Here is a 70,789-nt window from a genome sequence, read left to right as displayed (position 1 = left end):
CCTGCTCAGCTCCTCCTGGACCTGGTCTGGGAAATGAAAGGGGGCAGATGACAAGATTTGTCTTCTTGTTATGGTGAGGATTTTGTGTTTATTTTAATGCTTGCTAATGAAAGCTGTGCACATTTAGTGCTCTTTACCCTGTATTTTGGGATATTTGGTCATAAACAGCAGTCCCCATCTGAGTGTAGTTGCTGTTGTATCAGTGCCAGCAGCAAACAAATTAATAACTGTGATCAAAAGGTTTTCATTGTGGAAGTGACTGTTAGTAATCCCAGATTCCTGCATAGAAAGCACACAAATTATTAAGCCCCCCTCATTGCTCTACTTTTGTCCTTTAAAGGCTTTGACATAATTAAGTTTTGAGCTGATTCTTTTCTCTTGTTTTTTCACCAGCTACGGAGGAGCACAACCAGGAGGGCACAACATGTACAAAAGTTCACATTATTCCCCTGTGTAAACCATCATATCCATTTTGATAAGTTAAACATTTCCAAACCTCCAGATTTTGCTTGTGGACCAGAAACGCATCCACAATGCCTCTGCACATCTGTGGATTGAGGGTCTCTTTCAAACGACTGAACAGCTGTAAGTTCTGTTTAATATTGGCAGCAAACAATTTATGGAATTCTTTTTTGCCGGCAAACCATTTTCCAATCCAAGGAAACAGGTTATACACCTGAAAAAAAAACTTATCTATTAATATTTAAGATAGTATTATCTTTTTAGAAAGAAGGTGAAAAATCTAACAATTTCTAATGTATCATACTTATAGTATTAAAAGAACTATGTTGAAAGTATAAACTTCAGAAACTTCAGAAACCTGTACTGATGGGGTCCCCAATAGTTGATTGTTTCTGCTTGTTCGATCTACCATGGATGTAAACTCTGGATCGTCATATTCAAATCTGCTGCCATAAACAATGGAGCAGATAATGTTAGAGACTGCATAGTTTATTGGCCCAGTCGTATCAACAGCTTCTCCTGCAACAAGGGAAACAGCGAAAACAATCTATAAATGAGGACTGAGGATTTTTTCGAAAGCTAGAAATGTTGCTTATCATGCAGCTGGTTATTAAAAGACATTTACCTTTATATTTCTTAAACACTTTAAGAAGATAGTCACATTCCTCAATGATTTTTTCCTCACAAGTCTTCTTGCCCATCCCAAAGTCTCTCAGGTTGGTTATGGTAAAGCGCCTCATCTCCTTCCATAAATCGCCATTGGACCATACAATACCTGAGTGGAAGTAGTTCAACAACTTTCTAAACGTGGATAAAGGCTCTAAATATTTGCTAAACATCAATTACAATGTTTGGTCAAAAGCTCAGTTTTTTTATTTCCTTACCATTTCCTTTAATAACTTCATGCACAATTAGCATTGGATCTCTGTCTCCAAACTCATCAGCGTAGTTGACAAGTGCCTCCTTCACTGTCTTGTATCCAGCCAGAACCACCACTTTCTTGGGTCCCAAATAGACGGTGAACACTGACCCATATTTCTTGGAAAGCTAAAAAAAGGGGAACAAAGTCACAACATTTTCTTGCTTAACGCACAAACACCAGGTAAAGCAGACAAGGTAATAACAGTTTAAATAAAAAACCTTCTTCAGCCACTTCTTCACCTTCAATAATGTGTTGTAGGGTCTCTTAAGGTCGAGTTGCAGCAGATTCCCAAGCAGGGGAAGTGGTTTTGGTCCTGGAGGTTCTTTCCTGATCTCCTGCGAGTTGAAGCTGGAGGAGGAGATGAGGTAGAGAAGCAGCAGGACCACCAGAGCCCCTAACAGGGAGAAAGAGCTGGATGTCTGGACAAACACATCTAACATCTCCATTATTAAAAAATAATCTGCGTCAGTTTGTTGCCACTGCAAGTTCCCTCCCTGCCCTGCTGTCACTCTAAATTGAGAATACGTACTGACCAAAGATCAGAACAAATACAAACACTCTCTTCAATCATTCTAGGTCAGTGTTCTCTGAAGTTAAATAATTAAGCACTTTAACAGTTTAGTAAACTTCCTGGTAAAGTTTTTACTGGACAGGTTAACAATGACTAAAGACTCACATTTGGATTTGAAGGTTTACAGCAATGTTGCGTCTTTGTGCCCCAATTTGTATTATGTTTGAGTAAGGTTTTTGTTTACACTGCACATTTCACATAATTACAGCAACTCCATAAACTTAGTGTTGCACTTACATAAACACAGAACAGTGAATTTTCAAAGTATGTTGTGAAAATTGACCTCTGGACTTTTGGTCCCTAGTATGATAACAGACATTGTGTGCCTCCATTTGCACCATAAAACAAGCCAAACGTGCAGAACAATCTGGTCTTATCCAAAATGATGAAGATCAAAGAGTGGGAACAATTTTCTGATTCAACATCTGATTTTTTTTTGGGAACCCATTCATTTGCTTCATGACAACATTACTAGACTGGAGCCTGAGGCCACTGACATCAAGATGAGAAAGCTCCTCACAATGCATGGAGGGTTTCACCCCAAATCCAGCACCCTGAGACTGTACACCAAGCGTAGCGAGGGAGGCCGAGGGCCAGTGAGTGCCAAGACCACTGTCCAGGATGAAACGACGAAGATCCAGGAGTACATCAGGAAGATGGCCCCCAAAGATGAAGGGCTTAGTGAGTACCTCAGGCAGCAGAAACCCGAGGGTGAGGACAAGCAAGATGAAGAACCTTCATGGAGGGACAAGCCGCTGTACGGCATGTACCACAGACAAATAGAAGAAGTGGCTGATATCAAGAAATCCTACCAGTGGCTGGAAAAGGCTGGACTAAAGGACAGCACAGAAGCACTAATCATGGCGGCACAAGAACAGGCACAAGATCAATAGAGGCTGGGGTCTACCACACCAGGCAGGACCCCAGGTGTCGACTGTGCAAGGATGCCCCTGAGACAGTACAGCACAAAACAGCAGGGTGTAAGATGCAGGCAGGAAGTGCGTACATGGAACGCCATAACTGCCATGAGTATGGTCTGGAAATCCCAAGGTCAAAATGGACAAGCTGGTGATGGCTAATCAACCAGACATCGTGCTGATCGACAAACAGCACTGGGGGCTGTGACCCCCAAACTGGGAGAGTGGCTACAGCAGATTCCAGGTAAGACATCAGAGGTCTCTGTCCAGAAGAGTGCAGTCCTAGAAACAGCTAAGATACTGAGCAGAAACCTCAAACTCCCAGGCCTCTGGTAGAGGACCTGAGCTTGAGGATGAGACATACCACCCTGCAAGGGGTGAGAATCCCCCTCTCACCCCTTGCGGGGTGGTATGCCAGGGTTTTTATTGATATTTTATTTAGTTAAATTTTCCAAGTGTGTGCAGTTCAGGCATTTGACGGGTTGTAAAACATATATCAATTTGCACTGCAGGAACTGTTCACCTGTGGATGTTCTTCAGGTAATACTTACTACATTGGCAGACTGGCTGTCAGACTGTAGGACTACAGCCTCAGGGTCAAGTTACAAATATGATACAGTAGTTTCTATCAACACCACATCACTGACTTCTTATCTATTATCCATATTGACTGAACAAGTACATCATTTTCACACAAAACCGACATGCCTCCAGCCTCAGCCTCCAGCCTAGACCTACTATATTGTTATAAATTATATAATTTATTGTATTTAAAGTGTTAAGAGTTAAAAATGTTCCTTGCAATAAAAAATGTTAAATAACTGAGAAAGAGAAAGAAAGGTTTATTTGCACAATAAGAAAACAGGCAATGCAATGTAAACATAGAAGAACAAATGTGCATTATCCAAAAATGTAACTTAAGCTAAAAGAACATGCTGCTGATTACAGCATTTTATTTGTATATTTTGAACGGTCACCTGCCAGCGGAATTTTGTGTTTCCTTTTTATATAAATAAAGATATTTCCACCATAAATTGGTGCAGAATAATTCTCCAGAAGTCAGAAAATTAAGTGTTTAATGCTCAAAAATGTCTGGGGAAGGATTGCCAGACTCCCCACTCATACATCTCAGAATTGAATATTACTTCAAAATAGGGTTAAATGGTTAAAAGGTGTATTGTCACACACCTAATCTAAGCCCTTATGTCACCAGTACTTTTCAATATAAAGTTAGTTTATATATATATACATATATACACAATGCTATGAGAAAAAAGTGATACTTTTAGCTACTTTCTTATTAAGTCGGCCCTCTATTGTCTGCCACGCTTTTTCTCACTGTTTTAATACTGTGGCCGTGTTTCTTTCTTTCTTTTTTTTATATGAAAGTTGTTGACGTGCATTTATTTGAATTACTTAAACCTGGGCCCTGTTTCAGAAAACAGGTTCAACAAACTCTGAGTGTAAACCTGAACTCTGGGTTGATGAACTCTGAGCTGTCAAACTCCAAATTTTCCGTTTCAGAAAGGCCGATCAGAATAAGTTCAGTCAACTCTGAGTATGTTGAGCCTGCTGGAAGCGCGTGCGTGGGGATGAACAAAAGCCATCATCAATGGAGCTCTGATACGATTCACCATGGCAACGTGTAAATTATACAGCGTTGCTCATTCATCATTTACCAGACTGGAATTTCCTTAATGAATGCTAAAGTGCTTGAATTCTCCTACAGCCTGTTATTCATTTTAAATACAGGCCTGTTTATTCAGCTGTAACTTGGGACTAAATGCCGCTGGCAATAACTGAAGATGAAAATATTAATCGAACAGATTAGACACAGTTTAGGCTCCTCATGGACCTGTGATTGTAAGTGACAGTCCGACTCAGTAGGCCTATTAATGATTTTTTTGCAATGTAAAATGTGTCCCTGTTCAAACTGACAGTGAAGTTTTAGACGTCTATGTTCCATTAATAAAATCTTGCTCATTTCGTATTTTAAGAAATGCTGTGAAAACACATTCAGACTATCAGCAGATAATGAAAAACTCACTTTTGAACTACATTTATTTGTTTCAGCTGCACCACAGTCATCCTCACTCAGAAATATTCACATCATATCCAGTTGATAACTACGATAGGAATGTTCAATCTGTGCGACTACAATATGAAATATTACTGTTCATTGATCAGTTTTATACAGATCAGTTTAAACAGTGATTAGGCCTACTGCAACACCATAGCGCACGGTAAGTATGTTGCCTTACGCACAGAGTCACTGTGTTATAAAGGACAGTGTAACTTATAGATTATATTCTGTGCTGAGGATAAATTTACGATGTCCAAAGATAACTGTCTGTCCATACATCGATGACAGATTGATCATAAAAGCGTCATGTTCAAGATCATGTTTGGATAAAAAAAATTTATAGCCTATAACGTGATTTCGATTGTTTCTAAAGATGTAATTGCATTCCAATATGTGCTTTAATATCTGATATCTGTATTATTGAAATCTGCTGCCATAAACAATGGGGCAGATAATGTTAGAGACCGCATGGGGTATTGGTCCAGACATATCAAAAGCTTCTCCTGCAACAAGGGGAAAAAAATAAAATAAAACCCCATTACAAGGATTACTATCTTTTAAAGCCCGAAATGCAGTTGGTTATATTCAGACAATAGCCCACCTTTAAATTTCTTAAACATTTCAATGAGATAACCACATTCCTCAATGATTTTGTCCTCACCAGCCTTCCTGCCCATCCCAAAATCTTAGGTTGGTCGTGGCAAAGCACCTCATCTTTCCATGAATCACCATTGGACCATGTAATACCTGTAATGAAGTAATTTCTAAAACCGTCATAATACAAGAACTTAAGGATTCAAAGGCAGACTCGGAACAGTTCGAAGGAGTAACAAAGGGTTTTATTGAAAAGTGCAAGACTGGGTGGTAGGTTCCAACAGGGCAGAATGGAGAACACGGAGGAGGGGAGTTTGTCCAGGCAAGATGTGAGCAGAGCAGGGTGTGGCATTCAGCAGAGTTCCCGGAGGTAGTGTGATCCTGGGCACAGAGAAAAACAGGTTAATCCAGGGGGACACAGAAATTACAAGGAATCTTACTGGAGTAGATAGTTGGCCTTGACACATGTACCACATGTGGTTAACTGACGATCTGGCGAAGAATGTGAGGACTAGGGTTGAAATACTGCAGAAGCTTGATTAGTGGAATGAGGACCAGGTGCGCCGCTAGAGCCAGAGAGTGTACCCACGCCCAGACAAACACAGAATACACAGGGAAGGGGGGAACAAAAGAACACAAGGTAGTGGGGAGATTCTGCAGTACCACAACAAAAACTGGATACAGGCTATAAATATCTGGTAAACATAAAATATTGTGTTTGGTCAAAACAGGGTTTCAGCTGGTTCTTAAATAGTCATGTCTAAGATCAAATAATCTGAATTTGGCCTCAAAAAGTCTTTAGACAATTATAAAACAATTTTGACAGGTTTAAATGTTGATTGGATAACAAGGTTAGCTTTACATTTAACTTCAGTCCCGCTTTTAAATGTGTCCCCCCCCAGAAAAATTGTTTTGGATATGAATGTCGATTAATGATTTTCACAAAAGCTTAAGGTTTTTAGCTCCTATGTAACATTTGCTAGATTTATAGGAAATAATGTTAATTAGCAGCATGTCATTACTACCTACTCCTCCAGGTTTGAGGAAACTAGAAACAAGCTTACACTAAACATCTCAGTCCTGTCCACATACTGTATATCTTGATAGTTAAATTATATTTCAGTTTTCAGATGAGTCTGATAAACAGGTTGTCGGGGGGGGAAGGATGGTGGTGACATGGAGGAGCGGAGGTTAGTAAAGAGAATTAGGGATGCAAATAGTCCCTTTTAAGCTAATGCAAATAAATTGCTTAGTAATTCTCATGTTCTTTTTTGTAGTTCTCATGTTGCCTGTTGTTAGTTTCTACAAATAAATGTCAAAGGGCAAACATGAACAAGGTAATATTAACTGTCATGATTTGTGGTGTGGAAGGGTGGTGGACCCAAATACAGGACACAGAGCAGAGGCCTGTACCACGAAGCAGGATTTGAGCTTATCCAAGTAACTTTGGCATTAACCCTGGGTTTTCAGTACCACGAAGGTGGTTCACTTCTTACCAGGGTAGATTGCCATGGTAACTCAAGCTGAACAGCTAACCTGCTCCGGAGCAGGTTATGTTCCAGATAAGATATCAACTCTATGAAAATGCTGCCTACAGACCAATCAGCTCTCTTGGTCCGTTTCGTTGTCCGTTTCATACAGCCTGTCGCAGCTGTTAAAATAAATGGGTTTCATTTTTCTTATGTGAGGTAGAATTATTAGCGGTTTTGTTGGGATATTGAAATACAAAATTTTAATATGAACGTAGGCTTATCTATCCTATTTTAGGTTAGTATAGCCTACTACAGAGACTGGTCATTTTCTGCGCCACCTTTTGCAATGTGGGCATAGGTAATGAGAGTTTTCAGTAGCTTAAATGTTGAGATTCAGTCTTTCAACCACTATTTCAGCACATGTGGAAACACCAATACACAGCCGAGCTGATATTTTCATACAGCTCATAAGAACACATCAAATCAACACATTGTATACTACACCTGTTCATTTTGGCATTCACATACTCGACGATTTGTCTCCCTGCATGTGTCAGATGCAGCCGTGCTACGGTCGTATTTCTGTAGTGTTAGACTTATTCATGTCAGTGATTGGTCATCTGCTGCTAACTTCGCCTCTTTTATGTGAACGCGCTCACGGCTGGATTGGGAAACCTGGGTTGACTTACCAAGTTGATAACCAGCTTTGTGGTACCGCTTATCCCGATCGCGATTGTTAGGGTATGGTAAGCCAGATAACAAAAACATATCCTGGGTATGTTGAACTCGCTTCGTGGTACAGGCCCCAGGTTCAATTCCAAAAAGGTTTATTAAATAAACTAAAAGTGAGCACATCTAAAATGAGTGGCTGAGTGCAGGTAATCAAAAATAATAACAGTACAAGCAAACCAGGTGATCCAGCAGAGCAATCCAAAGAACTCACAGTAAACAAGCGGATAACAGGACAAGACAGAGCAAGCTATAACCACTACAACAGACACGTCTACACACTACAAAGACTGAGGGAAACGAGAAGCAAGGATATATACACAGGGTTAATGAGCTGGGAGGAGTTATACAGGTGAGGGTCACAGGCAGACAGAGAGAAAGCAGGGGAAAACAGAGAGACTGGCATGCAGAGGGATTACTGGGGTAACAGACATAACACAGGTTACTGAACACAAAAACACAGACCATATCAAAATAAGAATTAACAGATCAGCATAATAAAAACAACAACCTGATCCAGACAAATCACAGATAAAAAAATAAATCACAGATCACAGATAGACTAACACCAATGAGGAACACAGACTAAAGCTACGATTAAACAGAACCAAGAGCAGACAAACATAACTAGGAATAAATACAATGACAAAACTAAGGCACAGGACTCAAATGCAGAGCTAAAAATAAGATACAAGACTGACCTATACAAAGTGAGCTAAACAGAGGACACAAGACAAGAAACAAAACACCACTTAACACTAGCTGACACATCACCAGTTCCCTTCAGAGTTTGCAGGTCTGAAAAAAAAAACTACAGTCGCATGAAAAGCATTTGAATCTACGGCAACATTAAAAGCGGGGGTGCTCTGGACTCATATCAATGCAATGAAGTACTAGGTGAGGTGTTTCAAACACTTGGATTGGCAGATTTCATCAAGAAACCTCATCTCAAAAGTTTATGGGAGTATTAACGGGGGGAGGGAGGGGGTTATGGTTTTCACAAATCATATATATCCAACGAAGGTTGAGGTCAAGGGCAAATGGACTTGGTTAAAATACTAGAAGATGTTTCGTCCCTCATCCAAGAGACTTCTTCAGTTCTGACTGACTGCCAGCTATTTAACCTCTGTGGGATTGTTAGCTAGGATCGTCGATACCGCTGGTTCCTGGCTGTGGTAACGAAAGTCGTCATGGTTGTTAGAGCCACCCGTGACCAAGTCTGAACGACCATCGTTGGCATCTTCACCTGAGGCCAAGAGGAAATGCTTGTTCAGTTTCCTGGGAAGTGATGAAAGGACAGCATTGTAAGTGGTGGTTAAGTAGTGGCATAGACCACCTCCTCTGTTCAACGACGGCTTCTCAACCGAGGTATAAATGGCTTCCCTGACATCTCTTACAAACCATCCATCTTCCATCCATGAACACCCTCACCATTGAAGCCCCGAATAAAGAATCAGACAATTTACACCAAAAGCTGGAAACACATCTGTCCAGTACAGTACTGGAAATGGTCACGGATTTTATCAAGAAAGCACAGCTATCTCAACACAACAAGAACAAGGAAAGACAGACAGACAAAACCTACAGGCAAGAGCCAGCAATGCAAACAAAACAAGAGAATTGTCTTGGAGGAGTAAGGACAACAACCCAACAACACGGTAAACAGATAACAGATGGGTGAAAAATCTGTCAGATAGGGAACTCACCTAACTAGAGCAAGATGTTTTGGCCAAAGGATTAAATCTTGCCATCACACCACAGCAGCTATCTATAGTGGACCTCATCACAGCTACAGAATCAGCCATTAGGAAAAACAAATTAACTGAAACAGAAGCAGGACAGCTCAGGCTAAAGGTATCGGCAACCCTTTCTAATGCGATCGCACCACCTTCCAACCTCACCATCCAAGAAAAGAGTGCTGTGACATCACTAAGCAAGGATCGAAACATCACCATCTTACCTGCGGACAAAGGAAAACGCATGGGATTCTTAACACAGTGGACTACCAGGACAAGTCAAGTCAAGACACTACTAATGGACACAAACACACTGAAGCGGGACCCAACCAGCGGGTGCAAGAAGAAGGCCATAGAATGTCCGCAACAACTTCAGAAAGAAAACTCCATCACCCAGGAACAGTATTACCATTTGTATCGCGGAGAACCCATTCCTTGCATTTGTGGACTACCCAAAATACACCAAGGAGGAGCCCCAATCAGGCCAATTATCAGCAGCATTAACTCGGTCACCTACAACATTGCCAAACAAATATCTAAATATCTACCATCTTAGCCCCTGTGGTTGGTAACACGCCCAACCACATCCAAAGCTCCATTGACTCTGTAAACAAAGTTTGAGAACTAAAATTGGCCTCGGATGAAACCATGGTGTCCAATGATGATCTTTGTTCACCTGCGTCCCCACCATGGAGGTAATAGAATCCGTAAGGAAACAGCCACTACAAGACCACACCCTGGACAGCAGAACCAGCCTCAGCACTGACCAGATCTGTAAATTACTCGACCTCTGTCTAAACAATTCAATTCAATTTCAATTCAATTTTATTTATATAGCGCCAAATCACAACAACAGTTATCTCACAGCGCTTTTCATAAAAGAGCAGGTCTAGACCGTACTCTGTGATGATATTTACAGAAGCCCAACAGTTCCCACCAAGAGCAAGCACTAGGCGACAGAGGCAAGGAAAAACTTCCTTTTAAGAGGCAGAAACCTCGAGCAGAACCATGGCTCAGGGTGGGCGGCCATCTGCCTCGACCGGTTGGGGTGAGAGAGAGAGAGAGAGAGAAAGAGAGAGAGAAGAGAGTGAAAGAGAGAGAGAGAGAGAAAGAGAGAGAGAGAGAGAGAGAGGGATGTAAGGAGAGAGAGAGGGGAGGGAGGCAGCCTACACAATATACACACAGAGGTACAGACAGCGAAGGTAATGTTGCTATAAACTAAATGAAAAATGGTACAGATATTTATAATAGTGTTAATGGTAACCATCGTAATGTTAATGATTATAATAACAATAAGACCAGCGACAACAGTCGCTGCAGTAGAGGGTGTCGAGCAGGAACACGGGGGCAGCAGGCGACCCGCAGCCACAGATCCAGACTCCACAGCTCCAGAGCCAGAAAACCTGCAGGAAGTGATAGGAGGAGAGAGGAGAGGGATGAGAAAGCACAAGACTACCAGAAAGGGGAGAAGTTGTGTTAGTAACATGCAATAATGGGATAAGGTTGCATACAGAGGGAGAGAAAGTAGAGGAGAGAGGAGCTCAGTGCATCATGGGAAATCCCCCGGCAGTCTAGGCCTATAGCAGCATAACTAAGGGATGGTTCAGGACTACCTGAGCCAGCCCTAACTATAAGCTTTATCAAAGAGGAAAGTCTTAAGCCTACTCTTAAATGTGGAGATGGTGTCTGCCTCCTGAACCCAAACTGGAACCTGGTTCCACAGGAGAGGAGCTTGATAGCTGAACGCTCTGGCTCCTAGTCTACTTTTGGAGACTCTAGGAACCACAAGTAACCCTGCATTCTGGGAGCGCAGTGCTCTGGTGGGGTAGTAAGGTACTATGAGCTCTTTAAGATAAGATGGTGCCTGACCATTAAGAGCTTTGTAGGTAAGAAGAATGATTTTAAATTCTATTCTGGATTTTACTGGAAGCCAATGCAAAGAAGCTAAAACAGGAGAAATGTGATCTCTTTTCCTGGTTCCTGTCAGAACACGTGCTGCAGCATTCTGGATCAGCTGAAGAGTCTTAATGGACTTTTTCGAGCAGCCTGATAATAAGGAATTGCAGTAATCCAGCCTAGAAGTAACAAATGCATGGACTAGTTTTTCTGCATCATTTTTAGACAGGATGTTCCTGATTTTCGCAATATTACGTAGGTGAAAAAAGGCGGTCCTTGAAATTTGCTTAATGTGGGACTTAAACGACATGTCCTGATCAAAGATAACTCCAAGATTCCTCACAGTGGTGCTGGAGGCCAAGGCGATGCCATCCAGGGAAACTATATCTTTAGATAATGCGTCACGGAGGTGCTTAGGCCCCAGAACAATAACTTCAGTTTTATCTGAGTTTAACATAAGAAAATTACAGCTCATCCAGGTTTTAACATCCTGAAGGCACATTTGAAGTTTAGCTAACTGATGAGTTTCATCTGGCTTGATCGATAGATATAACTGAGTATCATCTGCATAACAATGAAAGCTTATGGAATGTTTCCTGATAATATTGCCTAAAGGAAGCATATATAAAGTGAAGAGGATTGGTCCAAGGACAGATCCTTGAGGAACTCCATGAGTAACTTTGGCGTGCATGGAGGACTCATCGTTAACATGTACAAACTGAAATCGATCTGATAAATAGGACTTAAACCAGCTTAGAGCGGTTCCTTTAATGCCAATGAAATATTCCAGTCTCTGCAATAGGATCTGATGGTCAATGGTATCAAATGCAGCACTAAGATCTAATAAAACCAGTACAGAGACAAGTCCTTTGTCTGATGCAATAAGGAGGTCATTAGTAATTTTCACCAGTGCTGTCTCTGTGCTATGATGAGCTCTAAATCCTGACTGAAAATCCTCAAATAAACTATTGCTCTGTAGAAAGTCACACAGCTGTTTAGCAACTGCTTTCTCCAGAACCTTAGAGAGAAATGGAAGGTTAGATATAGGTCTATAGTTTGATAAAACATCCGGATCAAGTTTGGGCTTTTTCAGAAGAGGTTTAATTACAGCTACTTTAAAGTACTGTGGTACATAGCCTGTTGATAAAGATAGATTGATCATATCTAGTATAGAGGTGCTGACTAAGGGTAAAACATCTTTAAGCAGCCTAGTCGGGATGGGGTCTAAGAGGCAGGTTGATGGTTTAGATGAAGAAATTATTGAAGTTAGTTGGTAAAGATTGAGGGAAGCAAAACAGTCTAAACATGTATCTGGTTCTACAGCTGTTTCTAAGGTTCCTGAGTTTAGAGATAAGTCGGTGCCAGTTGAGGGCAGGTCTTGGTGAATTTTGTCTCTAATAGCTAGAATTTTATCATTAAAGAAGCTCATGAAGTCGTAACTACTGAGAGCTATGGGAATACTTGGCTCAATAGAGCTGTGACTCTCTGTCAGCCTGGCTACAGTGCTGAAAAGAAACCTGGGGTTGTTCCTATTTTCCTCTATTAATGACGAGTAGTACGCTGCTCTGGCATTACGGAGGGCCTTCCTATAAGTTTTAAGACTATCTTGCCAAATTAAACGAGAATTTTCCACTTTGGTGGAACGCTAATTCCTCTCAAGTTTCCGTGATATTTGCTTTAATTTGCGAGTTTCAGTATTATACCATGGAGCTAACCGTCTTTGTTTTAGTATTTTCTTTTTAGAGGGGCTACAGAGTCGAGTGTCATTCGCAGCGAGCCAGCAGCACTATCAACAAGATGATCGATTTGGGAGGGACTGAAATTAGCATAGGAGTCCTCCGTTACTTTGTGACTAGATAATGTATTTAGAGCTGATGGAATCGCATCCTTAAATTTAGCTATAGCACTATCAGACAGACATCTTGTATAGAAATTTTTGCCCAATGGCGAGTAGTTCAGCAATACAAACTCAAAAGTTATCAAACAGTGGTCGGATAAAGAGGGATTCTGTGGGAACACCACTAAATGTTCAATTTCAATACCATACACCAAAACAAGGTCAAGGGTGTGGTTAAAACAGTGAGTCGGTTCATGAACACTCTGAGAGAAGCCGATGGAATCTAACCTATTTCCAATACAACGGAGGATTCTACAGACAAAAGCATGGCTGTGCCACGGCTCACCAGTGTCACCTATTGTACCAAGCCACTGGTACAGGTATGTGGATGACACTTGGGTCAAAATTAAAACCCAAGAAGTGCAAGCCTTCACAGAACACATCAACTCCATGGACAGTAACATCAAGTTCACACGAGAAGATGTCCACAACAACAGTATAGATTTCCTGGACTGTGCTGTACACATTGAAGGGGACTGTAAATTGGAGTTTACAGGAAACCCACACACACAGACCAATACCTACTCTTCGATTCCCACCACCCACTGGAACACAAGCTAGGAGTCATCAGAACCCTGCACCACAGATCGGACAACATACCAACAAGTGCAAAAGCCAGAGAGAAGGAACAGATTCACCTGAAGGGAGCACTTACAGCCTGTGGATAACCTAAATGGACATTTGTGAAAACAGCCACAAAGTCCATGAAGAAGACCAAAACTACAGGGGATAAGGAGAAAAAGGTGAAACGCAACAACATTGTGATTCCATATGTGTCTGGAGTGTCAGAGAAACTCAGGAGGATTTTCAACAAACACCACATCCCTGTGTTTTTAAACCCAAGAACACGCTAAGACAGATACTGGTACACCCCAAAGACCGCACACCCAAACACAAGAAAAGCAATCTAGTGTATGCGATCCAATGCAGTGAGGAATGCACAGAACTGTACATTGGGGGAACTAAACAACAACTACACAAGGGCCAACTCCTCAGGTCAAGACTCAGCAGTTTATTTACATCTGAAGGATAAAGGACACTCGTTTGAGGATCACCATGTGCACGTGGAGTGAATTGAGAGTACGCACAGCCCAAAGGTCAGAACAAATGGTGATAGCCACTTCTTTGAAGTTTATATTTTGAGTTTGGGCCATGTTTAAAGCCTCTATTGCATGGTTGGCTGTTTTGAGTTGTGGTCAGAAGACTGCTGTGTTTGTTTTTGTAGTAAGTCAAATACACCCCTGATGGATACTAGCATGGAAGGAAGTCATCACAACCCGGTCTCACTCCCAAGTCGTCACATATGGACGCTTGGTCAAGAGCCATAATCGTCAGTTTGTGACGCACTAGGGATCCCTTTGACGTCATAGTTCGACGTACTGAGGGAAGCCCTGTTGTGTCAGTTTTTGATGGTAAAGGCAAGTATGATATTTAAGAGAAAAGACGAAGTAAGGAGGTGATTGGGGTGGATAGAGGGCCAGAACCCGGACCTTGAAGCAGGAGAACAGGGTTTGTGTCCCGTGCGAAACAAAACATTAAATGTTTTTATTTAGGCGAGTGAGGTAAATTGACATTAACATTAGTTAACTTAAGTCTTAATTGACATACATAGCTATTTTAACCCAAACCATGATCTTTTCCTAACCTTAACCAAGTAGTTTTGTTGCCTAAACCCAACCAAGTACTTTCTGTGCCTAAACCTAACGAAACTGCAACATTTCACAACTTTAATTATGCGCGTTTCAACATGGCAATGTATCGAAATGTTATGTTTTATCTTGAAAGTGTAAGTTAGCATTGCTAACTTGACTGTGGATCCCTAAACGTCAATAATTGATGCAAAAGGGCTACCCAAGTCTTTAAAAAGCGACGAGAAAGGGCCTTGACCATGCGTCAGACATTTGACGAGTAGGGAGTGAGACTGTGTTGGTCATCAAGCTAAAGACCTTTTGGTCTTGGCCAGCCCAGGAAACTCCTCAGTCAGACGGACATAGGGAGGCCAGATGGATGGCAGCTTTTGAGGTTATAGAAGAAGAATTGTATTATGGGAGTAATGTGTGTAATGTGAAAAATATTACTTACCTATATGTACTTTTCACCATAACTATGTAACCTACCTTATGTACTTATGCTCATCATATGTAGTATTTCAATCTCCAGTAAATGCACAGTGTTTTGATTTAATGAACATATGTGAGATCCTTTTGTCTTATGCATACTCCTTTCTGAGTTTCATAATTTAATAACGTTGTAAAATAAAGTTGTAACACTTACAGTGAGTGGCAAAGTCCAAACAAATCCAAAAAAGTACAAACAAAACACAGAAATCGAAATGAGGCAAAATAAATCTGAAATGTAAAGTAAATGTCCCAAATTCCACTGACAAAACGATAGAAGAGCGTGAAACGTAAATCCAACCATACACAGAACAGGACTGACAACTTCAAAATCATACAGAAAATACAAAACAAAACGGACAGAACCCCCCTCAAGGGATGGATGGCAGATAGTACCCAGAGATAGTACTTCTCAATGTAGCTGGTTGTCATAGCAACGCCACACACAACTGCAGCGACGTAATGTTCAATGCGAAACACACCAGCGACCCACATACAGCTGTCTCCTGATTTAAGTTAAAACGTTTTAACATTACTCAGAATGTAACGACAGATAAGCGGTATTAAAACCTTAAAGCTGTGTTTTCCTCTGCCGTTGCTGCTGCAGCGGTCTGTGTGACGTTGGGACCAGAGGACTCTGACTCCTGTGCCTTGACATGCACAGATGTACAAAAACAATGTTAAGTTGATTTAGTATAGATATAGATATATTGACAAAGCTAGGCAAGATGGTTTCTCTCTGTTTTCAGCACAGCTGCTAACCATCTTCTTACTCCAGCTCTGTGCTAGCAATATCCAAACATAAGAAGGGTATCTTTTCCAATCTTTATCTTGTAAAAAGGAAGCAAATAAAAAGAGTATTTCCAAAAATGTTTCTTTAAAAGCTGCATTTTATTCTGGGAATTTCACATTCAACTTTTTAAAGACAAGTCTGCTGGGAATTTGATATGAATCCTGCTACACCTGTGACATTGCATAAAGTAGAATCTAATCAGTTACGTGTACAGTAACACATTATAATTAACTCATTTTATATGCCTAGACTAAGTTAAGCTTGCTGCATGAAACCAGCCCTCCTCCTCCTCACATACAGGAGACAGCACACAGTTTATGAGGTGAAGGGCGGCAGCCAAAGCCCACACGTGGACTCAGATCTAGTTCATCCTCTGAAACTCCAGGTGGAGGAGTGAAGCGAAAGTGTTGCAGGAGGGTGGTGAAGAAGATGAAAAGCTCCATCCTGGCCAGACTTTCTCCAAGACAAATCCTGCGGCCTGTAAGAGACAACAAAGTAAAATGTTCATGTCAACTGCATGCTTTCCAAGATGGCGCTGAGTATAGCTGCCTCGGTGTTCGGTGCGCTTTGTTTTATTTTGTTTTTGTGTGTTAATTCAGTTTTCGGCTGTGATACTGGCAATATTTCTCTCCAATGTGCGCTCACTGTGCAACAAAGTGGATGTGATGAACTTCAGCTTCTGGTGGGGAAAAACAGAGACTTTTATTCATCTTCTGTTCTGTGCTTCACGGAGACGTGGCTGTGTGTGCTGATACCGGACTACGCGCTGCAGCTGGCAGGCTTCCAACTGTACAGAGTAGACCGTGACACAGAGCTCTCCGGCAAAACAAAAGGTGGGGACGAGTCCGCCTACAGGTGGGAGATTGACCATCTGGTGACCTGGTGCAGCCAGAACAGTCTGGAGCTCAACACTCAGAAGACAGTGGAGATGGTCGCAGACTTCAGGAAGAGCACAGCCCCACCCTTCCCCATCATCCTGTGTGTGTGTCCTCAGTCACCACTGTGGACTCCTTCCGCTTCCTGGGCACCATCATCTCCCAGGACCTCAAGTGGGAACTGAACATCACCTCCCTCACCAAGAAGGCCCAGCAGAGGATGTACTTCCTGCGGCAGCTGAAGAAGTTCAGCCTGCCAAAGACAATGATGGTCCACTTCTACACCGCCATCATTGAGTCCATCCTCACCTCCCCCATCACCATCTGGCACGCTGCTGCCACTGCCAGGGACAAGGGCAGGCTGCAGCACATCATTCGCTCTGCAGAAAAGGTGTTTGGCTGCAATCTTCCTTCTCTTCTGGACCTGTACTCCTTGAGGACTCTGAGGCGAGCAGGACAGATTGCAGCTGACTCCTCCCACCCCGGACACAAACTGTTCCAGACTCTCCCCTCTGGCAGGAGGCTGCGGGGATCCATCAGGACCAAAACCTCTCGCCACAAAAACAGTTTCTTCCTGTCTGCAACTAGCCTCATTAACAAGGCCCGGGTCCCCCACTGACACTCCCCCCTTACAAATGATACAAATGTCTCTGCACGTCACACATATTTGTTGTTGATTGTTGATCTTTGTTGTTGTATATTTTTATGTTGTCAGTTTATATATTTATATGTAAACTATATTCTCTTCCGTTACGTTACTTCTGCACGGCACAGACCCAGAATAATGCACATGTATATATCTGCAACGTTATTCAATTCCAATTTCCACATTTATTTATGTTGACTGTATGTTTGTCTACGTGTAGCACCTTAACACTACAGCAAATTCCTCGTATGCGTAAAACACTACTTGGCAATAAAACTCCTTCTGATTCTGATTCTGAGCTGCAAGTAAGTGATATCAAGAAGTGATGGCTAAATTTACCAACCTGCAGAAAAAGGCATGAAGGCATCTCGCTTGACAAACTTTCCATCTTTGTCCAGGAAGTGGGCAGGATAAAAGGTGTGTGGGCTCTCCCACTCACTCTCATCATACAGGACAGAAGTCAAGAGAGGATACACTGTGGTCCCCTGTAGAAAATACTCAAATTGAACTTTTTACGCATGTGAAAACATGGTTTCCTAGTAAATAAATGTGCATAAAAATGCTAATTGTGAGAAAAAGAAAATCAAGTCTATTAGGAAAATCATATTTCTTCTGATGGAAAAATTAATCCTGATGAAGACAAATAAATCCTGAGGTACACAAAATAAAAGGAAAGTTAACATGAATAATATAGTACTGATACTTCTGATAATGATTTATTTTTTAAACAAACCTGCTAAACTGCATTGGTGGTGACATTTTCTTTAGTTTTTTATTACCTCAAAATATGTCTAAAAAATGTTTTTAATCTTGCTACAAATTTTGATAAGAATATTATGAGGTCAACAAAGTCAACATCATGCTTACTTGCTTAGGCTTTAAATGTTTTAATTTATTGAAACATTTTATTTCATTATTGTCAGGGCATGTATTATTCAGTCTAACCTTCTTAATGAAGTGACCCTGGAAAGTGACATCTTGGGTAGTTTTATGAGGAAGTGCCATGGGGGCGATGTTGGCCAGTCTCTGTGTCTCGTGGATGACAGCGTCAGTGAAGGGCAGGTTCTTCCTGTCCTCAACCTGCACCTGACGACTTCCTATCACCCTGCTCAGCTCCTCCTGGACCTGGTCTGGGAAATGAAAGGGGGCAGATGACAAGATTTGTCTTCTTGTTATGGTGAGGATTTTGTGTTTATTTTAATGCTTGCTAATGTATGAAAGCTGTGCACATTTAGTGCTCTTTACCCTGTATTTTTGGATATTTGGTCATAAACAGCAGTCCCCATCTGAGTGTAGTTGCTGTTGTATTAGTGCCAGCAGCAAACAAATTAATAACTGTGATCAAAAGGTTTTCATTGTGGAAGTGACTGTTAGTAATCCCAGATTCCTGCATAGAAAGATCACAAATTATTCACTGTTCACAAAACTTAATGAATCACCAATATGCAATGAGATTGTTTTATTTATTTAGGAATTAACTGTGGCCCTTTCATTGCTCTACCGTTGTCCTTGAATGTACTTTTTTTTCACCAGCTACGGAGGAGCACAACCAGGAGGGCACAACATGTACAAAAGTTCACATTATTCCCCTGTGTAAACCATCATATCCATTTTGATAAGTTAAACATTTCCAAACCTCCAGATTTTGCTTGTGGACCAGAAACGCATCCACAATGCCTCTGCACATCTGTGGATTGAGGGTCTCTTTCAAACGACTGAACAGCTGTAAGTTCTGTTTAATATTGGCAGCAAACAATTTATGGAATTCTTTTTTGCCGGCAAACCATTTTCCAATCCAAGGAAACAGGTTGTACACCTGAAAAAAAAAACGTATCTATTAATATTTAAGATAGTATTATCTTTTTAGAAAGAAGGTGAAAAATCTAACAATTTCTAATGTATCATACATATAGTATTAAAAGAACTATGTTGAAAGTATAAACTTCAGAAACTTCAGAAACCTGTACTGATGGGGTCCCCAATAGTTGATTGTTTCTGCTTGTTCGATCTACCATGGATGTAAACTCTGGATCGTCATATTCAAATCTGCTGCCATAAACAATGGAGCAGATAATGTTAGAGACTGCATAGTTTATTGGTCCAGTCGTATCAACAGCTTCTCCTGCAACAAGGGAAACAATCTATTAATGAGGACTGAGGATTTTTTTAAAAAGCTAGAAATGCTGCTTACCATGCAGCTGGTTATAAAAAGACATTTACCTTTATATTTCTTAAACACTTTAAGAAGATAGTCACATTCCTCAATGATTTTGTCCTCACAAGTCTTCTTGCCCATCCCAAAGTCTCTCAGGTTGGTTATGGTAAAGCGCCTCATCTCCTTCCATAAATCGCCATTGGACCATACAATACCTGAGTGGAAGTAGTTCAACAACTTTCTAAACGTGGATAAAGGCTCTAAATATTTGCTAAACATCAATTATAATGTTTGGTCAAAAGCTCAGTTTTTTATTTCATTACCATTTCCTTTATTAACTTCATGCACAATTAGCATTGGATCTCTGTCTCCAAACTCATCAGCGTAGTTGACAAGTGCCTCCTTCACTGTCTTGTATCCAGCCAGGACCACCACTTTCTTGGGTCCCAAATAGACGGTGAACACTGACCCATATTTCTTGGAAAGCTAAAAAAAGGGGAACAAAGTCACAGCATTTTCTTGCTTAACGCACAAACACCAGGTGAAGCTGACAAGGTAATAACAGTTTAAATAAAAAACCTTCTTCAGCCACTTCTTCACCTTCAATAATGTGTTGTAGGGTCTCTTAAGGTTCATTTGCAGCAGATTCCCAAGCAGGAGAAGTGGTTTTGGTCCTGGAGGTTCTTTCCTGATCTCCTGCGAGTTGAAGCTGGAGGAGGAGATGAGGTAGAGAAGCAGCAGGACCACCAGAGCCCCTAACAGGGAGAAAGAGCTGGATGTCTGGACAAACACATCTAATATCTCCATTATTCAAAAATAATCTGCGTCGGTTTGTTGCCACTGCAAGTTCCCTTCCTGCCCTGCTTCTGTCACTCTAAATTGAGAATATGTACTGACCAAAGGTCAGAACAAATACAAACACTCTCTTCAATCATTCTAGGTCAGTGTTCTGTGAAGTTAAATAATTAAGCACTTTAACAGTTTGGTAAACTTCCTGGTAAAGTTTTTACTGGACAGGTTAACAATGACTAAAGACTCACATTTGGATTTGCAGGTTTACAGCCATGTTGTGTCTTTGTGCCCCAATTTGTATTATGTTTGAGTAAGGTTTTTGTTTACACTGCACATTTCACATAATGCAGCAACTCCATAAACTTAGTGTTGCACTTCCATAAACTCACTGAGGAGTGATTTTTTGGTCCCTAGTATGATAACAGACATTCTGTGCCTCCATTTGCACCATAAAACAAGCCAAACGTGCAGAACAATCTGGTCTTATCCAAAATGATGAAGATCAAAGAGTGGGAACAATTTTCCTGATAGTGGTGCTATAGCAGTCATCTGATTTTTGGTGGAACCCATTCATTTGCTTCATGACAACATTACTAGACTGGAGCCTGGTTGTATTGTTGTTTACAGCCAGCAATTGATATTTTCAACAAGTCAGTCAGCAAAAGTGCAGCCAGATGAGATGAGAATAATGAGCTTGATCAGACAGACAGAAACAGTAGCCCACCACATAGAGATGTGAAATAATAGTAAGGTAGGTCCGGTCATATCAAAAGCTTCTCCTGCAACAAGGAAAAAGACATCAGTTACGAGGATTAATATCTTTTAAAGCCCGAAATGCAGTTGGTTATATTCAGATATCTTACCTTTAAATTTCTTAAACATTTCAATGAGATAGCCACTTTCCTCAATGATTTAGGCCACAAAAAGTCTTTAGACAATTATAAAACAATTTTCACAGGTTTAAATGTTGATTGAATTACATGGTTAGCTTTACTTTTAACTTCAGTTCCGCTTTTAAATGTGTTTTTCCCAAGAAAAATATAATTTTTTTGGATATCAATATCAATGCCCTACTAATGATTTTCACAAAAGCTTAAGGTTTTTAGCTGCTATGTAACACTTGCTAGATTTATAAGAAGTAACGTTAATTAGCAGCATGTCATTACTACCTACTCCTCCAGGTTGAGGAAACTAGAAACAAGCTTACACTAAACATCTGTCCTGTCCACATACTGTATATCTTGATAGTTAAATTACATTCCAGTTTTCAGATGGGTCTGATAAACAGGTTGTCAGGGGAAAAAAAGGATGGTGGTATATATATATATATATATATATATTGGGCGGTGCGGTGGTTAGCACTGTCGCCTCACAGTGTTGGGTCAGATGTACGACCAGGCTGGGCCAGTTAAGCCTGGTCCCCACCTTCACCAACTGAATAAACTTTGTCAAAAAATACTCCATTAGCTTTCTATTATAGTCAATAAATTTGCAATCAAAAACTTCTCTGGAGACGGTCAAGAGTCGGTGCAAAAGAGTTTATTCCAAAACAGGACACATAAACCCGTACAACATCCCAGCAGGCCAGAGGATGAAGTCCCTCCTATGGTCTGCAGACAGCCTTATATATATCTCTTCTGGGCTGGTTTGCCCCCTCCTTTCCTCATGATGAACTTCTTTACCTCTGTTATTGTGTTGTTTTTACCAATTAACACTGTTCCCCAGCTGTCATTTATTACTGTATTGTAGACTTTCTACATCTTTATTCTACTGGATAAGAAGTTCATCATTTACATTTCAACTTCAGTCTCACTGTGTTTTTTAAAGGTTACGCATGCTTAATTTGACACAGAATTGTATTTTTTAACCAATTAATATAAGAATAACATAAGTATTTTCCATTAATGCTTGGTTTCTTACAGCATTCTTGATGTTTTATTATTCTTGATTTATGCTGGCTACTTTCTGCTTTCTGCTTATCATCTGTCTGTCGTGTTTTTGCCAAGCATCTGTCGGTTTTTTGGTCATCCTCTGTCGTGTTTTTGCAAAGCATGAATTCCTTCAGAAAGTTCACTCAAAGCTCACACAGGTCATAAGCAAATTCACTCAAAGCTCATACTGGCTATCCAACGAAGGTTAAAATGAAGGGCAACTGGACTTGGTTGAAGCTACTGGAAGACGTTTCGTCCCTTATCCAAAGGACTTCTTCAGTTCTGACTGACTGGCAGGGAAACTCAGCTATTTAACGTCAGTGGGGTCGTTATCCCGGGTCATCGATACCGCTGGTTCGTTAGTGTTCCTTGTTGCTGTGACGACAGTCGTTACAGTCGTTAAGACTACCTGTGGCCAAGACTGAACGACCATCGTTGGTATCTTCACCTGAGGTCAATAGGTTACGTTTGTTGAGTTTCCTGGGAAGTGATGAAAGGACAGCATTGTAAGTGGTGGTTAAGTAGTGGCATAGACCACCTCCTCTGTTCAACGATGGCTTCTCAACCTGGGTGTAAATGGCTTCCCTGACTCCTCTTACAAACCATCCATCTTCCATCCATGAACACCCTCAGATTGGTACGGTATGAAAGGATAGCCAGGAAAATTGCAGACTACAGAAACCACCTAAGATTTAACCTGAGATGCCGACAACTCAAAATCATACCCAACAGCCTACACATATGCTCTCATCTTGGAGAAAGCACAACACCAGCTACTGAATGAGAGAGTGAGACAGATCCATTTCACCATTGAAGCCCTGAATAAAGAATCAGACAATTGACACCAAAAACTGGAAAAACATCTGCCCACTACAGTACTGGAAAAGGTCATGGATTTTATCAAGAAAGCACAGCTATCTCAACACAACAAGAGCAAGGAAAGACAGACCCAAAAATTCCAAAACCTACAGGCAAGAACCAGCAACGCAAACAAAACAGGAGAATTGTCTTGGAGGAGTAAGGACAACAAACCAACAACATGGGAAACAGATAACAGATGGGTAAAAAATCTATCAGATAGGGAACTCACCCAACCGGAGCAAGACGTTTTGGCCAAAGGATTAAATCTTGCCATCACACCACAGCAGCTACCTATAGTGGACCACAGCTACAGAATCAGCCATTAGGAAAAACAAATTAACTGAAACAGAAGCAGGACAGCTCAGGCAAAAGGTATCGGCAACCCTTTCTAATGCAAAGGCACTACCTTCCAACCTCACCATCCAAGAAACTAGTTCTGTGACATCACTAAGCAAGGATCAAAACATCACCATCTTACCTGCGGACAAAGGAAAAAGCATGGTAGTCCTGAACACAGTGGACTACCAGGACAAGTCAAGTCAAGTCACTACTAATGGACACAAACACATATGAGACACTGAAGCGGGACCCAACCAGCGGGTGCAAGAAGAAGGCCATAGAATGTCCACAACAACTTCAGAAAGACAACTCCATCAACAGCATTACTGCTTGTATCCTGGAGAAGCCATTCCTTGCATATATAGACTAACCAATACACAAAGGAGGAGCCCCACACGGGCCAATTATCAGCAGCATTAACTCGGTCACCTACAAATTTGCCAAACACATATCTACCATCTTAGCCCCTGTGGTTGGTAACACGCCCCACCACATCCAAAACTCCATTGACTCTGTAAACAAAGCTCGAGAACTGAAATTGGCCTTGGATGAAATCATGGTGTCCAATGATGTGACCTCTTTGTTCACCTGCATCCCCACCATGGAGGTAATAGAATCCGTAAGGAAATGGCCACTACAAGACCACACCCTGGACAGCAGAACCAGCCTCAGCACTGACCAGATCTGTAAATTACGACCTCTGTCTAAACACCACCTATTTCCACCTAAGTGGAGGGAATAGCCCTCTACTCCTTCAGAGGAACAGCACCAAGCCACTGGTACAGGTATGTGGATGACACTTGGGTCAAAATTAAAACCCAAGAAGTGCAAGCCTTCACAGAACACATCAACTCCATGGACAATAACATCAAGTTCACACGAGAAGATGTCCACAACAACAGTTCAGCTTTCCTGGACTCTGCTGTACACATTGAAGGGGACAGGAGCCTGCAAATTGGAGTTTACAGGAAACCCACGCACACAGACCAATACCTACTTTTTGATTCATTTGATTCCAGTGACCACCCACTGGAACACAAGCTAGGAGTCATCAGAACCCTGCACCACAGAGCGGACAACTTACCAACAAGTGCAAAAGAAGGAACAGAACCACCTGAAGGGAGCACTTACAGCCTGTGGATACCCTAAATGGACATTTGTGAAAACAGCCACAAAATCCAGGAAGAAGATCAACATTACAGTGAATGAGGAGAAACGCAACAATATTGTGATTCCAAATGTGTCTGGAGTGTCAGCAGGATCACTACATCCAAACACTACATCCCTGTGTTTTAAAACCCAAGAACACTAAGAGTAGCTTAGCTGTAGCTAAATTTGAGGATTCGACTCCATCAGCTCTAAATTCATTTTCGGATCACAAAGTGACGGAGGACTCCTATGCTAATTTCAGTCCTTCCCAAATCGATCATCTTGTCGATAGTGCTGCAGGCTCGCTGCGAACGACACTCGATTCGGTAGCCCCCTCTAAAAAAGAAAATACTAAAACAAATACTAATTAGCTCCATGGTATAATACTGAAACTTGCAAATTAAAGCAAATATTGCAGAAATTTGAGAGGAATTGCCATTCCACCGAACAGAAAAATTCTTGTTTAATTTGGCAAGATAGCCTTAAAACTTATAGGAAGCTCCGCCGTAATGCCAGAGCAGCATACTACTCATCATTGATAGAGGAAAATAGGAACAACCCCAGGTTTCTTTTCAGCAATGTAGCCAGGCTGACAGAGAGTCACAGCTCTATTGAGCCAAGTATTCCCATAGCTCTCAGTAGTTACGACTTCATGAGCTTCTTTAATGATAAAATTCTAACTATTAGAAACAAAATTCACCAAGACCTGCCCTCAACTGGCACCGACTTATCTGTAAACTCAGGAACCTTAGAAACAGCTGTAGAGCCAGAGATATGTTTAGACTTCTTTGCTTCCCTCAATCTTTACCAACTAACTTCAATAATTTCTTCATCTAAACCATCAATCACCTCTTAGACCCCATCCCGACTAGGCTGCTTAAAGAAGTTTTACCCCTAGTCAGCACTTCTATACTAGATATGATCAATCTATCTTTATCAACAGGCTATGTACCACATTACTTTAAAGTAGCTGTAATTAAACCTCTTCTGAAAAAGCCCAACCTTGATCCAGACGTTTTAGTCAACTATAGACCTATATCTAACCTTCCATTTCTCTCTAAGGTCCTGGAGAAAGCAGTTGCTAAACAGCTGTGTGACTTTCTACATACCAATAGTTTATTTGAGGATTTTCAGTCAGGATTTAGGGCTCATCATAGCACAGCACTGGTGAAAATTACTAATGACCTCCTAATTGCATCAGACAAAGGACTTGTCTCTGTACTGATGAGTCCTCCATGCATGCCGAAGTTAGTCATGGAGTTCCACAAGGATCTGTCCTTGGACCAATCCTCTTCACTTTATATATGCTTCCTTTAGGCAATATTATTAGGAAATATTCTTAATATCCATAAACTTTCATTGTTATGCAGATGATACTCAGTTATATCTATCGATCAAGCCAGATGAAACTAGTCAGTTAGCTAAATTTCAAATGTGCCTTCAGGATGTTAAAACCTGAAAGACCTGTAATTTTCTAATGTTAAACTCAGATAAAACTGAAGTTATTGTTCTGGGGCCTAAGCACCTCTGTGACGCATTATCTAAAGATAAAGATTCCCTTGATGGCATCGCCCTGGCCTCCAGCACCACTGTGAGTAATCTTGGAGTTATCTTTGATCAGTACATGTCGTTTAAGTCTCACATTAAGCAAATCTCAAGGACCGCCTATTTTCACCTACGTAATATTGCAAAAATTAGGAACATTCTGTCTAAAAATGATGCAGAAAAACTAGTCCATGCATTTGTTACTTCTAGGCTGGATTACTGCAATTCCTTATTATCAGGCTGCTCGAAAAAGTCCATTAAGACTCTTCAGCTGATCCAGAATGCTGCAGCACGTGTTCTGACAGGAACCAGGAAAAGAGATCATATTTCTCCTGTTTTAGCTTCTTTGCATTGGCTTCCAGTAAAATCCAGAATAGAATTTAAAATCATTCTTCTTACCTACAAAGCTCTTAATGATCAGGCACCATCTTATCTTAAAGAGCTCATAGTACCTTACTACCCAACCAGAGCACTGTGCTCCCAGAATGCAGGGTTACTTGTGGTTCCTAGAGTCTCCAAAAGTAGACTAGGAGCCAGAGCGTTCAGCTATCAAGCTCCTCTCCTGTGGAACCAGGTTCCAGTTTGGGTTCAGGATGCAGACACCATCTTCACATTTAAGACTAGGCTTAAGACTTTCCTCTTTGATAAAGCTTATAGTTAGGGATGGCTCAGGTGAGTCCTGAACCATCCCATAGTTATGCTGCTATAGGCCTAGACTGCCGGGGGACTTCCCATGATGCACTGAGCTCCTCTCTCCTCTTCTTTCTCTCCCTCTGTATGCAACCTCATCCCATTAATGCATGTTACTAACTTGACTTCTCCCCTTTTCGGTAGTCTTGTGCTTTCTCGTCCCTCTCCTCTCTCCTCCTATCACTTCCTGCAGGTGTTTCTGGCTCTGGAGCTGTGGAGTCTGGATCTGTTGTTGCGAGTCACCTGCTGCTCCCGTGCTCCTGCTCGACACCCTCTACTACAACAACTATTGTTACTAGTCCTATTATTATTATTGTTATTATAATCATTAACATTACAATTATTATCATTAACACTACTGTATATATCTGCACCATTTTTCATTTAGTCTATAGCAACATCACCTTTACTGTCTGTACCTTTGCGTGTATATTGTGTAGGCTGCCTCCCTCCCCTCTCTCTCTCCACTGTCCATTGGGGAAACTAAACAACCACTACATAAACGCATGACTCAACACAGAAGGGCCAACTCCTCAGGTCAAGACTCAGCAGTTTAATTACATCGTTTGAGGATCACCAGGTGCACACCCACACGTGGAGTGAATTGAGAGTATGCGCAGCCCAAAGGTCAGAACAAATGGTGATAGTCACTTCTATGAAGTTCATCTTCTGATTTGTAAAACATGGGCCATGTTAAAAACCTCTATTGCATGGTTGGCTGTTTTGAGTTGTGGTCAGAAGATTGCTGTGTCTGTTTTTGTATTAAGTCAAGACACCCCTGATGGGCACTAGCATGGAAGGAAGTCGTTAAGCTAAAGACCTTTTGGTCTTGGCCAGCCCAGGAAACTCCTCAGTCAGCAGACGGACATTGGGAGGCCAGATGGATGGCAGCTTTTGAGGTTATAAAAGAAAAATTGTATTATGGGAGTAATGTGTATAATGTGAAAACTTTAATTTACCTACATGTACTTTTCACCATGATAAATATGTAACTTACCTTATGTACTTATGCTCATCATATGTAGTATTTTAATTTGCAGTAAATGTACAGGTTTTTGATTTAATGAACATATGTGAGACCCTTTTGTCTTATGCATACTCCTTTCTGAGTTTCATGATTTTATACACTTACACTGAGTGTCAAAGTTCAAACAAATCTAAAAAAGTCTGAACAAAACACAGGCAAAATAAATCCAAAAGGTAAAGTAAATGTCCCAAATTCCACTGACAAAACAATAGAAGAGCGTGAAACGTAAATCCAACCATACACAGAACAGGAACTAACAGACAGGGTACAAGCAGAAAAACGGAACGAGTGACACACAGCATGAATGAAAGACAGCCAACAAAGACCAATGAAAAAACACGGACAATAAAGACACACACTCATGAGCTGGGAGGGTGTACAAACAGGTGAAACACATCAGGTATCTTTTCCAATCTTTATGCAGTAAAAAGGAAGCAAATAAAAAGAGTATTTCCAAAAATGTATAACAGTTTCTTTAAAAGCTGCATTTTATTCTGGGAATTTCACATTAAACATTTTAAAGACGAGTCTCCTGGGAATTTGCAACAGAAACAGAAAGTAGCTGCAGATGTAGTCCGTAATCCTACTACACCTGTGACATTGCATAAAGTAGAATCAAATCAGTTACGTGTACAGTAACACATTACAATTAACTCATTTTATATGCCTAAACTAAGTTAAGTTTGCTGCATGAAACCAGCCCTCCTCCTCCTCACATACAGGAGACAGCACACAGTTTATGAGGTGAAGGGCTGCAGCCAAAGCCCACACGTGGAATCAGATCCAGTTCATCCTCTGAAACTCCAGGTGGAGGAGTGAAGCGAAAGTTTTGCAGGAGGGTGGTGAAGAAGATGAAGAGCTCCATCCTCCCCAGACTTTCTCCAAGACAAATCCTGCGGCCTGTAAGAGACAACAAAGGAAAATGTTCATGTCAACTGCAAGTAAGTGATCATCAAGAAGTGATGGCTAAATTCACCAACCTGCAGAAAAAGGCATGAAGGCATCTCGCTTGACAAACTTTCCATCTTTGTCCAGGAAGTGGGCAGGATAAAAGGTGTGTGGGCTCTCCCACTCACTCTCATCATACAGGACAGAAGTCAAGAGAGGATACACTGTGGTCCCCTGTAGAAAATACTCAAATTGAACTTTTTACGCATGTGAAAACATGGCTTCCTAGTAAATAAATGTGCATAAAAATGCTAATTGTGAGAAAAAAAAAATCAAGTCTATTAGGAAAATCGTATTTCTTCTGATGGAAAAATTAATCCTGATGAAGACAAATAAATCCTGAGGTACACAAAATAAAAGGAAAGTTAACATGAATAATATAGTACTGATACTACTGATAATAATTTATTTTTTAAACAAACCTTCTAAACTGCATTGGTGGTCACATTTTCTTTAGTTTTTTATTACCTCAAAATATGTCTATAAATTTTTTTTAATCTTGCTACAAATTTTAATAAGAATATTATGAGGTCAACAAAGTCAACATCATGCTTACTTGCTTGGCTTGAAATGTTTCAATTTATTGAAACATTTTATTTCATTATTGTCAGGGCATGTATTTTTCAGTCGAACCTTCTTAATGAAGTGACCCTGGAAAGTGACATCTTGGGTAGTTTTATGAGGAAGTGCCATGGGGGCGATGTTGGCCAGTCTCTGTGTCTCGTGGATGACAGCGTCAGTGAAGGGCAGGTTCTTCCTGTCCTCAACCTGCACCTGACGACTTCCTATCACCCTGCTCAGCTCCTCCTGGACCTGGTCTGGGAAATAAAAGGGGGCAGATGACAAGATTTGTCTTCTTGTTATGGTGAGGATTTTGTGTTTATTTTAATGCTTGCTAATGTATGAAAGCTGTGCACATTTAGTGCTCTTTACCCTGTATTTTTGGATATTTGGTCATAAACAGCAGTCCCCATCTGAGTGTAGTTGCTGTTGTATCAGTGCCAGCAGCAAACAAATTAATAACTGTGATCAAAAGGTTTTCATTGTGGAAGTGACTGTTAGTAATCCCAGATTCCTGCATTGAAAGATCACAAATTATTCACCTGTTCACAAAACTTAATGAATCACCAATATGCAATGAGATTGTTTTATTTATTTAGGAATTAACTGTGGCCCTTTCATTGCTCTACTGTTGTCCTTGAATCTGCTTTTTTTTCACCAGCTACGGAGGAGCACAACCAGGAGGGCACAACATGTACAAAAGTTCACATTATTCCCCTGTGTAAACCATCATATCCATTTTGATAAGTTAAACATTTCCAAACCTCCAGATTTTGCTTGTGGACCAGAAACGCATCCACAAATCCTCTGCACATCTGTGGATTGAGGGTCTCTTTCAAATGACTGAACAGCTGTAAGTTCTGTTTAATATTGGCAGCAAACGATTTATGGAATTCTTTTTTGCCGGCAAACCATTTTCCAATCCAAGGAAACAGGTTATACACCTGAAAAAAAATACGTATCTATTAATATTTAAGATAGTATTATCTTTTTAGAAAGAAGGTGAAAAATCTAACAATTTCTAATGTATCATACATATAGTATTAAAAGAACTATGTTGAAAGTATAAACTTCAGAAACTTCAGAAACCTGTACTGATGGGGTCCCCAATAGTTGATTGTTTCTGCTTGTTCGATCTACCATGGATGTAAACTCTGGATCGTCATATTCAAATCTGCTGCCATAAACAATGGAGCAGATAATGTTAGAGACTGCATAGTTTATTGGCCCAGTCGTATCAACAGCTTCTCCTGCAACAAGGGAAACAGCGAAAACAATCTATAAATGAGGACTGAGGATTTTTTTCGAAAGCTAGAAATGTTGCTTATCATGCAGCTGGTTATTAAAAGACATTTACCTTTATATTTCTTAAACACTTTAACAAGATAGTCACATTCCTCAATGATTTTGTCCTCACAAGTCTTCTTGCCCATCCCAAAGTCTCTCAGGTTGGTTATGGTAAAGCGCCTCATCTCCTTCCATAAATCGCCACTGGACCATACAATACCTGAGTGGAAGTAGTTCAACAACTTTCTAAACGTGGATAAAGGCTATAAATATTTGCTAAACATCAATTACAATGTTTGGTCAAAAGCTTAGTTTTTTTTATTTCATTACCATTTCCTTTCATAACTTCATGCACAATTAGCATTGGATCTCTGTCTCCAAACTCATCAGCGTAGTTGACAAGTGCCTCCTTCACTGTCTTGTATCCAGCCAGAACCACCACTTTCTTGGGTCCCAAATAGACGGTGAACACTGACCCATATTTCTTGGAAAGCTAAAAAAAGGGGAACAAAGTCACAACATTTTGCTCTGGAACAGCCTGCCCGAGGAAATCAGGTCGGCTGAGTCAGTGAACTCCCTTCTTAAGTCCCTTCTTAAAACATACTTTTATAGGAGAGCCTTTCCCGATGTTATTTGACTTCATTTTATCCCTTTTATTTTATTCTATTTTACTTATTTTATATGTATCTTAAACGTGTATTTTAGTCAGTGTTTTCTTGCTTTTATCATGTATTGTTTTTGTATTATTGTCTTTTGGGTATTATTGTCTTTACACTTGTTAAAGCACTTTGTAACTTGTTTTTGAAAAGTGCTCTACAAATAAAAATAAAGATTATTATTATTATTTTCTTCCTTAACACACACTCACGCACACATATACACTCAGAGTAAGCAGATACAGTGATACATTATAACAGTCTACCTGCCTGGACAGAAGACTAAAGAAACTAAATACTACTCCAGCCCCTTCTTCACCTTCAATAATGTGTTGTAGGGTCTCTTAAGGTCCAGTTGCAGCAGATTCCCAAGCAGGAGAAGTGGTTTTGGTCCTGGAGGTTCTTTCCTGTTTTCCTGCGAGTTGAAGCTGGAGGAGGAGATGAGGTAGAGAAGCAGCAGGACCACCAGAGCCCCTAACAGGGAGAAAGAGCTGGATGTCTGGACAAACACATCTAACATCTCCATTATTAAAAAATAATCTGCGTCAGTTTGTTGCCAATGCAAGTTCCCTCCCTGCCCTGCTGTCACTCTAAATTGAGAATACATACTGATCAAAGATCAGAACAAATACAAACACTCTCTTCAATCATTCTAGGTCAGTGTTCTCTGAAGTTAAATAATGAAGCACTTTAACAGTTTGGTAAACTTCCTGGTAAAGTTTTTACTGGACAGGTTAACAATGACTAAAGACTCACATTTGGATTTATAGGTTTACAGCCATGTTGCGTCTTTGTGCCCCAATTTGTATTGTGTTTGAGTAAGGTTTTTGTTTACACTGCACATTTCACATAATGCAGCAACTCCATAAACTTAGTGTTACACTTCCATAAACTCAAGGAAGAGTGATTTTTCAAAGTATGTTGTGAAAATTGACCTCTGGACTTTTGGTCCCTAGTATGATAACAGACATTCTGTGCCTCCATTTGCACCATAAAACAAGCCAAACGTGCAGAACAATCTGGTCTTATCCAAAATGATGAAGATCAAAGAGTGGGAACAATTTTCCTGATAGTGGTGTTTGGGTGTTTTTGTTGTTCCTTGGCTCGGGTTTCCCCTCGGGGATAGACCAGAGACACAGAAATCATTAAGTCTGCATCTTTAGATTTTTCAACAATTTATTTACATAAGAAAAAGGTACAAAATATAAAAATGACAATTAATACAGATTACATAAAGTTATAATAAGGAAAATATAAAAATACAGATATCAAAAAACTCCTCTAATTCACTCAGATTAGCCTTCTGAAATCAGTGGACATTAACCTTTACATTATTCTGATATTAAAGGATTCAAAGATTAAATCCTAATTCTTAATGAGAGATTTTACTGACCCCAAATTTGCCGAGACTCTTCTTCTCCTTTGGTTTCTGGAATCAAGTCTAATGGCCACTCCTTGTTAACTCTTACATAAATTACAGCCACGTCAACTACATGGTGGATTTCTAACTGCGTCATCCCCTAAATACATTTCCTGTGTTTTTTAAGTTCACAAAAACAAGTTTCACCTCATTTTCGTTGTGCAATATCCTTTTGGATCAAATTCTCCTTTTAAGGAGACCCTCCCCAGTTTCCTGCAGCCTCTAAGCTGTTTGCCTACAGTGACCTTATAAATTCAATAGAAACACAAATGAAGATCACTTTACATTCAAATCAGATACACACATTAAAGGATGAACATATTGCTACGTAGTTATAATAGTGAGTACATCTGAACCTTAAATTCCCAGTTCCTGATCATATACTGTTGGAAGGCTTTAACTGAGGTCTCCTCCTTGTGAACATGTGGGTTCACAGGTCCACTTCTATATTCTTGTTACAATTGCAAACATTTCATTAGATATTAGACATTAATTTAGATTATATATGCTTCCCCAACATTTCTAGTCTGTCTCTCTCCTATGTGCAGAGTGTTACCATAGTTCTTTGGCAAAGCGAAAGCAATTTGTTCTTTCCTTGAGAGTCTCTTATCTTTACTCAGTCTAAATGACAAGTCATCCCACATCTTTATTTACTGAAAAGTTGAACCTTGTTTTAAACAGCTGTGGAAGTAATAATTTGACTCCAATTCCCCGAAATGTTGCACTCAGTATTGGCAGTAACTATTAAGTATGTGAGCTTTGTCGACAACATTTTATCAAACTAATCATTCCTTTAAACTTGTGACTGTTTACAATTGTTTTTTTGCACATAGGCCATAATTTATCACTACAATCCTCCCCTTCGACGCTGCGTTAAATACTGTTTACCTTCATTCTATCCTCTAGATATAAACCTACAGTAATATGGAATGCAAAAAATGATGTACACATTAATCACTTTTCCTATAAAAAGGAAACCTTCTATCGAATCAATTCCCTTACCAGAACCCTTCTGGATCCCTTCAAAGGGAAAACTTACATTCTACAACTCCTCAATAAGCACAAAGTAAATTACATTAGCTCATTCAGCTGACAGCTGACGCTTTTATCCAAAGAGACTTACAAATGCAGCAACGAGGGGTTAAGTGTCTTGATCAGGGACATAATGGTGGATGGGTCACAGTAGGGGATTGATCCCAGGTTTCTCACACCAAAGGCTTGTGTCTTATCCATTGCACCATCACCACCCCAGTAAATGATTATAATAATGACCAAACACTAAATAATGATTACACTAAGTTTTGTAACACTCTGAACATTTAAAAGAATATTAACTTGACAAGATTAAATGGAACACTCTTAATGAACTTTTTCAAACATTCTTAAATCCCTACAGAATATTATTGATTTTAGACTTTAGGGTAATAAGGATATTTTAATCAGTCTCTATTTTTCCTATTTTTACTCAAATGATTTAATTTAAAGAAATTTATAATTTATTTTTTTTCTGAACTCTATAGGCTTACTACAGTGTTATCTAAATAAAGTAGTATCTCTTTCCCTAAATGACAGGATATTTTTCTTTTTTTTTCTAGAGGTGGTGACTACAGCTGTGGCTAAGCTCAACATCAACTGGTCACAGGAGGAGCAGACACCACAGGCTAGTGGTAAGCTTGATGAAAGGTTTCTTAAGCACCACACGCCACCTCCACGCCGGTCTCTGCCATTCTTTCCTGATTTACATGATGAACTGAGTAATCATGGGGCAGACCCTTCTCTACACGGCTTTCCACACCCCTATCACTGAATTACAGTAATGTGATGGGGGTTAGGGACCGTGGTTATGGGAGGATGCCTCGGGTGGAGGATGCGCTTGCGAGCTATCTCTCCCCTCGACTTACGTCCTCCCTGGAGAAGCCGGCGTTACCCTCCAAGCCATGTCGCACCACATCTACGCTCGTGGGGAAGGCGTACATGGCAGCGGGCCAGGCAGGTGCGAGCTTGCACACCATGGCGGTGCTTCAAGCCTACCAAGCCGACCTGCTACCGGAGATGGTTCAGAGGGGGGGTCCCTCTGAGGAAGATCTGGCGGAGCTTCGCAGAACCATGGAGCGCTAGACGCAGGGCGAAGCGTTCCGCCAGTACCTCCCTCGCTGGTCTGGACCCAAGGCAGCTGAGGCTGCCAGGCATAGGTCCCTTCCCTCTACGAGCTCCTACGGAGAGGAGAGGAAGCAGAGTGTCGCTTCTTGGGGGCCCCCCCGAGGAGCTTGGGCAGCGAGACGGCGCTCTCACCCTCAGCCTTCTGAGAGACGCGATCTGAGGACCATCATCCAGTCCCGACGGAGCTCAGGGAAGACCAGGGTAGGGGAGTCTTTCTCCACTCCCGCACCCCGTGGGTCCTGCGCACTGCCATACATGGGTTTCGACTACAGTTCAAAACCCGCCCACCAAAATTCAATGGGGTGGTTTGGACTGTGGTCCGTCCGGAGCACGGTCCGGTGTTGAGACAGGAAGTTCGTACTCTGCTGAGGAAAGGGGCCGTGGAACGTGTCTCCTCCCCAGACAGAGATGCCGGTTCTACAGCCGGTACTTCATAGTCCCCAAGAAGGACGGAGGGCTGCACCCTATTTTGGATCTGCGGGTTCTAACCGGTCTCTGAGGAGATTCAGGTTCAAGATGCTCATCATCCCCGCCATCGTGACGCACATCCAATCCGAGGATTGGTTCGTCACGATAGATCTAAAGGACGCCTATTTCCACATCTCCATCCGTCCTTCTCACAGTAAGTTCCTGGGGTTCGCCTTCGGGGGTGTGGCTTACCAGTATCGGGTTCTTCCATTCGGCCTGGCACTTGCCCCTCGCACATTCACCAAGTGTATGGATGCAGCACTGGCCCCGCTGAGGCTCCAGGGCGTCCGGATTTCAACTACATCGACGTCTGGCTCATCCTAGCCCAGTCTCGAGAGTTAGCGGTTCGGCATCGAGATGTCGTTCTGGCTCATCTGCAGCGTTTAGGGCTGAGGCTCAACGCAAAGAAGAGTGTGCTGGCGCCCACCCAACGGACTACGTTCTTAGGGGTAGTATGGGATTCGACAATGATGCGGGCACAATTGTCTCCAGCACGTGTTGACACCATATTGGCTGCCGTGAAAGGGGTGAAGTTAGGCCACGCCATCACTATAAAACACTTTCAATGAGTGTTGGGTCTCCTGGTGGCTGCGTCCAGCGTAATACCATCTGGACTGCTGCACATGAGACCCCTGCAGTGGTGGCTAAGGACCAAGGGTTTTTCCCCAAGGGGAAGTCCTCTCCGTCTGATTTGGGTTACGCGCAAGTGTCTTCGTTCCCTATCAGTTTGGAAGGAAACTTGGTTCCTGTCCCAGGGGCCCGTGCTGGGAGGGTCTTGTCGCCGGCTGGTCATTTCGACAGACGCCTCCCTCACGGGCTGGGGCGCGGTCATGGACGGCCGCTTTGCAAGGGGATCCTGGCAGGTGCATCAATCCGAGTGGCATATCAACTGTCTCGAGATGTTGGCTCTAAGGAGTTTCCTGCCCGATCTCCAAGGCCACCACAATTCGTTCCGACAACACAGCGGTGGTGGCCTATCTGAATCACCAGGGCGGTCTGCGCTTGGGATCTGGCGGTGGTTCTTGGGGCGTTGGCTGAGGCCCCCTTCGAACCCCTGGAGTCAGCTGAGGCTAAGCACTGACCCTCAAGATGGCCTTTCTCCTTGCTATCACCTCTCTGAGGAGTGTGGGGGATCTCCAAGCGCTTTCGGTTTCCCCGAAAGCCTGGAGTTTGCCCCGGGGAATATTAGGGCTATCCTGCACCCTCGTCCAGGATACATCCCTAAAGTGCCTTCTTGTGCGGCAGGGTCCACAGTGCTGCAGGCATTCATCCTCCACCTCATGTGACGGCGGAGGACGGGAGACTTCATCTGCTCTCTCAGAGCACTGAGTATTTACACTCTGAGGTCCTCCCGTTGGAGGAAGGCTGACCAGCTGCTAGTGTGTTTTGGGTCCCCCAGGGCTAGGCTCCCTGCATCCAAACATACTATTAGCAACTGGATTGTTCAGACTATTTCCCTGGCCTATCAGGTGCGCGGTTTGCCTTCACCTGTGGTTGTGAGGGCTCATTCTACCAGAGGCATGGCGGCCTCTCGAGCCCTCCTTTCCGGGGCCTCTTTGCAGAATGTTTGTTTAGTGGCTGGCTGGGCCACTCCGCACACATTCATTCGGTTTTACAGTCTTGACCTTCCTTCGGCACCTGGCACTCGTGCACTCTCCTCTTAGTCGTGCCACTTTATTGCACACTATTGGTTTCGGCACGGTTTAGTGGGTATCTCGATCCCATAGTGTCGTAACCGACGCAGTTCGAGTTCCCTTGAAGGGGAACGTCTCGGGTTACGTATGTAACCCTGGTTCCCCATGAAGGGGAACGAGACACTGCGTCGGCCCGCCGCACCTCTCTCCCCGGGTGAAGCGCCTGCTTCATAGTTTAAGCTAATGATGAGTGTGTACAGGTGTGCTTTATACTCCTCCGGTTATTCCGTCACACCTTACCGTTCTAGCAACAAGCCAATAGGATTGGAGTGATTTCATTCACGTTCAGACCTGCTACGCCTAGAGGCGTTCCCATAGTGTCGTAACCGACGCAGCGTCTCGTTCCCCTTCTCGGGGAACCAGGGTTACATACGTAACCCAAGACGTTTCCTCATATGATGGGATCTGTGACATCACTCTCGCAGTCACAGCTGTTCTAGGGATTTAAACACTACAAAAACACAAAATTGATCAGTATCAAACATTTCATCAACATTGTTAATATTTTTCATTCATACATTTTTTCTCTATTTTGTTTATTTTTTCTTTTTCACAATGTTTATATTTTACATTCTCTGATTATTCTTCAGGATCAGTGTCCTCTTCTGCTCTCTGCTTCTGTCTCATCACAGGAAACTGTGTATATTTGGAAAACACAGGTAGAATCTCTTACCATCTTCATGTCTCTCTGAAGCGGCAGTTCACACTAATGTCTTCATTTCCTCTTCGAAAGAATTGGACCTAACCAGAGCATGCCACTCCTTCTCTGGCACAGCTCCTGATAGGCTCTCTATGCAATTTCTCTTGTCAAATGCTTTCTCCAAACCAAGAAATCGATGTACTGGAACTCAGCGATGTCAAAGGTCATACTGCATCGTTGACGTAGATGTCGTTGCTTCCGTTGTCTTTGAGATCGTTGTGGTTGTGCCCTGTTTCCTGGCGCACTTCCAGGAAGTGGGTCTGTTAAACTCTTTCCTCTGCAGCTCCCTTCTGCCTCTCCTCCCCTTGGCTGGGAAGTTCTCTCTCAGTTGAAGCGACAGGTGATCTCTGGAGCCTTGATGCAGAGGTCTCAGATAGACCCTTGTAGGCGACCCTCGTGGTGTTTTCTTAACCTGGATGACCATTTCTGCAGCTCGCTTCTTCTCATATGCACTAACCATTAAGTTGAGCTGCTTCCACTCTCTCAATCTCGTTCTGCATTCTCTCTCTTTCCTGCGTAGTCACAAAATGAAATACAACTATCCACACGCATTAGACACTTGTTGCATGAATCTTATGTCTGTTCTAATCTAATCTAATTTCTGGCATATTTGAAGGCAGTCTTTATGCAGATGCTTTTAATACAAGCGGAAGCATTAGATATTTAGTAGCAAATTTGTGCGATGTTAAGTTAGTTTCTTCCATTCACAATCTCTTATATGTTACTGGTAATGCATTCAATCCATTGTTAGCATAGCTCTTCATTCACTCTTTCAATCATTCCTTAAGATCTTTCACTCCTTTACACAACTCTTACTGTCTACCTTTTTATTCTGATTGACAACTTCAATCCATTAGCTTAATTTGTTTCAAGTGATTAAATGTTACGTTTGTCTTTTACCTTTTTTACATTAATGTAATTACTCTTTTCTGGTATTGTTTTAAGACATTATGTGTCTAAGTTTCATTAATTTACTCTTCCATTTTATGTCCCCAAAAAACTTCATTCAACCATTTTCTCCGTATGTACCTCTTATTATTACACAATGATCAATTCTATGTGCAGTTGATTATCATTAGTCATTAAAAATGAATTCAGACTTGGCTAATAAGCAAGTCCTTGTGGCTTTCTCCACAACTTTCTTTTAGGTCAGTGGTTGCTTTACCCACAAAATCATTACCTTTTGCAACCTGTGATGCGTCCCATCTGTGTGCTTGGCATTTAATTTTGGAAATCTCTTGACAGCATCATAGCTGAAATTAGTACTTTCACCTGTTCACAATGTTGCATAGGTGAACCTTCTGTTTTTGGAAGTCTCTGGCCTTCCGTATGGAACCACAAAATGTTATAAACTCCGTGTGTATTTTCAAGTCAGTGTAAATATTTACTATACATACTTCTGCTAGTAGTCATATTGGTGTCAGAGCTATCAGCTCTGCCTTTGTGCTGAGCAGGGCTGTGGACACTGTTTGGCCTCTCTTACCACCATTCCTCCAGTGTCGTCAGCCAGCACTACTGCATGTCCTGCTCTTAACCCTCTGGGCTCTCAACAACAAGAGCCATCTACAAAAATGTGATTTCAGTATGTTGCAGAAGTTTTTTCCTCTTAATCAGTTCTCATGTATTTGCATATTTGATTACCTTGGCTTCACAATTATGTGACTCTCCTTCATCTGACAGTAGAACCAAACCCACATGGCATGATTTAAAGGTTACATCACTGTATTTCAACAATTGTGTTATACTCCTGATAATTTTTGTCCTGTCAGAAACATAGAAAATTGTTCATCATCATTTGTGAATGCAAAAACTGTCGCCCCTAAAAAGTCATCATGTGACCATCTTGGGCGATTTACTTTTAACAATTTCTTGCCTTTATGCCTTGTGGCTATTTTCTGCCAGCATTTTCAATAATGTAATAGAGCCTTTGTGGCACATCTCTCACACCTCAGAACAGAGGGAATGTAATTTAACATACTACAAAAATGTGCTGGACACTTTTCGTCCAGCCTAGCCAAAAGATGTCTTTAAAAATTTATTAAATTATTTGATAATAATTTCAGATCTTGTATCGTCCTGGTTTGGGTATAATTTTGACCCTTTCAGGTGGAACCAAATAACCTTTTTGCTCTTTATTAATTGGAACACTCAAAAATGATCATAATTCAGCAACTACTAAAAGACGTGGCAGTAGATGGAACAGTCAAAAGAAATGTGTGAGGTTTAGGCACCTCTGCATCTACATCCTCAATCACTTACTTTCTTGTTCCTATGTCATGCACTAATTGATACTTTTACTAGTCTATTTTTAGCATAGGTTGAATCGGTGTACTCCCACTTGTTGTGGCAGGAACCAAAACTCCTGTTTTTAGAAGTCAATTAGTTGTCTCTAATGTATTCTTCCTAGTTAGATGCTTCAGGTTAAAGTACACTGGTTGTTAACCTTATCAGTCGAGTATCAGTCACATGTTTTCTTTTCCTTACCATAGATGCTCAGGTACTTGAGTTAGCATGTCTTCTCCCTTTTGGCAAAATGTCAATGTGCACTGATCTAGCAGTGCAGGCAATCTGGAGTTTGGACTTTGATAAATCAAGATGCTTTGCTTTGCAATGTATAGTGTATTCAGTTCACAAAATCAATGTCAATGTCTTTTCCAGTTAAATTCAGAGGCGCTCGGCCTGATATCTACAAGAAAATGAGTCTTTTGATGTTGAAGCAAACTTTCACTTTGATGAGTCTGGGCCCTGTTAGTATGTTATCCTGGGCCTCTCTAGATGTCCACTGGTCCTCACGGAAATGGCCTCCGGCCTCTCCGTGGTTTGTTATTCTCCCCTTGTGACATGGTACAGTGGCTTTTCAAATGATTTTCCTGACCACATTTCCAGCAGCGTCTGGGGCGGTATGTCAGTGATTGGGGGGGTTTGATAGGCAGTGCCCTACCTCCCCTTTCTGACTGTCCTCTTTGCACCCCTGTTGCTGCTCCTCTACCTCTCCCCATAAGCTGAGGATGGGGGAGGGCATGCTGTCCAAAGTTGCTCTCCATTCCTGGCAGGTGAGGCCAGGGAATCAGGGCTTGATTGCCCCCCCCCCAGTTTTAATTATGTTATCCTTGTTTGTTGTTTTACATTGTCCAAGAAGAGCTGCAACATTTGCTGAAACATCATGCTTTCTTCATTCTCCTTTTTACAGGAGGTGGGGGCAGTCCCCACTCCATGGAGCTTTTCTTTTCCTGTAGTGAGCTGCTGCTGAGTCAGTCTGCGTACTGCCTCTCTGTCCTTTTCCTCCTGCTCCTTTTTCTTTTCTCTGTATTGTCTGACAGTGTGGCCAACATGCTCACAAAACTCAGGAAACGGCATGATGTTTAAAGTGACAAGCTCACTTAATTTGTTCCTCACTTGCTGAGGAAGACTTTGCACCACACACTCTCGAAACTTTTTCTGATGTACGGGGTGGCTTCAAGGTCTACTTTAAATGTCTGTCCCCATTCTTGGTGTGCCGACACACTGTTTTAGTAAGGATAAGAGAATGGAGTGATTAACCATCTCAGCCTACTCTTAAATGTGAATATGGTGTCTGCCTCCCTGACCAAAACTGGGACCTGGTTTCATGGGATAGAGCTTGAAGGCTCTGGCTCCCATTTTGGACACTTTTGGAACCATAAGTAAACTTTCTGGCAGTGCTGTGTTGTAGTGGTGTAATAAGCCTAGATGCAATAAATGCAAGGTGCTTTCGGGCAAAAATCACAGAATTTGTCTGGAATAAAACACAGTTTTTGTTTCAAAGTAAGATTGCTTATCAGTTTTAGCTATAATTAACATCTGTGAGATAGTTTTGTCTGCATTCTTTGTTCTGGTAAAACAGCTTTCTGATTGCTTTCTCAAGTTGGGAGAGGCCACTCGTATCCTCACTCAATATTGAAAGTATTAGTTTGGCCCAGCCCCAGACTGACAGACACACAAACAGCTGACCGGTCCGCCAGCGCGGTCGCGGATCATTAAAACAATAGAAACTGAAATGTCAGTATTTAGGGACATTAAATGCGTTTAATGTAAGGAAAGCCACATGAAATTGTAGGTTAATTGGTTGTCCCTTCTCTTACTTCTCCAAAGTTAACCAACCATTAATACTTCATTTCAATAAATCCAAAGTGTGAGGATGAATTGAGAAAAATACATTCTGAATAAATGCTACAACTTTTAATTTATTTTTTTTTTTCACTTCAAGATTGAATTACTAGACTGATATTTCTGGTTAAAGTAATATAATATCATTGTCAAGCAATGCAAACATCCAAACTGTAGCTACAGATTAAAATAACCCAACCATGAACACACTGACAGGCAAGTGGGCTAAATAACACATTTGAAAATATTCAATATTGTGATTTAAATAAACACGTCTTTGTTAATTTAATTTGTCATTTAAATCAACTGTGATGCTCAAAGTGAGTGAACAGAGCCATAGTGAGATTAAGTTTGAGAAGAGTGTAATCTCTAGTAGCAAAATGTAATTATTTTTCTGTAAAACCACAACTTATCACCATTAAATGAACAGATGTAAAAAAACAAAAACAATGTTAAGTTGATATAGTATAGATATGTTTTTGAAAGACCTAGGCAAGCTGTTTCTCTGTGCTTTCAGCGTCTAAGCTAAGCCATCAAAGCAATCTGCCGACTTCAGCTCTGCACGCGCAAACATGAGAGTGGTATCTTTCATCTCATCTTTGTCTCGGAAAGAAAGCAAATAAGAGTATTTCCAGTATTAACAATTTCTTTAAAATCTGCCTTTTATTCTGGAAATTATAAAATTAACTTATTAAAGATGATTCTGCTGGGAATTTGCATAAGAAATTGAAAGCAGCTGATGATGCAGACCATTAATATTCATCCTACTACATCTGTGACATTGCATAAAGTAGAATCTACTCAGTTACGTGTACAGTAACAATTTACAATGAACTAATTTTATATTCCTAAACTAAGATAAACTGCATGACACCAGCCCTCCTCTTCCTCACATGCAGGAGACAGCACACAGTTTATGAGGTGAAGGGTTGAGGGTGAAGCCCACACGTGGAGTCAGATCCAGTTCATCCTCTGAAACTCCAGGTGGAGGAGTGAAGCGAAAGTGTTGCAGGAGGGTGGTGAAGAAGATGAGGAGCTCCATCCTGGCCAGACTTTCTCCAAGACAAATCCTGCGACCTGAAAGAGACAACAAAGGAAAATGTTCATGCCATCTGCATAATGACTTATGTGACTCTCTGAATCTTACACAGCTGAGAAATGTACCAACAAGACTAAATCTAAGTATTCCTGGTATGTAGACTTTACTAGACCTGATTTTAGTGAATACTCCCAGTAAATATAATTCTGTTAGGGTAATCTGTAAGGAGGTCAGTGATCACTATGTAATTGCCTGTGTTAGAAATGCAAAACTGTTGAAAGTTACAGCTTAATTAGTTAATCAGACTGAGAAATGTTTCCTGGGCCAGAGCAAGACAGTCAGACATACGTGGGGATTGGATTTCGTTTAGAACTTTGAGAAATAAATGTACCTAAATTATCAGGAAATCTAAATCAGAAGACTATTTGAAGAACATCACAGAGAACCTTAATAATCCTTCTAAATTCTGGAAATTCATAAAATCTACATCAAGCTAATATGCCCCCTCAAGTTTCCCGACAATTTAATCATCGACTCTGAGGAAGTAAAATTCAAAGTTGATATGGTTGAAATGTTTAACAAGAACTTTATGTCACCTAGAGCATTCTTTGACAACACAGTGGGTGCGCATATAAACTATATGAACCCTGGTTACAATGCAAAATCTCTCATTCCAAGCTCTGAGTCAGACACGCAAATTAACACCTTCAACTTCACACACATATCTACTGGTGATGTTTGTAAGGCGCTGAAAGATATGGATCCAAAAAAGTCAGCAGCACCTGACAATCTAGATCCACACCTTTTAAAGCTGGCTGCCGAGCTTTTTGCAGAGCCCGTTACCTATATTTTAAACCTGTCCTTGGCGACCAGTTGTATTCTTAAATTATGAAAGGCTACTTATGTTACACCATTATTAAAAGGTGGGGACTCTACTAATGAGTATAACTACCGCCCCAACTCCAAATCTAAATCTAAAATCTATTTTAGCTAAAATCCTTGAATCTCTGGTAAATGTCCAATTGAAACAGTTCTTAACTGAATATAACATTTTAAGTGAGTTTCAGTCTTTAGGAGAGGACACAGTACCATAACAGCAGTTATGTTGGTGGCCAATGATATTATTCAGGGTACCCCCAGGGTTCTCAAAGTTAAGACCTTTTTAATACCACCTAGGATGAAATTTAATACCAACTTCACCGCCATGTAATGGAAAATCTGTATGAATTTTAATTTTAAGGAGGTCAAATTTTAAGAAGTTACATGAATTTAATAAAACATTTTGTTATAATACATTCATATTTAACACACTATAGCTTGGGGTGTGTTTGTACTTTGATAAGATAAAATGAATCAAAGATGTCAATTTGTGTTGAAAAGTGGTGGGGACACAAGGGTTCAGATTAGGGGTGTGACGATACTCTTAGCTTACATGCACAGTATTGGGTTCATGAGAACAAGACAAGAAGATATTTTAACACCATTTTGATGAAATATTAAAGGCTGAAATATGTAAAAGTGGGTCTGAGGGTCCTCCCCTAGATAATTAAACACATAATTTCCTGCATTTTGGAGACATTTTCTACACCAATTTATGGTAGAATTGTCTTATTTATATAAAGTGATTCAGGTGACAATTACAACAGAATATAATGCAGTACTCACTAGCTTGTTGTTTTACCTTAAGAAACTTTTTTTGGACAATGCACATCTTTAAATTGCATTGCATGTTTTATTGTGCAAATAAACCATTCTCAAAGCATTTTCATTTGTTTTGTTTTTTTAAACATTTCTTGTTGAAAGCCATTTTAAGAACATATTTAACAATTGCTTTAAAAAAAAGTGATGGAGACATGTCCCCAGTAACCCCAGTGTAAATGACACCTATGAAATGAATACAATATTTGTGCACTAACTAGAACCCTTAAGGGGTGAAATCAAAAATACAAAACAATTGTGCGGTATGAGTTGTTGCAATTAGTTACACCTTGGCTAGATAAGGTAATGTAATGTAATCTAATATGTCAATTGCTTAAGTGATTATTAATTCTATTCTGTATTGGCTTGAAAGCAGCAGGGATAAGGAGTTACTCCGGTTTGTTTTTTCCTCGTCCCGGTTATCAGTGCATCTGGGTGATGTAGTTTAATGTGCATCAATCACCATGTTGTATGTTTCCATTCACATTACATTAGCCTACAACAGCAGTGCATTGCTGACACACAGACATTGTCCTCGTCTCATACACAACTATCTCTCCGTTGCTGTTGTAACGTTTACTGAACAGTAACCTGCAGGCAGGCCGATCCGTTTGTTGTGCTAACCTCAGCGCCACTGCCCTCAGCCTCATCCACCAGCTTGTCCGTGTCTCTGGCTTTCTGACTTTCAGACACTTGCCCATTCTGAGGCAACCACCTAACATTAGCTTGTTAGTAGCACGTTAGAGACGTTTTGTTTTCTTTCCTGACTGATTCGCGCCAGAGCTTGGATGCCAGAGCTCCACACTCCAGAGCGTAAAGCTGAACACTGATGTACAACAGTAACGTTACCTGTACTGCAGTATAACATCAGTTATCACCAGACGGAGGAAAATTGTAAAGTCACACAGACAAAAAGTCATTATTTATGACGTTACGGCATTTATTTAATCCTACGAAAGGAGAAAGAAAATAATTAAGACCTTTGTAAATGAAATTTCATACTTTTAAGGCTTTATTTTTGGAATATGAAATTTAAGACTTTTTTACTTGCGAGTACCCTGCTATTATTTCTCTTGATGAAAAACAGCACTGTGCTACATTATTTGTTGATTTATTTAAGACATTTCACTCAGTTTATCGTGACTTACTGTTATCCAGACTAATTAATGTGGGTTTTAGTAAAGAGGATGGCAGTTGGTTTAGAAACTATCTCATTGATAGATCTCAGAGTGTCTATATAGAAAATCATGTCTGAACCCCTTGAGATCTCCAGAGTTGTCCCCCGGGCTTGATCTTGGCTCCCACTTTATTCACTATTTTCGTAAATGATATTGGAAAACATTTGCATTGTGCCAAGTTGCATCCCTATGCAGATGACACAGTTCTGGATACATGTGCTCCCACCCTGGCTCAGCGTGTCACAGAGCGTTCTCTGCATTGCAGTTCTCATTGCACAACCTCAAATTACTCTTAAATACTCAAAAAAACAAGTTCATGACATTCACTAGAGCTCGCTTTCAGGAGAACCTTACCCTTTGCATATTAAATGGCGCTGTCATTCAACGGGTAACTTGCTACAAATATCTTGGTATTTGGCTGGACGATAAATTAACTTTTAATATACACATAGATTAGCTCAAACTTGGTTTTTATTTTCGAAAAAAGTGTTGTTTGCCCTATGAAGCGAGGAAGAAAGTCGTCCAGTCTACCTTTTTGTCGGTACTTGACTACAGGGACCTGCTGTATATGCACGTAACCTCATTATTGTTAAAGAAACTTGATTTTGCATACCATGCAGTATTGCATTTGTTTACACTTGTTAAATCGTGCATACATCACTGCAGATTCAATTCTCATCTCAGGCGTCATATACACACACTTTGACAAAACCGTTGCTATTGTACGCTGTTAGGAGTGTGGTTTTGTGTTCATGTCTTTCCTGTTTTAGTCTGTTTTGGGATTCTGTGTTTCAATAGCTTTATTTGATCTTGTCATGTTTAGGGTTTTGTAGCTATGTCTAGTCCTTTGTTCATTCGCATGTTTAAGTTTTCTTAGTATCTGTCTTGTCTCGTATTCTAGTTATGTCCTGCATTCTTATCCGTGTCTTAGTGTCTACTCCTGGTCCATGTACTTCGGTATTATTTTGTCCATGTTTCCTCTGCGTTGTGCTTAATCTTAGTTCAGTCTGTTTTCCCTGTGTGTTGTAGTTTTTTGGTATATTAGTGATCTGTCTGCTTATGTTCTGGTCCAGTTATTTATATTCTATTTCTTCCTGGTTATTATTAGTTTCCCCATGGCCTTATTGGTGTCTGTCTGTTTCCCCTGCTGTCTCTCTGCCTGACTGTCTCTCATTAGTCCTGATCCCCCTCACCTGTGTTGCTCCCGCCCTGCCCGTTAGTCCCTGTGTGTATATATGCCTGCTTGTGTCTTCAGTCTTTGTCACGTTCTTGTGTCGTATGTTGGGTGTTCTTGTCTGTTCTGCCCCTTGTTCTTTGGATTACTCTGCCCGTGCTCTGGATTCTTTTGCTTGTTGGATTGCTTTAGTTTTGGGTCTTTGCCTTGTGCTTCACATAAGCCTGTTTTGTTCAGTTTTGTGTTTAATAAATGTTTTTGAACTGCAACCTCTTTGCCTTGGTCTCTCCACACCTCAGCTCTGTGCCTTCACTCAGCCAACCCATGACAGTACGCAAAACGTTGATTTTGCCTGTGTATGATACGCTACAGTTTGCTATTGGGTTGCAACACTAAGGAGCTTACCTGCCGTCGATATTTACTGACTTAGGTTTAGGCACTAACTTCTGTGATGGTTAAGGTTAGGGTAAGTTGCCTCAGGGGACTATCAACGCCTTAAACACAAACTTCGCAAGATATTTAGTTAGTTAGCAACTGGAAGTGCTACTAGCATCTACAGACGCACCTGAATGTGTCTCATTCACACGCACCTGGGGGTGTCTCCTATACACGCAGAATTGATGTTTTGCATGAAATAAATACACTTATCAAGTGTGTATATATGACACCTGAGATGAGAATCTTATGGTGGATTGGCCATCATTAGCTATGCGGAGACAGCTATATTTGTGTATTTTTATTTATAAGGAACTCGGTTGCAAATGACCACATTACATTATTAGCCTTCTCAGCTGTGTGATCAGTAGACATCATACCCAGTCCAGCAGGCTGCTGCTTTTAAAAGTTCCCAGGGTGACTGTTGGGAAAGACTGGCTTCTCATGCTGTGCACCATTAATTTGGAACTCCTTACAAAGGAGTATTTTGTATTGTTGTTTTATGTTTGTACTGCCAGACTTGCTGTCCTGCTCCCTTTCTTGGCCAGGGAGCCCTTGAAAAGGAGATTTATTTCTCAATGGGTCTTTTCCCCTGGTTAAATAAAGGTTAAAAAATTAAAAAATGTATCAAGAAGGGATGGCAAAATTCACCAACCTGCAGAAAAAGGCATGAAGGCATCTCGCTTGACAAACTTTCCATCTTTGTCCAGGAAGTGGGCAGGATAAAAGGTGTGTGGGCTCTCCCACTCACTCTCATCATACAGGACAGAAGTCAAGAGAGGATACACTGTGGTCCCCTGTAGAAAATGGAGATATTAAAAGACTTTTCTACATGCTAAGATATAGCATTCTTTTCAAACTACACAAACGTGTTTTAAGGAGCCCAGAAATTAACTGCTACATTCAGTCTATTCGCCACAGTTAAATAAAATTCATGGTGTGGTTAGCTCTAAGTTAAAAGGCTTTACTTTGGTACTTGATTTTTTTAAGTTATTGCACATTATTATTATTATTTTTCCTCACCTCTGATTGATGTATTTGTACCTCAGTATAAGCTTATTTTCATTTAATTGAAACTTTTTAATTTATAAGATCTATTTGTTGTGTTTGATCCTCTATATTGGTTTTAATTCAGTCTAACCTTCTTAATGAAGTGACCCTGAAAGGTGACATCTTGGCTGGTTCTGTGAGGCACTGACATGGGGACGATGTTGGCCAGTCTCTGTGTCTCATGGATGACAGCGTCAGTGAAGGGCAGGTTCTTCCTGTCCTCGACCTGCACCTGACGACTTCCTATTACCCTGCTCAGCTCCTCCTTGACCTGGTCTGGAAGATGAAAGGGAAGCACTGGAAATGACTGGAAACATTTTTTTTTTTAATCATTTCATTATAATCCAGAGTTTGTCGCTCCTTTATGTTTTTGACTTTATGAGAAGTATTTATCTATTTTTTGTCCATGTTACAAGTGTAATGCCCCAATGAAGCCTGATGGATATGGTGACTTTTCTATTGACACAAGCTGGTTAAAATGTTTACTTATTCAGTGAAATATCTTAACATCTACTGGATGGATTGGTACAGAGAATAAATAGTTCGCAGAGAATATATCATAATGACTTTGATTTTTCCTGCAGCTATATCAAATATCTCTACAACCACTGGATGAATTGCTATGAAATTTTATAAAGTTATTCATGTTCCCCTCGGCATGAATTGTAATAACTTTGTTGGTCTCTTGACTTTTTAATGCTGCCATCATCGAGTCAAATCTTCAGTTTGTATACTCTGGTTTATGACGAAATACCTGAATAACTAATGACATTCCTATCATCCTTAGCTGTACTTGTAGTGCTAATTGGCAAATGTTAACATGCTAACACGCTAAACTAAGATTCTGAACATTGTTAACTTTGGTCTGCTGAACATCAGCATGTTACCATTGTCATTGTTTGCATGCTAGCAAGCCAATATTAGCATTTAGCTCAAAACAATGATGTACCACAGTTAACCACATGGTTGTAGACTCTTAGTTCATTACATGATGATGACTTTTGTGTTGGTATCTTGTTGTTCGAGTATTTAAGTATGTGAGTATGTTTCTACAGCTTCTTACTCTGTATTTTTGGATACTTGGCCATAAGCAGAAGTGCCCATCTCAGTGTAGTTGATGTTGTCTCAGTGCCAGCAACAAACAGATTCAGAACTGTCTCCATAAGATTTTCATTGTGGAAGTGACTATTAGTAATCCCGGATTCCTGCAGGTGTAGATGTATCAGCACAATTATTCAGATAAATCCAAAACAATGACAATTTACGTTATTTACAAGGTATTTCCACTCACCAGTTAACCAAGTTGGATTTTATGGTGTAAGGACAGGGCAACATGATATCGTATAATGGCGCATAAATAACACGCCACAGGACATTTCAGCGTTTCATGCATTTTAAGCTTTTTGCATTTCATTTCACACCGTTGCATTGACTTTTATTATGAAGAAATGACACGTCATTTCACGCTGTTCAGTCCCTATAGACCTAAGCAACATAAAGGAGGTTAACCCTATCTGCGCAGCTGTGATGGTTAAGGTTAATGATGGTTAAGGTTAGCAGTAAAGTACATCGGGGGGGGAGTCAATGTCAGCATCGTTAGCTAGCTTGCAACTTAGTCTGCAGATGACAACGCCATCATCGGCCGGATTTCAAACAACAATGAGACTTCATATCGGGAGGAAATTCATAATCTTTTAGAGTGATGCACAGAGAACAACCTACAGTTCAACGTCAGCAAAACTGAGGAGCTAATCGTTGATTTTAGGAAGGAGATAAAGACACACACTCCTGTCTACAAGTGGTGCTGAGGTGGAGCAGGTGAAGAGTTTCAAGTTCCTAGGAATCAGCATCTGACATGGTCAGCTCACATCTCAACGCTGGTGAAGAAAGCTCAGAAACGACTATATTTCTTGAGGAAGCTTAAGATGGCCAAATTCCCACCCCAAATTTTTGTCGGCTTTTACAGAGGAGCAATAGAAAGCATCCTTACTGGAAACATCAAACTGGATTGGGATGTGCAGGGTCCAGGACCGGAGGGCTCTGCAGCGGGTGATTAAAACTGCTCAGAGGATCATTGATACCCATCTCCCGAGCTTCAGTGATATCAGTGAGGTGCCTACGCAGAGGCCAAAGGATACTAAAGGACAGTACCCACCCAGCTATAGCCTGATCACCCTGATGTCTTGTGGGAAGAGATATAGAAGTTTTTGCTGCCACACCACCAGATTGCAGAGCAGCTTTTCCCCCACAACTATCAGGCTCTTAAACTCTAATTCAACCTCAGCACTGCTCCATTAATTATAGTTTATTTATGTTTACCACTTTTATAATTGCTTCTGTATTAATGTATATTGTCTGTTATGTAGCAGAAGGGGGTTACAAAACTCAATTTTACTCTATAACTTGTTATATTGTGACAATTGTTGTGGTGGCAGCCCGGCTGACGGTGAGTGTCCTGTTTTTTTCCTCCTTTTTATCAGTTATTCTGCTTTTTCCTTGGTTTTCTGTTCCCTGCCTGCCTCCCTGTGTTTTCTCCCCTGTGTGTGCTCTCTCGCCTGCCACACCTGCCACAAGTCAACCTCATCCCTGCCTGTATTTCAACCCCGGTTCTCCACACCATTCTTGCTTGATCGTTGTTGCTCCATACCCGGTGTCACCTCAGCGTTCAGGCTCTCATGTTTTTGATTTTTCTCAGTTTCCCTGAACTTTATCGCTGCTGTCTCCAACCCTGTCTCTCTGTCTGTTTTCGTCCCAGGTTCACTCACCCTCGTCCTCCGTTTTGTCAGCTGGGCTCACCCTCCGGTCCTCTCCTCCTCGGACTTCCCTCGCAGCGTCCTCCCAGTCCTTCCTTGCCTCTTCTCTTCCTTGGCCCCAGCGTTCCCCGGCCCCCTGGTCCCAGTCCCGTCGGTTTCCCTGTGCCAGTGTTTCCCCGGCGTCCACCTCTCCCTCCCCTCCAGTCCCTCACCACCCTTTTTCCTTCAATAAACCTCCTTCCCTCTGAGCTCTGCATTTGGGTCCTCTGTCCCCACACCACACCATCGTAACAACGATAAATGTACTTACCTACCTAGCTTACGTAACGTAACTAAGGCTAGCAACGATGACGCGTGGTAACTTGCATAGCGTAACGGAAATAAAAACCAAAAACTAATGTTGTGTAATTATGGTTTCACTCAGGAACCATACGGGTCAGGGACCAGCTTACTATCCACCCCGCCACCACCTTGCTGATTTTACCTGTGACAGAAGACGTAAAACAGCATGCCGTTTCGGCACAATAGAAGTCAATGCGAAAAGTAAAAATGAGTTGTAATGCCAAGCCAAATGACTCTAGAAATTGGCGTCTTATACTTTTGACGATACCAGAGTGGACAAGAACATGATCTTGACTAACCTCCAACAAAGCTTCTTGACACTGCTGCACTGTGCTGTGATTTTAATGTTTGAGTTTTTTGGTCACATGACAAGCTTGGCCATAAAGTATTTTTTTCCCAATGAAAACTCATTGCAAAAAAACTTAAATCATTTCTCTGCGCATTACAAAGGCAATGAGTAAATGACTAATGCTCATGCTTAATGGGCACAAAAACGAGAAGTCTAAACAGTGGTGGGAAAAGTATTGAGATCTTTTACTTAAGAAAATGCACTAAAACCACACTGAAAAAATAAATACAAGTAAAAAGTACTGCATTGAAAATGTTACTTCAGTAAAAGCAGAATGCAGAAATATGGCCCCTGTGACTTAATATGTGTGAGTGTGAGATATTATAACATTAGATCATTATTACTCATGGATTACTCGTAATTAAAAGCTGGATTTTACTGCTATAGCTGTTGAGGTGGTGCTGATTATTTTCTACATTTATCGATTTTTTCTTTGTTTTTTAAAATTCTGAAAATAGTGAGAAACCATTACAGTGCTTGTTTTGTCCATTTACATTGATTCATTTAGCTGACGCTTTTATCCAAAGCGACTTGCAATTGCTGTTCATGTCAGAGGTCGCACGCCTCTGGAGCAACATGAAAATGACTCAAAGGTTCAGGGTGTAATATTTAGGAGGCTCTATAGACAGAAATGCTATATAATATCCATAACTATGTTTTCAGTGGTGTATAATGACATTACATAATGAACTGTTATTTTTTTATTAGCTAAGTATGAGCCATTTCTATCTACATACACCGTGGTTCCTCTTTTATGGAAATTGCCATGTTGTGCCGCCATATTTCTACAGTAGCCCAAACAGATAAACTGCTCTTTATCACTATGTTGAATACATAGAAAGAAGAAGAAGTAGTAGTAGTAATCTGGTTTGTTAGAAGTAAGAAGAGACATGAAATTTGGACAAATGGAGGCCAGCACGTATTAATTAGCACAAGAGCTGACAGAGTGTGTTGGCCACCGTGGCTTCTCCTGCACGCTTGGAAAGGGAGGGGTGAGCAGTGGCTGAGCAGTTGTAAGCAATTCACAACCCTCGCCACTAGATGTCAGTAAAACTTGCACAGTGAACCTTTCAATTTTCTGTCAATTGACTTGACTTATTCAACCAATCGTTTTACTTAAGGACAGTACTTGAATAAATGTACTGTCCACTGAATCTAAATGTTTTCTATGAGATATGCATGGATGTATTTAAACTACTACAGTTCTCCAAATGCATCCAAGTTCTAACAGGACTGTGTTTATTTGAAAAAAATAAGTTTTCAAACCTCTAGATTTTGCTTTCGGATCAGAAAGGCTTCCACAAAGCCTCTGCACATCTGTGGATTAAGGGTCTCCTTCAAATGACTGAACAGGTCTAAATTCTCTTTTTTAAAGGAGGCTGTGATGTTTTGGATTTCTCTTCTTTCACTAACCCATTGGCAGATCCATGGAAACAGGTTGTACATCTGTAAAATAAAATAGATAGCAGATATACAGTTTAACCAAAAGTTAACCAAAAGTTAACCAAAAGTTTACAATTTGACATATACAATCACTACAGTTAATGTAACGTGTATTTATGCTGAAAGCTTCACAGAAATAGTAAATTATATACCTGTATTGATGGGGAGCCCACAAGTTGAATTCTTTTGTTTATTTGATCTACCATGGATGTAAACTTTAGGTCACTGTAATCAAATCTGCTGCCATAGACGATGGAGCAGATGATATTAGAGACTGCATAGTTCATTGATTGGGTTATATCAAAGGCTTCTCCTTTACCAAAGGGTTAGAAACACATCAACAAATCAAAATCACAGCCGATTGTTTTTTTTTTGAATATCCACAAGGGAGATCACACATTTTATAGGAAATAAGACATTTACCTTTGAATTTCTTAAACACTTCTATGAGATAGTGACATTCCTCAGTGATTTTGTCCTCACAAGCCTTCTTCCCCATCCCAAAGTCTCTCAAGTTCGTCAAGGCAAAGCGCCTCATCTCTTTCCACGAATCACCATTTGACCATACAATACCTGAGATGAAATATGTTTTAAATAAATCATGGTTATGGACCATAAACCCTTGTTTAAGGTTAAATAGAACAGGGAAATGACAAGCTCTTTCCTTACCGTGGCCTTGATTCATTTCGTGTGCTATTAACAGTGAATCTCTGTCTCCAAACTCATCAGCATAGTTGACAAGTGCCTCCTTCACCGTCTTGTATCCGGCTAGAACCACGACTTTCTTGGGTCCAAAATACACAGTGAACACTGATCCATATTTCTTGGAAAGCTAAAAACAGAAGAATAATATCATGATGACACAGACAATGTGGTATGTAAAGTATTATTTTTCAGTGTTGCTCTCTGGAGAGATGACACAACAAGTCATCCTCAAAGAAAATACAATTTTTCCAGTCACTCCCTCACTTTCAGTAATGTGTTGTAGGGTCTCTTGAGGTCCAGTTGGAGCAAGTTACCGAGCACGGGAAGAGGCTTTGGTCCTGGAGGTTCTTTTCTGTCTTCCTGGGAGTTAAAGCTGGAGGAGGAGACGAGGTAGACGAGCAGCAGGACCAACAGAGCCCCCAACAGGGAGACAGAACTGGAGGACTGGAGAAAAACATCTAATATCTCCATTACTAATCTGTTTCCAATTGTTGCAACTGCAGTGACTAAATAAGTTCCCTGCCTGGGTTCTTTTACCCTGTGACAGCCCAATGGTCTGAACACATGTTCATGGCTGAAAAAGCAGCAGGTCAGTGTTCTTTGAAGTTTAATGTTTAAACAGTTTGCAATACCTGAAGTTCCCAACAGTTCTCACAAAAAAATTTTTATATCTCAATTACTGTGAAAGAAACAGTGTTCTCTATGTGATATCTTACCAGAAAAAATGAGTTAGGTGCAGTTTAAAAGATAGATGCATTTTTTGGCTGCCAGAGCAGGGTAAAGGCACAGGTACAGATGGTAGGGGAAATCAGTGTAACATCTTTACCCTCTAACACAAGTAAATCATTACACGAGACAGTAAATCATTTTCAGAAAAATTGTTCTAAAATAATAATTAAGAGTTTCCTTCCCGTCTTCCTGGGAGCTGAAACGGGAGGATGAGACAAGGTAGACCAGCAGCAGAGCCGCCAACATGCAGAGAGAACTAGAGGACTGGAGGAAAAAGATCTAATATCCCCATGATCAGGGCTGGCATGGGACAAAAAATCGGCCCTGGCATTTTTGGCCCAAGTGACCCACCACAATCGGTCGGACTCTCCTCACAAATCCTTGCACATATAATATGTGTAGGCTACCTACTGTAATATTCCCCCCAACCATCTGAGTGGTAGGCCTATGTACCAAGGACCAGTGTAAGTTAATCAGTTTATTCATTCACACTCATTTACTGACTCCATGGTGATCAGAGGTGGCCATGGAGTACACAACTCATACTCAAGTAGCCTTTGAGTCATTTTCACAGCAGCGTGGGTTTAGCCAACGCTATACTGTCAAAATAACCTCACCTCTGCCATTAGGACAGTTAGCCAAAGTTAAGACTTCATTAAAAAACTATGCTTGCTACAGAAACAATGTCAAGCACTGTCTGTGCTTTATGGGCCTATCGTTGGCCCATTTGTTAAACAGTTATATAAATAAATGATTTACGCTACAACGGCCTCAAATGTGTGCTGGCCAACTGGGCATTTGGTATGTATGCCAGATAAAGTCCACCCCTGCCCATGATTTTAAAACAAATAGTATTTTAATGCTGCTATGGCATTGGCAAACTATGTTTTCCTGTGGACAAGGGAGCCCCCAACTGGGAGACAGAGCTGGTTGCTTGGAGAAAAACATTTAATTTCTCCATTACTTAAAGACTGACCGGGTCCTCTATGTGAAATTCATTTCCAGGCCTTATTTGGGTGCCAGACAGGGCAAAGGCTTATTTGAAGACAGACAAGGGACATTAATAAACAATTGTTTGACAAAGTAAATCAATAGTAGTAAAACTGTTTTTAAAAAAGTCTCTGCTGTTACATCAGTTAGTTCATAATTAAAAGATCACTTAACACTTATTTTATCCTACTCATGTTTATTTTATTTGCATCAGAAACAGAGAGTTAAAGAAGTAATTTATGTTTTACCTGGACAGTAAAGCTAGTAAAGTAGCAGTAAAATTGTAAAGCTTTAAAATAGCCAAAGGGAATAGAATAATCTAGTTTGAGGGCAGTTTGCAATTGATTCCATTTAAAAGGAGGCCTGCCCTGACAGCTAAGTATTATTTTCTCCATGTACCATAAACACAAGGTAATTGTGTTTTAGCAGGTTATGTAACAGTATTATCATCTGGAAAAAAAAATACAACACTGCAGCCAACTTAGAAATAATAAATATGCAACGTCCAGTTTGACTTTGAAAACAAAACCAGCACTTAACATTGTGAAGGGTTAATGTCGCAATTTGGTTAGGTTTAGGCACCAAAACTACTTTGTAAAGTTCAGGAAAAGATCATGATTTGGGTTAAAACAAGTATGTTAGTTACGTAAGTTAAAGGTTTAGTGTGTAATATTTAGGAGGATCTATTGACAGACATGCAATGTCAATGTATGACGAACTTACATAATGAAACGTTTTTTGTTGTGTTTTTATTACCTTAGAATGAGCCATGTCTATCTACATACACCGCGGGTCCTCTTACATGGACATTGCCATGTTTCTACAGCAACCCAAACGGACAAATATGGAACATGTTCACTGCTGTTGCACTGCATGGAATATTGCACTGTACAAATTACGTAATCTACTGTACTTTCTTGAATATATCTGAATTAAAGTCATAGTCAAAGCAGCATTTTCAAGCTACTACAGATCACATACAGGAAACAGCGCACAGTTTATGAGGTGAAGGGTTGAGGGTGAAGCCCACACGTGGAGTCAGATCCAGTTCATCCTCTGAAACTCCAGGTGCAGGAGAGAAGCGAAAGTGTTGCAGGAGGGTGGTGAAGAAGATGAAGAGCTCAATCCTGGCCAGACTTTCTCCAAGACAAATCCTGCGTCCTGAAAGAGACAACAAAGGAAGATGTTCATGTCCTCTGCATGTACATTAACGTCAAGAAGTGATGGCTAAATTGACCAACCTGCAGAAAAAGGCATGAAGGCATCTCGCTTGACAAACTTTCCATCTTTGTCCAGGAAGTGGGCAGGATAAAAGGTGTGTGGGCTCTCCCACTCACTCTCATCATACAGGACAGAAGTCAAGAGAGGATACACTGTGGTCCCCTGTAGAAAATATACAAATTGAAAAGCTGTTAATGTTCTAAGCAATAGTATACTTTTCTACTAAATACAAAGCTACACAATATTTCATGAAGCCCAGAAATTAGTTGCTAGATTCTGAGTTATTGTCCTGAGTTTGCAGACGGGTATGGAGGAAACGAACAAGACTAGAAATAGAAATTAGAACGCTAACAAATCAGTGACTGAAAAAACTGCATAATTAGGTCATTATTAAAAAGATTAAACGTATATAAACGTGCCAAAATTGTATGGATAATCTAGATTTATATTGACACCGAATGAAGGTAGTCAAGTTCAAGTGTGAAAAGAAATCAACATTTTAATATTTGCCTGTAAGTTCACTCCTTGTCATTGATTTAAAAATGTAATCTATTAAATCTATCAAATCTATACAGGACAGAGGTCAAGAGAGGAAACATTGTGGTCCCCTGTAGAAAATACACAAATTGAAAAGCTGTCAATGTGCTAAGCAACAGTATACTTTTCAAATGACAAAACAACCCAGAAATTAGTTGCTACTTTCTGAACTTGCAGATGTATATGGAGGACCAAACAGGACTAGAAATAGAAATTAGAATGCTAACAAATCTATGAATGAAAAAACTGTATAATTAAGTGTCATTATGAAAGATTAAAAATAAACGTGCCAAATTTATACCAATTTTCAATGCTGACACGGAATAAAAGTTATTAAGTTCAACTGTGAAAAGAAATCAACATTTTAATATGTGCCATTAAGTTCACTTATAAAAATATAATCAAATCCATACATCTATACAGAAAATAATGGCACATAATTTTCAAGAAATGTATTTAATATTATTTACTATAGCTTTTACTGTCCCCAAAGGTTAATATATTTATATTTGTCATATATTTGTCATTTTAGTAATTGATTTTTTTTCTATTTAATACATTCTTCCAAGTCAGGTTGGGTCCTCCATACCAGACGTTTCATTCAGTCTAACCTTCTTAATGAAGTGACCCTGGAAAGTGATGTCTTGGTTTGTTTTATGAGGAAGTGCCATGGGGACGATGTTGGCCAGTCTTTGTGTCTCATGGATGACAGCGTCAGTGAAGGGCAGGTTCTTCCTGTCCTTAACCTGCACCTGACGACTTCCTATTACCCTGTTCAGCTCCTCCTGGACCTGGTCTGGAAGATGAAAGGTTTTTGTTTTCATGAAGATTATTATCTTGTTGGTAAAGCACTTACTGTTGCTTCGACTGTTGTTGTGGGTCACTTGGGCTCCTTACCCTGTATTTTTGGATACTTGGCCATCAGCAGAAGTCCCCATCTCAGCGTAGTTGCTGTTGTATCAGTGCCGGCAGCAAACAGATTCATCGTAAGATTATTATTGTGGAAGTCACTGTTGGTAATACCAGATTCCTGCAGGTATATGAATCAGTGCAGTTATTCAAATGAATCGGATCCAAATGTTTCACGCTTTACACTACTTGGAAGGACTACTTGGAGAATCTCAGGATTTTTTGGTTTGGTGACGGTTCAGTGGGTTGCTTTTTCATTCATTGTCACTGGCCTGGGAGGAGTGTAAATGGACATGACAACTTGAGCCACCAGCACTCACTGGAGGTACTGGCTTCTCACCAGGCCCCCAGCAACAGAGCTGGACTTTTTATCATTTTAGGAGTTAAAGGTCAATATATAGGCCCAAAAAGGCCTTTCTTTCACCCATAGACAATGATTAAAAAGTCAAAAAGCTATAATGTTGGGTTTCTTAATTGGACGCTGTGCATCACACTCAAACGTGGGAATCAAATATGGGACTCAAATGTTAGTTCATACAGATGTTAGAATCTTAATAGCAATGAGCATAATAGCAATTTTGATAGGTGATAATACACTTTCAAACCTCCAGATTTTGCTTTCGGACCAGAAAGGCATCCACAAATCCTCTGCACATCTGTAGATTGAGGGTCTCTTTCAAACGACTGAACAGCTGTAAGTTCTGTTTAATACTGGTGCTAGTCAACTTATGGATTTCCTTCCTGTTAGAAACCCAGTTACAGATCCATGGGAACATGTTGTACACCTGTTAAAAATATAAATCAGTTTGTAAAATAATAAATAAATTTACTAATTTGTTCTTTTCATTTGCCACAGTTTATGTATTATGTATATTAAAACCCCAATGCTGAAAGTTTAATAAATATATGAAATGACACCTGTACTGATGGGGAGCCCGCAAGCTGAATGTTTCTGTTTGTTCGATCCACCAGGGACGTAAATTCTGGGTCATCATATTCAAATCTGCTGCCATAAACAATTGAGCAGATAATGTTAGAGACTGCATAGTTTATTGGTTGAGTTGTATCAAAAGCTTCTCCTGCAACAAGGGAAACAGAGAAAAGTATATAAATTATGAGGATTGATATTAAATATAAATATTTAAAGCCAGAAATGTTGTTTTTCACACAGCTGGTTATAAAAAGACATTTACCTTTAAATTTCTTAAACACTTCAATGAGATAGTCACATTCCTCAATGATTTTGTCCTTACAAGCCTTCTTGCCCATCCCAAAGTCTCTCAGGTTGGTCAAGGCAAAGCGCCTCATCTCTTTCCACGAATCACCATTGGACCATAAAACCCCTGAGACGAAGTAGTTCAACAAAATATGGTAACTAAGCAGCTGAAAATGGGTAAAGGCTGTAAACATGAAAAGGGTGATCATTTGGAAAGAGCTCAGTTTTTGTCTTTTCTTACCATTTCCTTTACTAGCATCATGCATAAGTTGTATTGGATCTCTGTCTCCAAACTCTTCAGCATGATTGACAAGTGCCTCCTTCACTGTCTTGTATCCAGCCAGGACCACGACTTTCTTGGGTCCCAGATAGACGGTGAACACTGACCCATATTTCTTGGAAAGCTAAGAACAGGAGCATAACAACATGGTATTTTCTTTTATAAGAAACACAAGGAGAAAGAAAACAAGGTAAAAACAACAAACTACCGAAAGAAAACTACTCTTATCATCACCTCCAGTAATGACTGGTAGGGTCTCTTGAGGTCCAGCTGCAGCAGATTCCCAAGCAGCGGAAGTGGTTTTGGTCCTGGAGGATCTTTCCCATCCTCCTGGGAGGTGAAGCTAGAGGATGAGATGAGGTAGACGAGCAGCAGGACCAACAGAGCCCCCAACAGGGAGAGAGAACTGGAGGACTGGAGAAAAACATCCAATATCCCCATGACGTTTACAGAAAATGCTGACAGTTTACAGATAAAATAAGTTTCCTGTCCTGCTGCTGTTAGCTTTGTGAGTATTTTTGGAAAGAGACGTCCCTTTTGTAGCTGACAGTGAGGCCAACAGCCTAGCCCAAGGGTAGGGCTGAAGTTTGGAAAAGTTCACCCACTAAAAGTAGTTGTTATCAGCACCATCAGAACAGAGTGTTTTGTTTGTAGTTTGAGTTCATCAAGACAGGCTGGCACTGTTGTTCTCTCATGTGCCATTTTGTAATGTTGAAATGTGATCAGAAAGGGAGAGTAATTAAGTCTGTATAGAGGTTGAAGGAATGAGGTCAAGTTTAACCAAGAGCAGTTAACTCAGACCCAGTCATGCATGTGTTATGTTGGTTTTGGATTTTTAGATTTTGTTCAATATGTTCTGACAGCTGTGGACAATTAAATTAATTATTAAACATCCAACCATCCATTGTCAACCGCTTATCCTGCTAACAGGGTCGCGGGAATTATGAAACATTTTAAATAAAATAAAGAAATCTGTATTTGCTGCTCCAGAATATAAAGATACATTATGTGAGATTTAATTTTTTTTGTGAATTGGGGCCCTTACAGTTTCAGAGTGTAATTCATTGCTGTCGTAATTAAGAACAGGTGTACATCTACATTTGATATGATTACATTACTTATGGTCAGAAACTAACAAGTCGACAACTTTGCTAACACAGCCAAACATCAAGCAAGTGCGACAGCACAAGACATAGCAATATTGCCTACTAGTCCAACAGAAAGAAGGCCAACTTGCCGTTTGTCTTGCAACCTTTTTATTTCACAAAGCTTTCGCCAACATCCAACATCCAGAAGCCTCTTACTTGGTCACTCTCTGTCTGCAACGTCCTCTTCTCCTCTGCCATAGAGGCTGCTGAGCTCGGTTATGTTGCCTGTTACATTATGTTGCTTGAAACATGGGTGACAAGCTAGCCAACAGTGCTAAACAGCACCGATGCAAGAGCACTACATTAATTTGGATGTTATTTGGAAGTTATTTCAGACAAGTCCAACAGCAAGAAGGCCAGCTCGGCATCTGTCTTGCATCCTTTCAGCTCTTTTAGCTCATGCCAACGAGTAAAAGCCAGGCCGATATTTACTCTTGTCTGGTCTCTATCTTCTGTTCCTCGCTTCCTCCAACAACATCTACTTGCGTGTTTTTGCAGCCTAGGCCATGATATCCATACTGAGAATACCAACCTAGCTTCTTCCAAAGAAATTGCATTGTAACACTATGTAGCATTGGAATACATCCTACTGAAACTGACCAGCTTTACAACCCATTGGCCCTCTGTTGTATTGCCTTAATCTATGCGGCTATTTTCAATCTAACCTCCAAACATGATATCCAATTGAACTCTCTGAATGTCGACTGTTGGACCTTCATATTTTCGGGGTCATTGTCTTGTGGTAAAATACATCTCTCTCAGTTGACTGCAGCAGGTTTCCAGCTGACTTTTTCACAATATTTTATCAAACTCATCATATTTCTATGGCATGTAATGTTGATAACATAACTGGTCTAACAGTCATGTCCAATATACCTTAGAGGAAAGAGACACTGAAAACTGGAGCAGTGAACTATAACCTGGTAAGCAGCATTCTGGATCCATTGAATGACTCTGTGGAAAGCAGATCTGGCAACTCTTTACACATGTGGAACAAAGGTTAAACCGGAATGAATCAAGTTACGTAGATAAAAAAAAGTGCCATTGTTCATTGATTAGCCTTTTCACGCTTGAAGTGTCTCAGTCTGATTCTTGATTCTAGGGCTTTGCATGTTCTCCCTTTGCCTATAGGCTCCTGAGGATGCTGCACTGTCCTCAACATCTATGGGCTGATTTTTGTGTCAGTACAAACTGAATTTGAATCATTTAGAACTGAATTTGAATTGCTCAACTTGAATAACTGCATTAAAAAACTGAATTTGGATTGCTCACCTTGAATTTGAATTTATTATTTTCAAACTGAATTCCAATAAACTTGAAACTGAATGTGATATTATGAATCTAAACTGAAATTATTTGAGCCTCACAAAAAATTCAAGTCTTTGTGCTTTCACTTTCAGTTGTCTCAATTCAAATTCAGTTCTCTAAATTCAATTTCAAACCACAAAATTCAGTTTTAAGGTCACAGGCAGGTCAAGGTCCTTGAAGAAGAACAATCAAGTGCAGATGCACAGAGCACTATTTCGGCCAATCAGCACGTTGGTTTTTGACCACTTCCTGTATTCCACACCGGCAGCCTGTTGCCCCGTCTGTGTGTAAGTCGCGGAGCCGCGGAGATAACGTTAGCTTTGCAGTAGAATACCACTAAAGCAACTTACCACACCTACTGCTTCTCCAGACTGTCTCTCAGTATGAAATAATGTTACTCCAACACGGCTCAGTGTGTGGGACAGACACTAGCCACTTTAGCCACGCAGCATGATAGCGGCAAGTTCACCCAGCTAACATACTGTATAACAGTAAAACTGCATATAAAGTCCACAACTTACATGTTCCAAGTTTGAAGTCGGCTTCAACCCATCCCTGGCCTTCAGTCCCGAAGTGAATCCTGGTTTGTTAACTTTATGTCACTTGTCCTCTTTGTGAAATGGTTAATAACTTCAGTAACTTACAGAGGAGGTGCTGAGCAGCCTGTTACAGCAGCTGTGTGTTCAAACTTAGCCTAGTTATTAGCCAAAGTAGTAGTTACCCAACCTCTAGTGTGGGCTTTAGGAGATAACTTACACACAGCCGGGGCAACAGGCTGCCCGTGTATGGGATTAATATCCTGCCATGATTCAAAACTGAAAATAAAGTTTTGAAAGGTTGAAACTAAGTGTTTGAAAACTAAAAATCTTAAAAAAAAGTCTTGCAAGATTGAAAACTAAGATGTGCAAGCTTGCAAAATGTAAAAAAAATAATAATATCTCTGCAAACATTATGTTGTTTTTGAGTTCTCCTTCTTCAGAACAATTTTTCAGAGTTTCAAATTTGTCAGTGTTCTCCCACTGTATTAGTTTGTTTTCCAGGTTTGAAACCTTGTAAATGGTGATCTGAAAACTAGTGTGCAAATGAAGTGAAAAAAGTTTTGAAACTCTGAAAACTGAGGTGCAAAAGTGCGAAACTTTATTACATTACATTACATTTGCACTCCTATTGCAAACAATTTTTGAGAGCTGAGTTTACAACACCCACTTTGCGGAGATACATCTACACAGTTGCGAGTTTGCGACTCACGTTATTTGTGGCAGCGTTGTCACGCAGCTCTGCTCTGAAACTCTGAAACTCAGACTGAGCGAAAATGAAGCTTTGCAACCTCGCAACTTAAAAAAAGGTCTGCAGGCAGGGCCTTCTGCTCTTGATCAATGCTTGGCTGTCTGCTGAAGTACAGTCCAATCACAAGTTATATTTACTGGATAGAGGGATTGACAGACTGCTCCGCCAATGACAGACGTGCACAGGATATGTGTTCAGGAAGCACGGCTTCCAAGCGGTGCATGGATGTGGAGAGGAAATCTGCAACGGGTAGTAGCTCAGGGCGGTTTGTTCATCAGCGCGATGTCACCCGTGGTGTTGTGTCGGGACATGCAGTAACTGAACCAGCGGTGAGTAAGAAATAGTATAAATAACATGTAATTTGTTAAGCTATGAGGAGAGGAAAAGTCCGCTAGCCACTAGGCTAATTTATGCTGTGTTAAATGCAGGCCTAACTTACAGTAAACTATCAATGGAGACTCTACCAGACAAATCTCGGCAGTTATTAATCCAAAATGTATGCTTTTGTTAACTGTGATTATTCTATTAAACCATGTTTTATGTGTGGTAGTTGAGTAATTTAAAGTTGACTTTACTGTAATTAACCAGTAACAACCAGTTTTTGTTTTTTCTTTTATGGCCTAAAGCACTGAAGACAATTAGGCAGCATGCTGTGGTCATCACTCACAGGAGGACGAAAAGAAGAAGACATATATATTTGTGGACAGCTTCATCCTGGAGTTCATTGTTATTGTCTACAATGAATGAACAATGATCATTAACAGATGGGTAGCCATTCATCAGTTCACCCTCAAAGACACCTTTGGATGTAAAGACAACTACTTTAGCATTTATTGAAAACTAAACTGACTCACAATAATCTGATTCAGCTGTCAAATGTTTTTAGGTGCAGCAAATCCAAACTAAAGAACCATGGCACTGGGGCTGAAAATGTGCAATGAATAAAACTATTCACATTTCAACAAATACAACCATTTGATTCTGTTCTCTCCTTTTGGTTTGCAATATGCAAGTATTAAACTTAAAAGGCTGGGTACCTACAAGCCTAGGTGTCATTTACACTCGGGATGCTGGTGACACACATTCACACACCAGTTTTGAGATCACCATTTACAAGGTTTCAAACCTGGAAAACAAACTAATACAGTGGGAGAACACTGACAAATTTGAAACTCTGAAAAATTGTTCTGAAGAAGGAAAACTCAAAAACAACATAATGTTTAGAGACTTGAGATTTATTTATTTTTTTTACATTTTGCAAGCTTGCACATCTTAATTTAAGTAAGATTTTGAGTTTTCAAACCCTTAGTTTCAACCTTTCAGAACTTTATTTTCAATTTTGAATAATGGCAGGAAATAGCGCTCTGTGCATCTGCACTCGACTGCTCTTCCTCAAGGACCTTGACCTGCCTGTGACCTTAAAACTGAATTTTGTGGTTTGAAATTGAATTTAGAGAACTGAATTTGAATTGAGACAACTGAAAGTGAAAGCACACAAAGGCTTTAATTTTTTGTGAGGCTCAAATAGTTTCAGTTTAGATTCATAATATCACATTCAGTTTTAAGTGTATTGGAATTCAGTTTCAAACTAATAAATTCAAATTCAAGTTTAGCAATTCAAATTCAGTTTTTTAATGCAGTTATTCAAGTTGAGCAAGAAAAACATCCAATATCCCCATGACGTTTACAGAAAATGCTGACAGTTTACTAATAAAATAAGTTTCCCGTCCTGCTGCCATTAGCTCTGTGAGTATTTTGGGAAAGAGACGTCCCTTTTGTAGCTGACAGTGAGGCCAACAGCCTAGCCCAAGGGTAGCGTTGAAGTTTGGAAAAGTTCACCCACTAAAAGTAGTTGTTATCAGCACCATCAGAACAGAGTGTTTTGTTTGTAGTTTGAGTTCATCAAGACAGGCTGGCACTGTTGTTCTCTCATGTGCCATTTCGTAATGTTGAAATGTGATCAGAAAGGGAGAGTAATTAAGCCTGTATAGAGGTTGAAGGAATGAGGTCAAGTTTAAACAGCCCCTGGTCATCAAGGACAAAACTGTGGAGAGGGTGGAAAGTTTTAGGTTTGTTGGGACCACCATATCCTCCAGTCTTAAATGGGACACCAATGTCAGTCAGATTGTTAAAAAGCTCACCAGCGACTCTTCTTTTTAAGACAACTTAGGAAATTTAAAGTGTCCCAGGCAGGTATGCTCCACTTTTACAGAGCAGTGATAGAGAGTATAATTACTTTCTCCATCACTGTAAGGTGTGGTAACTGCTCAGCAGATGATAAATCTGCACTGAATAGGGTAGTTAGGACAGCGTCAAAAATAATTGGGCTGGACCTCCCTAAGATCTGTGACTTCTACAACACCCGTTTACTTAAAACTGGACTGAAAATACTTAAAGATTCTTTGCACCCTGCTAATTCTCTTTTTACCCTTCTACCATCAGGCAGAAGGGTAAGAAGCATCAGATCTAGAACCACCCGTTTTTCAAATAGCACTGTGAGGTCCCTCAATTCACACCAACAATCCTTATCTGCTCTGCCTATACAACTACGTCCTTCTCCTCAGTGTCACTAAATGTATTAGCACTTTGTCTGATTTTTGATTATCTGTTATATTTACTCATTAGTATTGTTTTGTTTTTATGCTATTTGTTATGTATGATGATGTGTTGTTATTTTTGTCCAATATTGTCTTGTACTGTCCTGAATGAGCCAAATCACTAAAATGAATTCCAGGCGACTTGCGTCGTTTTGGCAAATACAGACTTGAACTTGAGCTTGAACTTGAACCAAGAGCAGTTAACTCAGACTCAGATATGCATGTGTTATGTTGGTTTTGGATTTTTAGATTTTGTTCAATATGTTCTGACAGCTGTGGACAATTAAATTAATTATTAAACATCCATCCATCCATCCATCCATTGTCAACTGCTTATCCTGCTAACAGGGTCGCGGGAATTATGAAACATTTTAAATAAAATAAAGAAATCTGTATTTGCTGCTCCAGAATATAAAGATACATTATGTAAGATTTAATTTTTTTTGTGAATTGGGGAGTGTAATTTATCACTGTCGTAATTAAGAACACTTGTACATCTACATTTGATATGATTACATTACTTATGATCGGAAACTAACAAGTCGACAACTTTGCTAACACAGCCAAACATCAAGCAAGTGCGACAGCACAAGACATAGCAATATTGCCTACTAGTCCAACAGAAAGAAGGCCAACTTGCCGTTTGTCTTGCAACCTTTTTATTTCACAAAGCTTTCGCCAACATCCAGAAGCCTCTTACTTGGTCACTCTCTGTCTGCAACGTCCTCTTCTCCTCTGCCATAGAGGCTGCTGAGCTCGGTTATGTTGCCTGTTACATTATGTTGCTTGAAACATGGGTGACAAGCTAGCCAACAGTGCTAAACAGCACCGATGCAAGAGCACTACATTAATTTGGATGTTATTTGGAAGTTATTTCAGACAAGTCCAACAGCAAGAAGGCCAGCTCGGCATCTGTCTTGCATCCTTTCAGCTCTTTTAGCTCATGCCAACGAGTAAAAGCCAGGCCGATATTTACTCTTGTCTGGTCTCTATCTTTTTCTGTTCCTCGCTTCCTCCAACAACATCTACTTACAAGTTTTTGCAGCCTAGGCCATGATATCCATACTGAGTATACCAACCTAGCTTCTTCCAAAGAAATTGCATTGTAACACTATGTAGCATTGGAATACATCCTATTACAAAAGAAAGAAAGAAATCCTATTGAGATACAATTTCTACATAATATAGCTTTAAGTTTTTTAAAGTCACATGTTTGCCTTTGATTTTGAAGCTATTATTTTGAAGTACTACATAATGTAGCTTTAACTATAGTCATATAAGTCACATGTTTGCCTTTGTAACTTGATGTAACTGAGCTCAGCCAGACAATACTGAAACTGACCAGCTTTACAACCCATTGGCCCTCTGTTGTATTGCCTTAATCTATGCGGCTATTTTCAATCTAACCTCCAAACATGATATCCAATTGAACTCTCTGAATGTCAACTGTTGGACCTTCATATTTTCGGGGTCATTGTCTTGTGGTAAAATACATCTCTCTCAGTTGACTGCAGCAGGTTTCCAGCTGACTTTTTCACAATATTTTATCAAACTCATCATATTTCTATGGCATGTAATGTTGATAACATAACTGGTCTAACAGTCATGTCCAATATATACCTTAGAGGAAAGAGACACTGAAAACTGGAGCAGTGAACTATAACCTGGTAAGCAGCATTCTGGATCCATTGAATGACTCTGTGGAAAGCAGATCTGGCAACTCTTTACACATGTGGAACAAAGGTTAAACCGGAATGAATCAAGTTACGTAGATAAAAAAAAGTGCTATTGTTCATTGATTAGCCTTTTCACCTTGAAGTGTCTCAGTCTGATTCTTGATTCTAGGGCTTTGCATGTTCTCCCTTTGCCTATAGGCTCCTGAGGATGCTGCACTGTCCTCAACATCTATGGGCTGATTTTTGTGTCAGTACAAACTGAATTTGAATCATTTAGAACTGAATTTGAATTGCTCAACTTGAATAACTGCATTAAAAAACTGAATTTGGATTGCTCACCTTGAATTTGAATTTATTATTTTCAAACTGAATTCCAATAAACTTGAAACTGAATGTGATATTATGAATCTAAACTGAAATTATTTGAGCCTCACAAAAAATTCAAGTCTTTGTGCTTTCACTTTCAGTTGTCTCAATTCAAATTCAGTTCTCTAAATTCAATTTCAAACCACAAAATTCAGTTTTAAGGTCACAGGCAGGTCAAGGTCCTTGAAGAAGAACAATCAAGTGCAGATGCACAGAGCACTATTTCGGCCAATCAGCACGTTGGTTTTTGACCACTTCCTGTATTCCACACCGGCAGCCTGTTGCCCCGTCTGTGTGTAAGTCGCGGAGCCGCGGAGATAACGTTAGCTTTGCAGTAGAATACCACTAAAGCAACTTACCACACCTACTGCTTCTCCAGACTGTCTCTCAGTATGAAATAATGTTACTCCAACACGGCTCAGTGTGTGGGACAGACACTAGCCACTTTAGCCACGCAGCATGATAGCGGCAAGTTCACCCAGCTAACATACTGTATAACAGTAAAACTGCATATAAAGTCCACAACTTACATGTTCCAAGTTTGAAGTCGGCTTCAACCCATCCCTGGCCTTCAGTCCCGAAGTGAATCCTGGTTTGTTAACTTTATGTCACTTGTCCTCTTTGTGAAATGGTTAGTAACTTCAGTAACTTACAGAGGAGGTGCTGAGCAGCCTGTTACAGCAGCTGTGTGTTCAAACTTAGCCTAGTTATTAGCCAAAGTAGTAGTTACCCAACCTCTAGTGTGGGCTTTAGGAGATAACTTACACACAGCCGGGGCAACAGGCTGCCCGTGTATGGGATTAATATCCTGCCATGATTCAAAACTGAAAATAAAGTTTTGAAAGGTTGAAACTAAGTGTTTGAAAACTAAAAATCTTAAAAAAAAGTCTTGCAAGATTGAAAACTAAGATGTGCAAGCTTGCAAAATGTAAAAAAAATAATAATATCTCTGCAAACATTATGTTGTTTTTGAGTTCTCCTTCTTCAGAACAATTTTTCAGAGTTTCAAATTTGTCAGTGTTCTCCCACTGTATTAGTTTGTTTTCCAGGTTTGAAACCTTGTAAATGGTGATCTGAAAACTAGTGTGCAAATGAAGTGAAAAAAAGTTTTGAAACTCTGAAAATTGAGGTGCAAAAGTGCGAAACTTTATTACATTACATTACATTTGCACTCCTATTGCAAACAATTTTTGAGAGCTGAGTTTACAACACCCACTTTGCGGAGATACATCTACACAGTTGCGAGTTTGCGACTCACGTTATTTGTGGCAGCGTTGTCACGCAGCTCTGCTCTGAAACTCTGAAACTCAGACTGAGCGAAAATGAAGCTTTGCAACCTCGCAACTTAAAAAAAGGTCTGCAGGCAGGGCCTTCTGCTCTTGATCAATGCTTGGCTGTCTGCTGAAGTACAGTCCAATCACAAGTTATATTTACTGGATAGAGGGATTGACAGACTGCTCCGCCAATGACAGACGTGCACAGGATATGTGTTCAGGAAGCACGGCTTCCAAGCGGTGCATGGATGTGGAGAGGAAATCTGCAACGGGTAGTAGCTCAGGGCGGTTTGTTCATCAGCGCGATGTCACCCGTGGTGTTGTGTCGGGACATGCAGTAACTGAACCAGCGGTGAGTAAGAAATAGTATAAATAACATGTAATTTGTTAAGCTATGAGGAGAGGAAAAGTCCGCTAGCCACTAGGCTAATTTATGCTGTGTTAAATGCAGGCCTAACTTACAGTAAACTATCAATGGAGACTCTACCAGACAAATCTCGGCAGTTATTAATCCAAAATGTATGCTTTTGTTAACTGTGATTATTCTATTAAACCATGTTTTATGTGTGGTAGTTGAGTAATTTAAAGTTGACTTTACTGTAATTAACCAGTAACAACCAGTTTTTGTTTTTTCTTTTATGGCCTAAAGCACTGAAGACAATTAGGCAGCATGCTGTGGTCATCACTCACAGGAGGACGAAAAGAAGAAGACATATATATTTGTGGACAGCTTCATCCGGAGTTCATTGTTATTGTCTACAATGAATGAACAATGATCATTAACAGATGGGTAGCCATTCATCAGTTCACCCTCAAAGACACCTTTGGATGTAAAGACAACTACTTTAGCATTTATTGAAAACTAAA

General features: G+C 40.5%; 5 protein-coding genes and 1 long non-coding RNA gene across 7 annotated transcripts in view; 1 reads left to right on the top strand and 5 right to left on the bottom strand.

Moving 5' to 3' along the window:
• LOC119908704 (cytochrome P450 2K1-like) overlaps positions 1–2,018 on the bottom strand; it is a 4,066-nt gene extending 2,048 nt beyond the window's left edge. Inside the window, exons 1-7 of the mRNA XM_038726544.1 lie at positions 1,624–2,018; positions 1,347–1,509; positions 1,088–1,237; positions 821–981; positions 497–676; positions 138–279; positions 1–26 (exon numbers count right to left, since the gene is read on the bottom strand). The exon at positions 1–26 is cut by the window's left edge and continues 159 nt beyond it. Of these exons, the coding sequence (XP_038582472.1) occupies positions 1–26; positions 138–279; positions 497–676; positions 821–981; positions 1,088–1,237; positions 1,347–1,509; positions 1,624–1,830 (1,029 nt within the window). The 5' untranslated portion in view covers positions 1,831–2,018. The remainder of the gene's footprint in view (positions 27–137; positions 280–496; positions 677–820; positions 982–1,087; positions 1,238–1,346; positions 1,510–1,623) is intronic.
• Positions 2,019–16,266: 14,248 nt separating this feature from the next.
• On the bottom strand, positions 16,267–21,994 carry LOC119908705 (cytochrome P450 2K1-like). Its single transcript, XM_038726545.1, has 9 exons — positions 20,466–21,994; positions 20,189–20,351; positions 19,931–20,080; positions 19,672–19,832; positions 19,347–19,526; positions 18,956–19,097; positions 18,656–18,840; positions 18,054–18,195; positions 16,267–16,667 (listed from the first exon to the last, which is right to left on the bottom strand). The coding sequence occupies exons 1-9, from the start codon at positions 20,670–20,672 to the stop codon at positions 16,480–16,482; spliced, it is 1,518 nt and encodes a 505-aa protein (XP_038582473.1). The 5' UTR covers positions 20,673–21,994; the 3' UTR covers positions 16,267–16,479.
• Positions 21,995–28,649: 6,655 nt separating this feature from the next.
• Positions 28,650–32,412, bottom strand: LOC119908701 (cytochrome P450 2K1-like). Its single transcript, XM_038726539.1, has 9 exons — positions 31,971–32,412; positions 31,326–31,488; positions 31,066–31,215; positions 30,798–30,958; positions 30,473–30,652; positions 30,081–30,222; positions 29,781–29,965; positions 29,180–29,321; positions 28,650–29,099 (listed from the first exon to the last, which is right to left on the bottom strand). The coding sequence occupies exons 1-9, from the start codon at positions 32,256–32,258 to the stop codon at positions 28,912–28,914; spliced, it is 1,599 nt and encodes a 532-aa protein (XP_038582467.1). The 5' UTR covers positions 32,259–32,412; the 3' UTR covers positions 28,650–28,911.
• Positions 32,413–42,268: 9,856 nt separating this feature from the next.
• LOC119908706 (cytochrome P450 2K1-like) lies at positions 42,269–56,133 on the bottom strand. Of its 2 annotated transcripts, none has more exons than XM_038726546.1 (9): positions 54,649–56,133; positions 54,349–54,511; positions 54,103–54,252; positions 53,832–53,992; positions 53,503–53,682; positions 49,856–49,997; positions 48,884–49,068; positions 48,398–48,539; positions 42,269–43,295 (listed from the first exon to the last, which is right to left on the bottom strand). In XM_038726546.1, exons 1-9 carry the CDS (start codon positions 54,853–54,855, stop codon positions 43,108–43,110), a joined length of 1,518 nt encoding a protein of 505 aa, XP_038582474.1. In that variant the 5' UTR covers positions 54,856–56,133; the 3' UTR covers positions 42,269–43,107. The 2 variants fall into 2 exon arrangements, with proteins under 2 accessions (XP_038582474.1, XP_038582475.1); XM_038726547.1 differs by having other exon boundaries at positions 53,832–53,989.
• A 699-nt stretch (positions 56,134–56,832) lies between these two features.
• LOC119908707 (cytochrome P450 2K1-like) lies at positions 56,833–60,834 on the bottom strand. The gene is made up of 9 exons (XM_038726548.1): positions 60,501–60,834; positions 60,228–60,390; positions 59,964–60,113; positions 59,689–59,849; positions 59,376–59,555; positions 58,759–58,891; positions 58,473–58,657; positions 57,345–57,486; positions 56,833–57,264 (listed from the first exon to the last, which is right to left on the bottom strand). The coding sequence occupies exons 1-9, from the start codon at positions 60,705–60,707 to the stop codon at positions 57,077–57,079; spliced, it is 1,509 nt and encodes a 502-aa protein (XP_038582476.1). The 5' UTR covers positions 60,708–60,834; the 3' UTR covers positions 56,833–57,076.
• Positions 60,835–64,199: 3,365 nt separating this feature from the next.
• On the top strand, positions 64,200–64,980 carry LOC119908750. Its single transcript, XR_005445333.1, has 2 exons — positions 64,200–64,338; positions 64,636–64,980. It is a non-coding gene; the product is annotated as an uncharacterized LOC119908750 (long non-coding RNA).
• Positions 64,981–70,789: the final 5,809 nt, after the last annotated feature.

Source organism: Micropterus salmoides, unplaced genomic scaffold (assembly GCF_014851395.1).
Source record: "Micropterus salmoides isolate LMB-PRFRI ecotype aquatic unplaced genomic scaffold, ASM1485139v1 Ms_hic_scaffold_18, whole genome shotgun sequence".
NCBI lineage: Eukaryota > Metazoa > Chordata > Actinopteri > Centrarchiformes > Centrarchidae > Micropterus > Micropterus salmoides.
The sequence above is the reverse complement of the archived record's forward strand: the minus strand, read 5'-3'. Positions and strand labels throughout refer to the sequence as shown.

Coding starts and splice junctions, on each gene's coding strand:
- LOC119908705 (XM_038726545.1), bottom strand. CDS start 20,672: ATGGAGATATTAGATGTGTTTGTCCAGACATCCAGCTCTTTCTCCCTG. Junction 20,352..20,465: donor CCTACAACACATTATTGAAG/GTGAAGAAGTGG, acceptor CCCTTTTTTTAG/CTTTCCAAGAAATATGGGTC. Junction 19,098..19,346: donor TCCACAAGCAAAATCTGGAG/GTTTGGAAATGT, acceptor CTTTCTATGCAG/GAATCTGGGATTACTAACAG.
- LOC119908701 (XM_038726539.1), bottom strand. CDS start 32,258: ATGTATTCTCAATTTAGAGTGACAGCAGGGCAGGGAGGGAACTTGCAT. Junction 30,959..31,065: donor AGTGTTTAAGAAATATAAAG/GTAAATGTCTTT, acceptor CCCTTGTTGCAG/GAGAAGCTGTTGATACGACT. Junction 30,653..30,797: donor TGGGGACCCCATCAGTACAG/GTTTCTGAAGTT, acceptor ATTTTTTTTCAG/GTGTATAACCTGTTTCCTTG.
- LOC119908706 (XM_038726546.1), bottom strand. CDS start 54,855: ATGGAGATATTAGATGTTTTTCTCCAGTCCTCCAGTTCTGTCTCCCTG. Junction 54,512..54,648: donor CCTACAACACATTACTGAAA/GTGAGGGAGTGA, acceptor TTCTGTTTTTAG/CTTTCCAAGAAATATGGATC. Junction 49,998..53,502: donor TCCGAAAGCAAAATCTAGAG/GTTTGAAAACTT, acceptor CTACACCTGCAG/GAATCCGGGATTACTAATAG.
- LOC119908707 (XM_038726548.1), bottom strand. CDS start 60,707: ATGGGGATATTGGATGTTTTTCTCCAGTCCTCCAGTTCTCTCTCCCTG. Junction 59,850..59,963: donor AGTGTTTAAGAAATTTAAAG/GTAAATGTCTTT, acceptor CCCTTGTTGCAG/GAGAAGCTTTTGATACAACT. Junction 59,556..59,688: donor CGGGCTCCCCATCAGTACAG/GTGTCATTTCAT, acceptor TATTTTTAACAG/GTGTACAACATGTTCCCATG.